Source organism: Pelecanus crispus, chromosome 8 (genome assembly GCF_030463565.1).
Source record: "Pelecanus crispus isolate bPelCri1 chromosome 8, bPelCri1.pri, whole genome shotgun sequence".
In the NCBI taxonomy this organism is placed as follows: Eukaryota; Metazoa; Chordata; class Aves; order Pelecaniformes; family Pelecanidae; genus Pelecanus; species Pelecanus crispus.
In genome coordinates this window covers 13571081-13643169 of record NC_134650.1, presented here as the reverse complement: position 1 = coordinate 13643169, position 72089 = coordinate 13571081, and the positions used below count along the sequence as shown (strand labels likewise).

At 39.1% G+C, this 72089-nt stretch overlaps 2 protein-coding genes across 3 annotated transcripts in view; one reads left to right on the top strand and one right to left on the bottom strand.

Moving 5' to 3' along the window:
• FABP6 (fatty acid binding protein 6) overlaps positions 1-1530 on the bottom strand; it is a 4393-nt gene extending 2863 nt beyond the window's left edge. Inside the window, exons 1-2 of the mRNA XM_009491602.2 lie at positions 1434-1530; positions 396-571 (exon numbers count right to left, since the gene is read on the bottom strand). Of these exons, the coding sequence (XP_009489877.1) occupies positions 396-571; positions 1434-1500 (243 nt within the window). The 5' untranslated portion in view covers positions 1501-1530. The remainder of the gene's footprint in view (positions 1-395; positions 572-1433) is intronic.
• A 43292-nt stretch (positions 1531-44822) lies between these two features.
• PWWP2A (PWWP domain containing 2A) lies at positions 44823-71850 on the top strand. 2 transcript variants are annotated; one of them, XM_075715140.1, is made up of 3 exons: positions 44823-45511; positions 59140-60107; positions 71816-71850. In XM_075715140.1, exons 1-3 carry the CDS (start codon positions 44823-44825, stop codon positions 71848-71850), a joined length of 1692 nt encoding a protein of 563 aa, XP_075571255.1. The 2 variants fall into 2 exon arrangements, with proteins under 2 accessions (XP_075571255.1, XP_075571254.1); XM_075715139.1 differs by lacking the exon at positions 71816-71850 and having other exon boundaries at positions 59140-60945.
• The last annotated feature ends 239 nt before the right edge of the window (positions 71851-72089 follow it).

The window sequence follows — 72089 nt, the reverse complement described above, 5'->3', positions numbered from 1 at the left end:
GCCCTGCCAACAAGCATGGGCAGAGCTAGGGACCATAGCACTCCCCTTAGAGAGTGCTGCAGTTGCTGTATGGTGCTGGACAATGACACAGGTGCCAATCAGCTCTTTAGAGTTTTAATGAGCATTATGTTTGTTTGAGCTGTGACACCAGTAGATGCTTGACACTCTACCCTCATTCTTTGTTAGTATGTACAGTTTGAAGATCTCTTTAAAAACAGATTTAGGTATTTTGCTAGGGGCATCGAGAAATGGGGGAAAATAATGATATGTTTCTAAGCTATGACAGATAAAAAAAAAACAATTTAAGGAAGATGTCCTTGAGACAGATTTGATTTTTCACCCTAAATTAAAAAACAATTGAGACAGCATAGAACTTAAGAGCTAAATTAATTTACCTTGAACTTTTTACCACCCATTGTCTCCATGTCTGCTTCCTTGCCAATTGTGAATGTGTTGGTTGTGGTGCGGCCTCCTGGGAAATGCTGTGTCCAGGTGAAGTCATTTCCATTCTGCACCACCTCAGTGACTATTTTGCAACTCCTTCCCATTTCAATCTTGTCACTGGGGAGACCTTAATCAATAGAAACATTAGATAATCAAATCTAATAGCCTACCAGCTGTATTTGAATTGAAGCATGCTAATGGTATGCTTGTTCTCAGACACTGCTGTCTGAGCATCTGATTTGTGGTTTGTTTTTTTTTTCTTACAGCCGTATCAAAGCTCCAAGTTTAAATTACTAGTATAAAGGAAGTTATAGGTATATCAATGCATTTGCTACAGTAATAAGTTCTGGTCTTGCATTCTTTTCCCTGAGAAATGATACACAGATAAATGTATAGATACAAAGTATATAGAAATATTGCCTTCTACTTAATCTATACATGCAAATGCGTGGAATTTAATGTGTATGAACTTGGTGCCTTTGCCATATATTGGCACATAGCTATTTGCTATTGCTTTTTAAATAAATGAACACAGCACTGAACTTATGCACACAGATAATACAGTCCCTAAGAGATTTTACAAGGTAATCTGAAGCAGGTTTGCACAGTCTTCTGGAAGCATTCACAGAAACCTGTTCCTGTGTAAGATTTTGACAAGCATTTTCATACTAAATTTATACTCCCACCAATGAATACTGAGGACAGAAAAAGTGATCTTCATAATCATTATACTGCACACATCTTGGCCCTTCATTCTGCTGCCACTGAAAAGCAATACTGCTTCTGTAGAAGAGGACTATATCCTGCAGCTGACAGTGCTTCTTATAAGAATGAAAACTGAATCTCCTTGCTGAAGTGCAAAGCATTCCCCCCAGTCTTAGCCCCAGCTGATCTCAGCACATTTCAGTAAAAAACCCCCTTTTTTTAAAAAAAAAAGTATTTATAACTGAGTTATAACCTTTAAGACTTGCACCCCAAGACATGCTTACCAATCTTCTTGACAAAGTCATCATAGTTCTCATCGCCTTCGAATTCGTATTTGCCTGTGAATGCCATGTTACCCTGGTGATGTGGCTGGTAGAGCAGAACAGCAGCTGGAACAAAGAAGAATGGATAAGTGCAGATGGCTTGAGGCCCTTGTTTTTATAAACCAGCCCAAGCTGTTCAGGCCACCTATACCCACACCCCTTGGAAATATACTTTTATGATCTGTGTGAGTCACTAGCATGGATGCCATTGACGTGTATGAAAATCAAGGTTATAATTCAATTATACGTCCTTGACAATAATCTGGAGATCTGCAGAAATCAAGGACAAAAGCTCGGTTTTGGTTTTAGTGCATATTTAAACAAAGTGATATATTTTTTACTTTGAAGATTCCACTGATTTTGCAGTCAGGGTGGAATAATGGTAAAATATGTTATAATGAAACAGGGAGAAAACAGCTTCAAAGCAGTGTCCTGAGATCACAGCCTTGCTCTATTTGGAAGCATACCCTATATTAGTTAAAATATGAAAATAAGAAACAAGCTGCACAGATTCCTACGTAATTCTGGTAGGATATGGGCAATGACAAGATTCTGGGTAAATTAGTGCACCTGCACATGTTTTACCTTATCTCCACACAGAAAAAAGAATTATGAAATATTTTACACTACTTGGATGTAAAGTACATTAGATTAGTCCATGGCACCATGTTCCCATGCCTTATTTAATATCAAGAGACAAATAATGCTTTGTATTGCTTAGCAAATGTTTGCACAAAGTACGAAAAATATACTTCTTTCGGAAAGGCAGAGCTCTGATTTATGTAAGATAACCATCTGTTAAAAGTCAGGGGTAATTTAGAACGCATACAGGAGATGGCCTATGCCTAATGAATCCATTGCCACACACAGATAGCAGGGTAGGAAATTCCCAGCTGCTGTGTATTGGCATAGCTCCACTGGCTGAGGATACAGACCAACAATTTTTAATCTGAAGAAAAACATTCCTAGGATTTATGTGAAAATAGTGTCATAGACTGGAATTTTATTTTATTTAAGTAATAAATTTGGGAAGGAACTGAAAAAAAATCTACTTTTCCCTGGTTTCATAAAAGTCTGGAGAAATATATAACAGCGTTCAACAAGTTTTGCTATATGCAAAGTGAGTTCCATTTCTTAAATGCAATTAATTTAATCCCACGTGCTAATGCAAGAACATGTCTCTTTAGAGTCAAGAACCTGATCAGAAGAAGAACAGGAACATAAGCTGGGTGATTAAAAACATGGAAAACAAAGGTCCACTAAACTTAACCATGGCTCTCCTTGGTATACTTTCAAATTAATGTATTCTATGTAACCATTCCTGTATTTCTAATTAATAGACTTATGCATACTGCACTCTGTCAGAGAATGAGGCAGTAATGGGATGAAATATCAGTAAAACGTTAAATATCATAAATTGTGGTACATCATTACTGTAAAACTATACAAATTAGAAGCATTGCTACATCTAACAGTTTCATTACCAATAACATTGTCTTTGAGTTCACACAGTTGGCTGTACACTCCCTCAGCCTGTGCTCTAAGTCCTGCATGTTGGAGAGTGGAGTGTAGTTTGCAAGCTGTTCGACTGTGTTGAGACAGAATGGTGCCTCTTAGTGCATCCTGCCTCCTATGGGTCCTCTCTCGTATGCTCACGTACTGGCTGTGTCTTGATGTAGCCTCACAGATTTGGGACTGGATGTAGTTTATGTCATACCAGCATTGATTTCAAAAGGAGCTAGAAATAAGACAGCCTGTACCCAACTGTTTTGTCACAGCATACCAGTGTGCACAATAACTCCTTAAATTAGTATTTCGTGGGGGTTAAGGTTTTATTAAAATTAAATATATTTGCGATATCTACACATATATTTAATGGCATATTACTTGTCAGGGCATGTTGCAACTCAAAGAAAACAATCCTCTCTAATTTGTGTTACTTTTTTATTTTACTTACTAAGCTGCTTTCTTTTATGCAAAGCCTCTGCTGTCTGTAAGTTACACAGCCTTTAAACCAATTACAGAATATGCAGGACATATGAGGTTTGAATAGGAAAACATTTCCTGTCTTAGAAAATTTTTTGCAGTTTCAAAACTATTCCTTGCAAGGGAAAAATGAGAGGGATTCCAGAATAACATCCTGACTGATGGGCGAAGCCTGAATCAGGTGAGAAGGGGACTTCTAGTGGAAGAGAATTTTCTGACCAGAAAAAGCTTCAGAAAATTCCAGGTGAGCGTTGTGAGAGATTGTACCTGTGGACTGGAAAAGATCTTACCTCGTGTTTATTAGCTCTGAATTTATATTATTTCTGAGGGTTTTTTTAGCTACTTCCTCTTGTGAAGTCTGAGAGAAAGTAACTTCAAAATCTTACATCTTCTTATGAAAGAAAACATAAAACTTGCAAAGGGAGATGTGGTTTTAAAAGTTGACAACAATCCTTTTAAAACTATTTGTTTGGGTGTATGTTCCTGGCAGGAAAGCAGCTTTCTAGAACAGATGCAGAAAATGAACAAGAGTGAAGCAAACAAAATCATGGTCAATTTGTAAAATAAAAATGGAACAAATGTCCCAGGAATTACTGCTTTTCCACCCCTAACCCTTCATTCTCCCTATATTTACTCAGCTTTAAATTGTACCATGCTGTGCAGTGGCTGACTATATTGTGCTGGAGTTCATGACGCCACAAATGCCATACCATCTGCTGTCTGCAGGCAATTAAAAGGATGTCTCCATACTTGAAATAGAAGAGAGCCGTATACCTTCCCTCTGTGAACATTCTCCATGTCCTGTGATTAGCATTCAAAACACAGGGGTGTGGGAGAAAAGTACAAAACTGGGGGTTTCTGTATCAATTACAAATACATAAGATTCAGGGAAGGAACAGAGAAACTTGTTTCGCTCCCAGTGTTTCCTTTGCACTTTTGATTTAAAAGTGTCTGTAAAACAATTCTGACTGTGCCACAACCATATTTGACACTTAGTTTTTTTAATTAAAACTCCTTCAGCCTAATCCCAAGATTGCTGAACTCAATGACCAATTGTGCAGGAGCAGACAACTGAAAAGGAAGCTTTATCAGCTGGACCCAGATGCTTAGGCCCTATCTATATAAAGAAAAACAGCATTAGCATGGAAAACAACAAAGCGGTTGCACATACGTAGAAGCCTCCGTTCTTATTGCTATGGTAAAGCTAAGTAGATACCAGTTAAGCTACAACAGTGTAAACTCTATGCCATTAGTAGAGGCAAAAACCTTAGTAATTTCAGTCATACACAGATTCGAAAATCCCATTTATAGGAACGTATCATCAAGCCTATTTCACACATGAGAAAGCCGAAACACTGAGAAAAAGTGACCTATCAGAGCTTATGATATAGTGAATGGATGACACAGCCAGTAAGAAATCCTAAGTCCAGGCATTAACGCAGCGACCAGAGGATGGCACATTAATTTAAGCATTCTTATAATAAACAAGCCCTTAGAAGCAAATGACAATAGCTCTGAGCGACCAATTACTTTCAAACAGTCACCCAGGGAGTTTTACACTTGCTCCACTGACAGGCTGTGAGAATCTTTACAGCTGCTTAGCACAACTAGCTGAGCAAGTCCCTAGTTAAGATTCTTGCCGTCTCCATGTGGCTCTGTGTATACTGGAAGATAACCAGTGTCCAGCCCCAGCCGTGCTTTTGGAAACTGGGTGACCAGTGAGACTGCCCTCAGGTTAGCTGAGCACTGAAGGCCTCTGTCTTGCACTAGGCTCTCAGTGTTCCAGAGACACATGCACAATCCTGTGAAGGCAAATGAACTCAAACCATAAACTCTTCTGTTTACATAAAACTTATTGGGGGACAATACCACTGGTGGTGTAACACCACATGGACCTTGGAAGATAGATCAAACTGGATAAGAAAAACACCACAGTTCCGTGAAACAGGAAAAAGATAATCAGATTATATGAACAGTACTTGAGCATTTATGTTCTCTCTCTCTCCAAAGATCAAATTATATCGATAGCTTTCTTGTGATGTGATATAAAAATGCTGATGTCTACACAACTACACAATACTTAGAGCTTGCGTGCAGTGGGAATGTGGTGGGCATAGAGCCAGCATGTAGTACAGTAAATTACCAATGAGTAACTATTTGACTGGGTGGGTCACTCTTGCCACACACTAAATATGAGTTTATTCACCTCCAATGAGTTGTATGCTACACTGTACATGAGAGTTCCAGGACAGATTACAAACACCCATCCAAACAATAAAGGTAAGTGTTAATAAATGTGCTTGCTCTGCCTGCTTGCTCAGAATCAGCTTAGAACAAGTTTTGAGCAAACGTGCCATCGTCTGTACCTCTCTGTGCAGAGGGGTTTTCAATGTGCATTGTGAATTTGCACCCATGTTTCTGCTCACTTATTCTGAAATAAATCCTTATTTTCATTCCTTTTTTGTTACAAAATGTAATGAAATTCAATAGTGTATTGGAGAATGAAGAATTTCATCAAGTAGTCTTCCAAATACTGAGTCAGGACAATGTTTATTCGAAGAATAAAGGAATGGAGACCCTCTGACTTTCCTGAAGTTACGGGCACTTACACAACTGCTAAGGTTAGTCATCCAAGTCCCTATCTCTTCAGTTTCAGCTAAACCCAGTATCCATTTAATGCCCTTACACTTTGCATTTACAATATTCATGATCTTCCTGCCTCTTCAGAGCTGTGAGAGTGTGACGTTGCTTTTGCACTCTACAGCAGCGCTTCATCCTTAGTGGGCTGGGCATTGAAATAAATGGTGCAGAGAATTCCAGAATTACCCAGTAAAAAAAAGAATAAATTAAAACAAAGTTATCTATGTCTATGTATACATGTATTTTAAATATGTTACGTGTATTTAATCCATTTCAACTGCTACAATGTAGAGCCTACACACTGCTGCAAACAACTTTGGTTATGTTGTACTTTGGCTTAACAGAACTCAGTTCAAAACCAACTGAATTAACAGCTCAAACTGAGACCAGTGGAAAAATAAAAGAGATTTCCCTGGCACAAGGTGAGAATGGTAACAGAGAAAGGCTTCAGGTGTAAAAACTGAAAACAGCTTTCAGAAAGTGGCCATTATCTTCAGTGTACTTGGCACTATCTATCATTTTCAATGGATTTTCTTTATGTAGGTCAAAGAAAGTATCATTATTCTATAGGAGACTGTGTCTGCCATCTGGTGGCCAACTGTCAAGGTCCATATGCCAGGCAGCATGTCCTACACTGAGCCCCCACCTCATCCATGCAAACCCCTGACTTCAGTTAGAGCATGCCAGGGTTTGCAACTAGCCCCACGCCACAGCCGAATCTCCAAGATGAATCGCCAACCCCCTCGTTCTCTAACTGTAAAAGAAAAATACCGCCCGCCTCCCGCCCCGAGCTGGTTATAATCAGCTCAGTAAGAGTCATGTTAAATGTATCATTTATATCGATATAATATATAAAAATATACCACTATTTATACAAGCAATTATCTTCATATGTTTCATTTTGGGACATAGTTCTAAATGAAGATGATTTCCTAAGCAGTGGTTTATGGCATCACTGAAACATCACACAGTATTAGCCTCTGCTTAAACACAAATACGTTTGTATTGCTAACTTGGCAATCAACACCACACAGGCCTGCTTCATACAGATTTAATTAAACATTATAGATCAGAGGCCAAATGTTGGCTCCCCTGAATTCAGTGGGAATCATCTACAGTTGAACTAACACTTCAACACAATTTAATGAATCTAAATTTATGTGCAAATGCTGTTTGTGGCAAACTGGCATTTGTGAAACCCACTGAGTGGATTCAGCTGCCACAAAGAAATACAAATAAGTGTGCATGCTTCAATGGAGCAGCACTGTTTGCAGACAGACTGCAAGGCTTTTTACACTTGAATTTGCCTCACTGCATGGGGAAAAAACCCAAAGCATGCATTCACAGTTGTGCTTACCTAACTTTGAAACCTGAGTCACTGATCTCACATCAACACACAGAAAATCTCATATTTGAATGTATATTGTCAGGCCTATGGGCAGGAATCAAACTACTAGTTACAATGAGAAGTTATGCAGAAAATCTCAACATAGTATTTGAATTTAGCAGGATGATGGGAGTTGCAACTCTGTAGCTGTTGTAGACAGTTAGCATGAATAAGTTGTCAAAGAAGCAAAACTCCTGTGGAAGCTTATACCCAAAGGAAAAGTTCATCTCAAGTGAGCACTTAATTTCCTCTGTCTCCCAAGTCAGCTACCTCTGATATGCAAAACAGCTCAGTCTTCAAATGCTGGTAGGAACAGAGGGAACTTTCAGGAACCAAATCAAAGGCCTTGGATATCTTTACTTTCAGAATTTACTTGCCACGAAAGTCATAAATATAACGCTTTTGCATTCTTTTTGTCATGTTGGAGTCACCCTGCCCTTGAATGTCTCCCAGCATGCTTTAAAGTTTATTAACCTTTCAGATGTGTTGTATAAAGCCAACTGAGATACACTCAAAGACAAAATGGAGATAAGGAAAGTAATTCCATTAGTGAATGAACTAGGCTGAGTGGTTATCTTTGAAGTGCTTTTAGAACTGGAATGCAACTGAACAAGGAGTACAGATTCCAAATAAAAGTAGGAACTCTCCAGCGAAAAGAAAGTTACACTTAATGATTCTTTCAGAATGAAACTTGATCAAGACAGCTTGTAAATTCTTGAAACAGCTGTATCTGGCAATTATTCAGCAACCCTCCATAGTAAATGGCTAATCATTATTAATTCCTTTGGTATTTAGAGTAATCGTTCATAATGAATTCAGAATGAACTCATTTGGTGTTAATGCGATATGTAATTCCATGGGAGTCCTATTATAATGTTGCCTTATTAAGTATCCATTTAGTATAGTACTAGGTGTTACTATTCTAAACCCATAAGCAGTAGAAAAGTAATTACCAACAAGATGTGGCTGAATTATCAAAAAGCTAATGATTGTACAGAGTCCAAATATTTAACAGAAATGCACCAGCCAGCTCCTTGGGACTTCTACAGGTGACACAGTACACACTCTGTCCTTGCCCCAGTTGTGACAGTCTGATGGGTAGGATCTGCCTGACAAAAACAGGAAAGCAAGGATCCTACTGGAAGCTCAGAGACAGAAACATTTGCAGGGGAGGAAGGCTCAGTCCTTCCAGAAGTCCAGTATTTTTGGGACTCCCTAAAAGGAAATTTGATTATTTCCTGCAAAAACACTCTATCAGGAAAACCTTTAGTCTGTTTGGATCTCCAGAAAGGTAGTTTCCAGAGAGCAAGAGAACCAAGCGATTCATTCAAGCTGTACAAGCCGGCATAGCTTTTGTAAGAAGTGGTTGCTTCTGCTGCCCCGACTGGTGTTCCTGATCTCCGAGTGCTACCTCAATGGGACTGCTGAGGTCTGGTTTGGACAACTAAAAAGACAGAAAACTAAACCCAAGGAAAAAAAGAAAAAACAAAGCGCTTAGTTTTCCGGTGGTTTCATCAGTTGTCAGCCAATTTGGTTCTCTGAACTGTCTCAATTGCATGGTTAGGCCCTGCCAGTACAACCTGTACAAGAGAGAGGAGGGGAAGATGAAGGGCACCATCATCATCACCAACACGTGGCCCTTTCATTGGCCTAGTGGTGACCGCAAAGCACACAGTGACTGAGAGCAGCCTGAGGATATGACAGCGCTGCTTAAATTGCTCCAGCGATTCCTAGCTGTTCCTGAGCCACCTCCTGCTTTCTGCTGGCACAACCATTTATGCAGTAGTGTATCAACCAGAGCAAGGGCCTGATTTGAATTAAAAATACCAAAGATAAAATGAAAAGGTATTTTTCAGCTGGATCAGTGCTCTGATCCAGTTTTTCACATGACCACACAAACAGCTGTACTGCCATAATGCAAGTGTTGGAGAAGGGAACAAGCAGCTGGTGGAATATGGGCACAAAGTGGCTATGCCACTGAAAAATGCTCACTGTAATCATGGTCTGAGTTATACTTTATGATTGATATTAAAAGAATAAAGAAGTCCAAACTGATAATTGTAAACAAGGTTCTGGACAGGAAAAGCAGAATTATGCTCATGCTAATTGAGCTAGTGATGTGATCACTGAACAGGTTTACTGAACACATTTTCTGCCAGCTGAAGGCTCAGTACAGATTCTCTGAACTCATTATTTCCTATTGTCTCTTCAGAGTCCAACACCCAAGCAAATCAAATCAGCACTCCTGTACTCAGAAGCACCGAAACAAAGAACTGGGAGGGAAATCTCTGTTATCATTTCAGTCTCTTCTAGAATTGATAGCACTCCACAATTTGTTGTCTCTAGCAGGCAGTTTACTCCCTGGTATATAAGAATCTTCTTTTAATTTCTAGCTTAAATTAATGCATGGTTATTCTAAGCCTGTTTATGCTTGTGCCAGGATTGCCCCTTCTCTTAAGCAGAACTTCTTTCTCTGAGTTTGCCTCAAAGTGCTTTAGGGAGCAGTTACATCCTCTTTTTTGCTAGGGTAAATAAACTGGGCTAAGCCATGCCAAACTCTGTTAGACGCTTGTGAATGACAGACTTTTTCTTCCACTTATCATCCAGGTATTCCTCTTCACTTACTCCAATTTCAGATAACCTTTTTGGAACAGAGGTGACTGGAACCTTTAACATTTTCCAGCTCAACAACAAGTTCCATTGCTACACTCCCCACCTTTTAAACTAAGATAATTAACAGACATACTGAAATGTTTTGGTTTTACAGTAAGATTGATACCAGCAACTTCTTGTGAATCTAATTGTTCTTTTCTTTCTTCAGGATTCTTCCCTTTAATTTGTTATCTTATACTAATGATATCAATTCACTGGTAATGGGGACTGATAGCAGAAATAGGAAGCTATCTTGATTTTCAAGTTTTAGTAACAACTACAACAGAAGACTTGAAGATCTTTGTTATGCCACTTTTGACTCATGTAATCTGAAAATGCACAGCAAAACTGATTTTGGCTACTATCAGTTTGGCTCACACAAAACTGTTAAGATTTCTTTGAAATACCATTGGATTAAGAGCCACTATGAAACATTTTGAACCTCAATGGGTTTAGTCTAATACAGACAATTTTTAAAGAGTTGCTAAAATGAAAGACATAATTCAACCTTATCTGCAGAGTCTTCTAGTAAAAGCAAACTGAGTTAAAGATACTACCTCTATATATTTCTTTGTTCCATATATTTCTACTAGAAGTCCCTAACAGAAAGTAACCAGAGTTCTAATAAAGTTAGTAACTGACATCCCTAAAGACAGGAATCATTACAACTACTCTTCCGGACTTTTCTGACCAAAACCCAATAGTCATCTCCCCTTTATCTACATAGTTCATGTAATATGTTGTAAAGATTTTATTACTTGATAGTATCTATATGACTGTACTTGCTGACACATCAGGACAACATAGCTCCAAATGGAAGCTTATCTTCAAGGTAATCCAGTCTAATTTGGAGACTCCCATCACATGGCTGTGGTCTTCTCAGCAGTCCTCAGTCATCACCAAAAGGGGGGAAAAAAGCTACGTACCAATATAAAATGAATGTGCACTGTACCTGCATTTAAAATTAATGGGAACTGATAGCAGGGAGGGTAGCTGAATGCAATAGGCTGCCACCACCACACACCAGCACCACCACCAAGAAAAAAAAAATCAATTTTTTTCTTAGACACAATGTATTTGGAAGGTATCATGCTCTGAAAGCCTCCTCTCTACAGCTACAGTTACCTACAAAATTTATAGAATCATAGAATCGTTTAGGTTGGAAAAGACCTTCAAGATCATCCAGTCCAACCATTAACCTACAGTATCAAGTCCACACTAAACCAATCAAGGGTAGACTAGACTAAACCATGTCCCAAAGTGCCACATCTACCCGTTTTTTGAACACTTCCAGGGATGGTGACTCCACCACCTCTCTGGGCAGCCTGTTCCAATGCTTGACTACCCTTTCTGTGAAGAAATTTTTCCTAATATCCAACCTAAACCTCCCCTGGCGCAGCTTGAGCCCATTTCCTCTCGTCCTATTGCTAACTACATGGGAGAAGATATTTGTATGATAATTTATTAAAATTAGGCTTAGAAGGTAACAGGATGAACATGGGATGAAACCAGGACTCAGTGTTTCACGAACTTACCCTGCTTCTACAGTATAAACTGGAGTTCTGCAAGGACTCTGGTGGCAGCAGGCCGCTCATGATAGCCAGACAACTTGCTGAAACCAGTCCTAGAGCTTTCATTTTCACATGGACTGAACTGACTTGCATATTTTACAGTTATTCCTACTTCTCACATACCTCTTCTGCAGTGCCCTATGATTGCATTCTAGCAGGCAGCATTCACTCCACTGTAACAATCACAGAATGCTTTGCTCCACTGAAGAAACAAAGCAGCTTATGGTTTAGTGTACATGATGTTGATTTAGGCTTTCTTGGGGAAATGCTGCACAGAGCTTGCCTTTAAGTAAGTCTTCTGAAGTCAATAAAGAACAATATGTAATGACATGTTTTAACTAGTTCTTTCTGTAGGAATTCTGCTAAGAGTTGCTCTGTTTCCTCCCAAACAAATCATGATATAAAACAATAAATCAGTTTTTAAGTGCTGTCTGCTATACAGAAGAGAGAGGTTTTCAAAATCTACAGAGATATAAGCAACACTGAAACTGGAAAGTTATTTAAAAAAAGAAAATTATACACAAATTATTTGCCTTTCTCAATTTTACTCACATTATTGGCTTACTAAGCAGAGGCTACTGGTGTGTACCCTATGGGTAATAAGGAAGGAAATGATGGACTTCTAACACCAAACTGTCTACTTAATAAAAGGCTACTATTTAGTCTTGCAAGACAATGTATTTTGTATTAATTGAGAATCTAACAGGAATTGGAGGTGTTCAGGATTTTGCAGAACTGTGTGTCATTTATTTAACACAAAAGATTTCTTCATGTTGGTAAGGAGTTGTTTAAAAAATTGACCACATTTTGAAGCACAGGGACATATGATTTTTCCACTTGTCTCTGTTTCTGCCTTACACTGTTTAAAGAAAAACTCATTAGTTTTAACTACCGTTTCAAGGAAGAACAAAGACATTAACAGCTTCTGTCTTCTCCTTGTTTTTCCTTTAAGGAATCTGTGCTGACAGAGAGTGATGGCAGACCAGAGAGACATGTAAGGGTCTCAAATAACCCCAGCACTATGTCTAGTCTAAATTGCTCCCATATCCATGGCCAACTTAGTTTTACTGAATATATAACTAAAGCTGCCTCCTCAGAAAATATTTCTAACTTGCAGTGTAGATGCTGAATTACATTATCTCTGTTCAACATGCAAGCTTATACATAGCTTACATATAAAAAAGTTTGTATTTGTTGTTGGAATAATTTTTTACATACCATGCTGCTTCTAGATTTTTTTTAATCAAAGTTAATACTGGAGAAAATACAGATATTTATTTTCAATTTGCTATAAACCAGACACATTTTTAAAACAACTGAAATCCATTAATGCATTATATACAAATGCCTTTTAATCACTGTACTTTGATAGCAGTCCTACTCCCTTCACCTTTTCCCTCTAGTTTGGGATATTCAGAGCATTTTCTTTAATATCTTCCAGAATTTACTCCATGATACATATGATGAAAAATGCAGGCTAGCAATGGGTGCTGAGCAAGGGGTTAACTTTCAGCTTCAATAAGACAATTCCCCATTTAGAAATACAGATAGGTGTGTTGTATGTCTCAAAAGAAAACTTTCTATGTCATTCCAATAAATTGAAATACATCTTTTGATTTTGAAACAGACTGTTTCTGCTGAACATGCCAACACAACGTTTTCTTACTTCCAACATAGAAGACATTAAAAAAATTTTTTTTTCCCCTTAAGATACTGCAATTTCAGAACTTCCTTGTTTTCATGCATCTTTACTTCTGTAATGTCAACATCGTTGTATCTGGATCATCAATGGTTACTGAGGCAAATACACAAAGCTGCAGAGCTAAAGGAAAGCCAAATTCCCCACTAGGCCTGCCAAGGGAACTCCTTCTACTGCAAGGGTTACTCAGAGTTCAGTATGCATGGAATAAACACAGCATACTTTATTATGCATCCTGCTTTCCAGACTGCTGCTCCCCAGCCCTCCATCATTAAAGCAATAGTACTGTATTTTAAATACAGATTATATGTAGTTTGCCCCAGGTTATATGAGATGGGATTAATAGCCAGAAATCCTGATTCACTGCTGTCTGTTAAAACACTAGACACCCCTCCATCTTTTATATATAATGGTTTCTCCAGCACATTGCCCAGTTACCTCCACTGATTCTCCTGAACTGTATTAACCTCCATCTATTGCACTTGTAAAATCCTGCTGCTTTATTTGTGCACATAAACCCCATGCACAGTTAAATTCTTCTATTCCAAAGGATTCCTTCAGCTGCAGTCCCTGAATCTCTGTTAAGGAGAACATTAAACATAGATACAACTTTTTTTTTTTTTTGAAGGCACATCTGTTTTGCAGTTGATGACTACGTATATTTTAAAATCATGTTTACTAGCTCCCTCCCATCTGCTTCATTCTCTCAAGCTTTTCCACTATTCTCTTCTCCTGCACCTCACCTGAAGAGAAGACTTAGACAGAACAGACAGCTATCTGGTGATGTCGATACGCTATTTGCTACCCCAGCAAGCTAAGCAAAAAAAGATTTTGTCTCAAAGAATCTCAAAGGCAGACATAAGAAACCAGTATTTGAGTGAATTTTTCTTATGCTACCACAGTGTTTATAACGTGCCACACTGAAAATACTGATGCAGGTTAATTGTGCAAGAACAGAAAGAGCCTGAAAACGTGCAATGCAGAGAAGGATGCATTTCTTTTCTTGAAATACAAGAAAAGCCAGTTTTCTTTGCATATAAGTACTTTTTTGGGCTTCAGCTATGCTTTGATGTGTATGATACACAGTCACATCTCACTGCATATTTTACAACAATCTGAAATGGTTTATATTTCCTTAGATACATTTAACAAGAGAAATAAATATACTTTTGTAGCAGAGAAAATACATACATCTCACATGCCATTTCTTCACCATCTCCAAAACAAGCAGATCTTTGCATCCGCTTGCCCTATTAACTGCTTTTATTACATCTAGCCCATAGTGTCCCTCTTCCAATGGTTTTATTTATTCTTGAGTTGGTCAGCAATAAATTTGCTGTTATTAACCAAACAACACTGATGTAAAACTGAGGAAATGAAACTATGTTGTTAACAGCTATGATTTATCTTAAACTCTGGAATAAGCCATATTTCTCTTAAACCTTCCTTCTGGAATCAGAAGGAAAACCTGGGAAACACTTCAAAATCTGAACTTCCACTTGGAAGTTTCTTTACTTCATCGTAGCAAATAACAGCTGGTTTTGTCCTGAATGATAAGAAAGTAGTAGGGAACAAAAAACCTAAACAGTGACAATTGTTTATTTTTTAAAAATTCATTCTTAACCTAAACTTGCATTTTTGAATGGCTCAGTTTGGTGACATGTACAGATCACTTATCATTCTCAGGATGCTTAAAAATGTGGATGTTTAGTTCAGTGACTGGATAGGGTGCCAACTTCCCCATATTCTGTTTCCTCAGACAGAAAATGCTTTGAAAAAATTTGCACAAAGTTTAAAAACCAGTGGCATCCACCATTAATGCAGGATTCTAGTGCCCAGGATTATCCTTGTGACTCCCCTGGCAAGCATGCTGAGGTGGTTCTAAAACCAGGCTGAATTTCTGTGACTTTCTCCAGAGTAGGCATGGCCTTTCAGAGCAGCTTCTGACAAGCAGGCAGACATCTGTGTCGCAAGCCATACTGCCATCTAGTGATAAAGCCTCAGTTCTGCTTCTTAGCCGAGTAAGCTTTCAAATATGCCACAGATGAACAACTGTACCAAAATCTGTGGCTTATAAGGCTAGCTGCAGCTTGTGTCCTAAAAGACAGGAGATTTAAAGAAACCAAAATACTTAAGCTCTTCCAGCATTTTACTAGAATTTTTGTTGTATTTACAAAATTCAAGATATAGGCAGACAATAAAATATATTGATTGAAAATGCTACGCTGCGTTTGTTTAACAGCAAGTCTTCCACTCACCTTCAAAACTCCTTTTTTGCTAAAGCACCCGATGAGATTCTGTAAACAAGCCACTATCATCTTTGCTTGAGTTTACTCTCTGTAAATACAAAGGGGCTCTGTTTGGCTTCACGTTGCTAAGGACTGCCTTGCAACACAATGTTGCCTTGGTTCAAGGTGGGCTGCCTTTTGCTTTCATTGTGCTTGGTTTTTTCCATTTTGCTTCTTGGTAGAATGCAGAATAAACCATGATAATGATTCGTGCATGCAAAGACAGGATGTCGGCAAAATCAGACTTTATTATAAAAATCCCGCTCAACTTGCTTCTCAACTTGAGAAAAGTGTGATGAGGACATTCTGACATTGATTTGAACTGCAAGGTCCGTCTCCAAGGATTGAAATATAAATTTCTTCAGCCCTTTGTGATTATTATTTACTAATTATTTACAGTTCTAGTACACTTTTCTCTTAAAGCTGTCAATATCCTTTACAAACAATATGTTGCAAAGGCCAAAGGAACTGAGCTAGTACTTTTCTCAAGGTCAGAGAGTGATGTCTGTGGGTCAACTACTGCTTAGCACACCTGAAAATTAACTCTCACCTTCTCTCATGATTGTTGAGTTTCTATTGTGATCTGTTGTGATCATGGGATAGTCTTCAAGGGTATGCTGGATATAAACCACTATCCTGTTGTATTCTGGACCCTGTAAAACAGGCAGGCTGAAACAACTGTTTGAAGAGAAATAAATATCATTTATCCTGCTCTATTTATCTCCTTTGAAGTCTGTGATGCTTTACATACCGGTATTACCTATTTCATGACTTTCATTTTGGCAGACGGGGTAGGGGAGAAACAAAAATGCTGAAACAGAGAAAAGAAGATGGGAAAGGCGGCTAACATATGGAAAAAATACAGCTAATACAAAATGGGAGCAGGTCTCCCACGGAGCGATACTGGAATCGGCAATAAAACACTTCATAATTAACAGCAACTAAAGCTGTACTTAAAGGATTAAATCTCTGGTTTGCCTACATTTTTATGCCTAGCTTTCCTCTTGCCACCTGTGGAAATGCCAATACTTAAGGTACGATGGTACGATGTATGAGCAGAGGCTGAAAGAACTGGGTCTTTTCAGCTTGGAGAAACGAAGACAAAGGGGAGACCTTACTGCATTCTACAACTACTTCACTGGAAGAAAGAGAGAAGATGGAGTCAGATACTTCTCAAAGGCATGGTGATAAGAGGGGGAAGAACAGACACAACTGGGAATATAAGGAATTCTATTAGCTATTATGAATTTTTTTTTTTTTTAAACCATGAGGCTGGGGAAATACTGGAACAGGTAGCCCAAAGAGGTTGTGGAATCTCCATCCTTGGCACTGGTCAAGACTCAAGTAGAGATGGCCCTGAGCATCTAAACTTTAAAGTGTCATGCCTTTAACTAGACATGTTTTGAGTGGGGGGTCAGACTAGATGACCTCTGGAGGTCCTTTCCAACCTAAATTATGAGTCTATGAGAATATAATCAACCATTTCCACCTTGGCTGCTGAGCCAAATGAAAAATGTCCTTTGTCCACAAATGAAACTCACAACATAGTAGGAAAATACAAGCATGAAACAGATTCCACTTCTTTGCCCCACCTTTCTCAAAAATTGTATTTGGCACAAACCTGGAAAATAATTTTCAAATGTTTTAAACCACTTATAAAGTTAATTCCTCTACCAAGGATTCAAAATAGCGTCAGTCACCTTGATTTTTTGTTTACTACTATGCAAATGAACTTCAATTAAGTTAGTTTACCAAAACTCTTAGCTTACTAGAAAATCTGGCTTTATTTAAATAATGGCTTTATAACAATAATTTGGCAAGATGATAAAATCAACACAATCTTTTGAAAATATTGCAGAAAATTAAAAAAAAAGGAAAACTTAAAAAAGTATCAAAAAGACCATTCTCATTCAAAATAAAAAAAATGTTTTTCTGCAGAGGAACATCATCCTCTGAGAGCATATTTGTCTCAAAAGTCCCAATCTTTGTGAAAAGATGAATCACTACAAAAATACACCTCCACTGCTGCACAACGCCGTAAAGTTATTACTATCTCCAGGGACTGGCATAGAAAAAAACCAACCCAAATTTTTGTTAATCACAATACATGGACAATGATACAAAATCTGGGTGCACAAGATGGATTTTAAAGCCAAGGGGAATCTGTTGGTTTCCACTGCTGACTTCAAAAACATCAATCTGCATTTCTATACAGCTTTTCTACAAGTGATTCGTACTCTTAGGCCCAGTTTTATACCTTGGCTTTGTGGGGTTTTTTTATCTGCACTGTTGCCACACAGCATTACTATTTGTAACCCAAGTGTCACTAAGAGCCCTTGGGTCAGAGGCATTTACACCTTCTGTGCCCTAACTCTTCACAGCTGCATCACTGCCTCCAGCTTCCTCTCCTAGAAGAAATGCTTATTAGATTATTGTTACATGCTGCTATTCTCGTGCTTGCACAAAGGCTGACCAGAGGGCTAGATAGATGATCTGTTTTCCCTCCTCTCTTCAGGCTGCTCAAAGCTGAAAAGTAGTTTGCTCAGAAAAGATGTATGGACTATGTAGGTCCCTACATAAAGGAGTAATTCTTGCAGAGAAGCACAGAATCACTAGGGTGGCTGTTGGCCACTGAGTGATGTTCACAAGGGTGGAAGCAGCCGGAGAGGTTTTTGTCCAGACCCTGTAATTAAGGACTGACAGAAAGCAGAAATGTAGACCGGTATGGGAAGCTGCAGTGAGAGGTTTCACGTCTCTTCTTTATTCCTGAGGAAGGATGATCAAGCTAGAATTGATTTATATGGCATTATCACAGCACAAAGAGTCAGGAAGAGAAATGGCTTGAACCAGCCTCATAGCATCTTGCTGCTGTGCACCATATAAGCTTACAGGCAGGAGACAGGCAAGCTGAGAACACAACCACTGCAGTCCCCCTCTGCTCAGTCGCTGGTAACTGGAATCACAACTAACTGAAATAGCAGTGAACAGTGAAATCCTTTCAGTACTAATTTTCAGTCTTCTGTTTGAGAAAGAATCCTTCTCCTATAACAATGGTATTTTTTTTGAAAGGTTTTTTTTTGTCTGGTCAGTTCCTTCTCTTTTAAGTCATTGTGACCTACATACAGACATGATCCAGATAAAAAATTAAAGAGAAAAAGAGCTTTATGTGACATTGCTTGTTTGAGCCAGTTCTGGAGTTGCTGTGGCCTCTGTATTATTTTTTTCCACACAGGGTCAGGTAAGGGTTTATATAATTTTTGTTTATTTGTTTGTTTTCTTCACTATCACAATGAATGTCTAAATATCTCTCCTCAAAAAAAATCTAGAGTTGACCCACTGAAGGTGGCATTGATGGACACACCCTTGCTAGTGATAGTAAATATCCTGATAGTAAATATCCTGATAGTAAAAAAAAAAACCAGCCTAGAGTTACACCTCTGTCTGAATAAAACACAGGACTGAGGCACACAATGAAGTTACTGTGAGTTAACACGTTACCACTGAGCCACAGTAACGGATACACGGGTTCCCTTAGCTGCTTGCTAACATGCATTACAACATGTTAGTTTAAATCATTTTCACCAAGACACTTTGATAAGGTTTGGATGGCACAAGAAATTACTCCAGGGATATGGAACCCAGCCCCTGCTATAAGTTACATTTAAATCAAGATTGGTAGGATCATTACTACCTGATGACTGTTCATTAAGCCTGGGTGAGATAAATTTGGTAGTTCAACTCCCAGTGGCTGGAGACTTGCTGCAAATTGATTTCATAGCACAAAGGTCTATTCCATTTGGAATAACTCAAGCTATGAACTGACTCTGTCTGGGTCACTGGCTGGAAGCAGAGTTGTACCACTGTTCCAGAACATGCAATTCACTACCACAGCTGGCACCATTTTGTCAAACAAAAAAATAACCAAGAACTGAACTGCCCTGAAAGATCCTCTGCTTTGTGATTTGTCCCTGCACATCAGGGCTGTATCTCACCAGTACAGCAAGGGACACTGTCAGGGCTCATGATATACCTGCACTCTGGGTATAAACAAAGAAATGCAGATCCCACTGCTGTCAGTCTGGCACCTTGCACTAGCGCTACATTACTCAGCAGTTAGCAGAGAGAAACAACAGGCATTTCGGCATAGTGAAGGAGAAGCAGCTGGCTGGAGGATGAAGGAATAGAAAGAAGCAATTATACTATTATGGCTATCAAACAAGACCACATCACTCTTACTTGTGCTTGGGGGTGCAAGGCCAGCTCATATCCACCTTTGCTGCTGATTGTTTTTTTGACAGAAATTGCTCCCTAAACAGTCATGTTCAGTGATTATTTGTCTCCTTCCTTCTTCCTCTGATTACAGTCAGACTGGGATATCCCTGATCCGCATAGAAATGAATATTTTAAAAGTCAGTGCTGTCCTCAAAGGGGCTTGTGCAACATTAGGTCTCCAGATTTACTGCACTAGCAAAGAACACTATAGTAACGAGGTAGCAGCAATAGGCTACAAATGAGGAGAAAAGAGCTAAAAGAAAAGGATTTTGTCTTGGTACACACCTAACTGTAAATTAAAATTATCATTGAGGTCCTGCCTTTATATAAGGAATTTTCACCAAATTTTGTTACCACACTCATAGAGCCAACTCTGTATTATGGTAACTCCTCTTGATTCTTGACTCAGCACATACACTGTATTTTGCATATGATCATGAACAGCCGGGAAGCATTATCAAAAAATAAAGCATATTTTAACATGACTTTTGGATGTGTTACTGTGTTATATCAAGTTCTCCTGTTTTCTAGGTCTCTGCATGAGAAGCTTTCCCACAGCTAACAGCAGTTTGTGCATGATAGTAACTGTGGTATATGACAGTAGCACAGATTTTCCCAGAACTATTGCAATTAATAACCGTGCTTTCTCAATATGTGCACCCAGGTCGATACAGGCGGCAAAAAAAATGCTAATGAATGCAAGGAATTGTGTTCTCATTGTGTAAGACATGTCACAGCCTCATCACCTGCCTTCAGAGTTTTAAGTCCACCGCCTATTTCCATGTTGTTACCTGGTCTCTCCTCAAAAGAACGTTCAAGTCCAAGCCACAGCTCAAATCTATTCCCTTCTGGGTGTATTTCTTTACATTTATCGAAAAACAATCGCATAACATAAGTATTGGTCCATTTTTCCTCCCCATTCATAGCTCTCCTACCTCTCTTCTGGCCATCTACCAGCTCTGCTAACAGAAGAGCTCTGAAATCCAGTTATATTCAACCTTGACTCACTGGGTGGACCTTCTCTCCCACTGAACTGTATAAAGCTTTGTGGTTGCTTTATGCCTATAATGACTGTCTCTACTTGCTTAGCACTCTGAATTGACTCATTTTTTCCATCATTTGGGAATGATTCAAGAGCTTATTTTGGCTTGACCAGATCTGACTCACCCTGAGTGACTTCAGAAATTAGAATCAAATTGAGATTGGTGTAGAAAAAGCAAAGCTATAGTCAAATTGTAACTACAGTCTCTCTACTGATGTGACAAAGAATTCCTGGCCTCCAATCTAAATGCAGAAGCAGTATTTATCTGGTCTATCACTGGTCCAAGCTTGCATCAATCAGCCAATTTTATTTTATTCTGAGGGAAAAACATAACGAGTACCATGAATCCTTTTTATATTAAATTTATGTCACACAGGAAAAACCCCTTACAATTACAAAAATTTCACTATACCACAGAGAAAAATTTAAGAAACCCATTCATACATATATATGAACCCATGACGAAAAACCAGAGAAATAGTATCATATTTCCTCAATTACAATGTATTAAAATAGACATCAGTGTTTTGAACTATAAAATACTACTTTCTTTTAAAAAGAGTGGCTTACACAAGCATTTAAAACTTTCATATTTCATACATGAGACAGCTGCAAAGTCTGTTCTATGACTGCAAGTATAGGGTAGGCCACATTATGAAATATGCATTTCATAAATGGGACACTGCCAGGTGAAAAACATTGGGCAAAATTCCAAGGGCTTTACTGCATACTTGTTCAGTTCTTTGCTGGGCAAACTCCTGTTGAAATCGATGGGAATTTCGCCTGAGCAGAGACAAAGTAATGTAATACTCAAAATCAAGCAAACAAACAAAAAATGTATTACAAAAAAGTTGGATTATTAAGCATACAAAAAATGCTACAATATTAAAGTCTAATATATTACTTACAATTACGCAGTTAGTGAGACTTATGCAATCTCTAGGCTCAGGTTGTGAAAGTAAGTGTTTGGGGTTTTTCTGAGCAGTTCCATTCTGTTCAACACTTGGTAAGATGCTACTATTGTATGTGAGCTATCAAAATTTCTTTATTAAAAAATGAAAACAAATTTTCTATTTAAAAAGTAGTAATGGATTGCATTTAGGTTTGGAAAAACTTAGTATGCAAGTCCTCAAGGAGCAGATTTGGACCCGTCTACAATTTGATTGCAGCACCTCATCAGCTAAGGGTGTCAATACCAAATGACTGCTGTCTTTACTCATTTCAAGGACCTTAAGAAAGAACTTCCTAAGTTTTTGCATGAGGGCAATCCTTTGGGGAAAAAAAGTTACTCAGAGAAACACTAAAGTTTAGATAGGTAGTTTTTCTTCTGGAGCCATCAGTAGTTAGACATCTAAAAAAATATAGCTATCTGTCTTTTTTCAAGAGAGCCTCAGTGAAAAGTAATTTGATAGCACAAGGTAACCAAATAACTATATCAATCATATAACAACAAAAATGGATCAAATTGGAAGTTGCTCTTAAATGCATCTTCCTCACAGGTACAGAAGATGCTTTGTGATGATTGATTATATTCCAATTATTGAATTTTAAACAATACTGATTTTTACATCTTTGATTCTTCATCTCAGAGCGGATAAGAGATTTTCTCCTTCCTTCTTCTGTTCCTTCCCCTGCACTGCTAAGACATTCGGCTGCTTTAGCTTCTACACAGAATCCTAACTGCAACTTCTCCATTATCATTAACAGACAGCATGATTTAATTCTGTTAATTCTTTGGGACACAGACCCTTGCATTGCATTGCATGATTCACCACACCTTATTTACTACAGAAATGTGTCACTTGACACATCATGAAATTCAAGTTGCATTTCAGAACATTTTTGTCATTCAAATGGATGCCAAAGCAGAACAAACTGACCACCCCCAGACTTATATTAGATTGAAGTACAAGAACTGGTGATGGAACGTTCAGTAAACTTAACATCTAACCGACATAGTAATCAATGACAGGGGCAAAAGTAATACTAAAAGCCAGTGGTGCTCCAACATTAATTATCCAGACTGCAGACCTCAAAACCACAAAGAATGAACCTTGTATGAAGTGCAGATTGCTTGGAAGCAGTGTTGCAGTTTTAAATAATTCTCAATCTTTCCCCGATAATAAATAGAATGACATGGTACAGTTCATTTGTTTTTCTAACAGTTTTCCCTCTCTTTTATTCCATTAGTTAGGTTGAGCCTAAATAGAGGAATCCTATAATCTTGCAAAAAAGCAGTCATTAATATGTTCTTCCTTTTCACAGTGAAGTATCTCTATTGCGGTTTAATTTCTGTATTTTTCAAATTACTATAACCTATGCTGGGAAAAATGCGTTTTTAAATCAGTTCTCAATGTTTTTGCAGTCTAACTATGCCTATTAGAAGCATGGAGAAAAACAACCACACTTCTAACCAAACATTCCAATGAATAGAAATAAATTTAGGCTGGCAAAGGTATCTTTTCCTAGTAGAATATGTACTATTCAGCATGGTGGTTTTAGCTGTAGTGGGGAAGGAACTCCATCTGTCAAAATAAACTGTGTTATACAGCTACACAAGCATATCCTTGGTACTGCAGACTTGGCCCTTATTCTGTGATAAGCCTCCACACAGGGAATTAGATTATATAGATATGTATATGTATATAGATACAACTATAGAGAAATGCAGCATAGTTACACCAACATACTTCCTCACAAGGATGGTGAAACAGTTGTTGAAGGCTTGCATTTTTCTTTTTATTATTTGCTGGGGGTCGAGGAGAGTTTCAGTCAGACAACTCTAGAAATAAGAGAATTTGTGTTATAAGATACTAATACTGCATCGTCCTTCATATGTAATTCAAGATCAGACATTACTGCTATTAACGCAGTGAAATAACATAGTGTGTTTAAACATTCTGCACTGTTTTCATGCATTCTACTACCACTTAAGAATCTGCAGTACCTACTGAGCACTACTATTCAAGTTTCCTTCCCTAAAGCAGGCATATTACTTTATTTCACAACTTATTCTTTATTATTTAAAATGTGTGGTGACATCAAGCATTTGCCTAGAAAATACAATGTTATGTGCTTTAATCACAGCATTGAAACTGGCCTACAGATACCGCAAGATACTTTGTAGAAAATACTATACAGCCTCAGTAGATTCCACACTAAGAGCTGATATTAACCAGACAGAAAGAGACAGGACTTTGGTACATGATAAAAATATAAGCATTCCCTGTAACTTCAATAATATAAAAATTGGGCTTTTGCAGCTTTAGAGGTCACTTGACCAATGGAAGCATTGCAAAAATCTGAACAACCCCATTCCAGCTTTCTGACAGAGGCACATTCACAAAGTCCTGAATTCAGCCTTGCTATCAGACTCCATGGGCTGCGCACAGCTCTGGAGAACTGCATGACGTGGGTAAAAACATTCTGTGAGACAACACAGCCTTCCTGCTTAGATCCTTGTAATGCCCACCCCTATAATGCAACAGTTCAAATTTCATTGACATGCTCTGAAACCCTGCTCAATGTCCCAAAATCGCCTGTCAAAATTTTTCATGGATTCCTGCTAACAAAACAACCCTCTCTGAATATAAACAAGAATCCAGTTTTGCACATTACGCTTCGGCAAAACTTCCATTGACTTCAACTGTCAAGTAGAACGCAGACAATAATAATGACAAACAACAAATGCAGCTCAAACGCAAGATCCAGGCACTCTTATCTTATGGAATGCAGTTAAAATGAACAAAGTTTTGCAAACTATGAAGATTAGTTCCAATTACATTCATTTTCTGCCTTTAGAGTTCCCAATAGATAGATACACAGAAGTCATGGCTAAACACAGGCTGAATGACACAGTGACAGAGATGTTATTATACCTTGGCATTTGTAATTTTATGGACTTATCTGTGACAGGACCAAGGAAAAGGATTTCTTAGAGTTTCTATTTTGACTGCGTCACTCCAAATCTACATTCCCAAAACTTTTGGACAAGCAACATTTACCATCTTGCAAATTTTTCCACTGGTCATCATGTGTCCTAATCACTGTCAGGATAATCAAGTCTCTTACATTAATTGTCTCTGACCTGGTTTTGCAGACCAGCTGCCAAGCGCTTACCCTGACATAATAAAACCACAGTGGTTTATTGATTACAGTATTAGAACCGCAGCCTATTTTGTTTTGGGGACGATGGAATGTTTCTTCTATGGCTATAAGGCTTGAGTTAAAGGGAGTCTCTGAATGAGGGCAACACAATTTCCCAACCATTGACAATCAAGCACACCCTTGAAAGATAACAGAGCAAGCTCTTAGCTTGAAGGATTCTTTCTCTTGATATGCAAACCAATTGCAAATAGCGTTTTCTCAGAGTTTGAAGTTACAAGGTAACCTGGTAAGAGCAATTAAAAAGTGACCTGACTTTACCAAAGGAAGTGAACTGCCAAGGACCATGCTGGGTATTGCTGATGAGCTCTGACAGGAAGACAGGCTGAGCCTGAATACTCCATAAATTGATCCTACCTGGAATTAGATTAGGTAACGGTAAGAAAACATGCGTATCAGATATGCATAAAATACAGGTGATACACATTTCCTTGTTTTGAAATACACTTAGCACAACAGGTTCTACAACTTAAGGTCCACCCGAAAACAGAACATGAGACACTGACAAGAATAAACATCTGTAAGAGAACACAATGCGATATATTGAAAAGAGCAAAATGGTTTAAGATCTAGAAAGAATCAGAGCGGTCAGAAGTGCAGACACCTTAGTAATCAGGACACAACATTCACACTGTCATTTCACTGTGTTAACGATTGGACTCTGCAGTCTTGTGGCCAGACTGTGTCTTTTAAGTGCTCTTACTTCAGGGAGCGCTGAAAGTCACTGCATGCCAAGCATATTTTGCTGTCAATGTGCAGGGGAATGTTTGTGTCCTGAAAACAGTGCAGCATTTTCTTCCTTGTACACTTAATGCTCATAGGGTTTTAGCAAAGAAAGGTCTCTACAACTTTAGGCTAACCAACCCTGGTTAGACAGTGGCACAAATACAAAATTGCTGATGGAATTAAGGCATGTGACATCACAATGTTATAGCACAGCTATCCTTTATTTGGTGAAGGAAGGTATTTCCCACCTGAAACTCCAAGTACCACACATTTCTTGATGCAAATGAAAAGCTGTTCAGCACATGGCAGAGAAATGAAAAGATTCTGCAAGATTAACTTCACTGTTAAAGATGAGGTGGGATGACAGCACTCAGCTCCAGCTGCTGAATGTTATATGCATACCCCTAGGCTACTGACAAGATGGCAACAATGTCCTCAGCTAGTCCTCATTTCGGGGGAGGAGGTGAAAAGGGGAGAAGGACTTTAATTTGAATAGCTAAAAATTTGTACTGTCTTTCAAAGAAAGTAAGGACATAAAGACACAACAACTCTCCCCTTCCACCCCCTTCCCCAAAAGACTGGCCGAGAGCAATCTCTGTAGTTTGCTTCCATATATATTCCCCCTCAATACCTGTGATATTTTGAAATTAATAATAAACTTGTCATTTTTATTAAACACTAGGGACCATTAATTATCTTTATCAGGAATGCAAAAAATGCACAGAGTAGACAGGGACACATACAGTCTGAGGTATATTTTCAAGATCAGAAAAACTAAAAATACTTGTCTGTGATGATAGCATTTCTTGACTTGGTAAACCATGCACATCAGATGCAGCCTGAGGAAGTAAGAGGGTGGATAAAAGTGAATTCTGTGGAAAGACAGAAAGAAAAGTGAAACACATAGACAAATAAGGAATGAGAACCAATCCTCCAGCAAAATGTTACAAAAAAAAATCTCCAGGAAAAAAAGTCTGGCATTGAAAATTGCTAACTGCAAGGTTTTATTCTAATTTTAGTCAGAGAACAGAGCATCTGATAGAGATGAAATGCGCACATCAGGCACAGAGACATTAGCATACACAAATGGGCCATGACCTCTCCAACTGTTGTTAGTGCTTTTTTGTGCGTGTGTTTGCAGACACCACGAGGGACAAATTCATCCTCTGTGTAATCAGATTAAAAAGTCAGTGGAATTATATCAGAAATGAGTATTACCCTGAATATCTTTATATGGACGTGATGACATGGTATGGGAACATTCCAGCTCTGAGAGGCTTTCCCCCCACCATACATGAGAACTGGAGACCTCAGTACCAGCTGGGTGTTTTTGGTGGTGTTTTTTTGTTGTTGGGGTTTTTTTGTTTGTTTGTTTTTAAACTGAGAGCTTAACTGGAAGATATGGCTAAGCTGTAAGCTACAGCTTTCAATAGTTTCATTTGGCCTTTTTAAGGAGAGGAAAAGACTTGAAAAACTTGGATACATTGTCATTTATGCCACACCCCTCCCCTTTGAACAGTTTCAAAACTGTATCACAAGAGAAGCAGAAAGAACCAAGTTAGTGTGGAATCCTAGGCTCCGCAGTGTCTCCATTTTATGACTTTCAAAACATCAGATAGATAGCAGATAGCAAACTCAGAGGAAGGTCTAATTACAAAACATACCAGTTATGAATGGCATGTGGACAATAAGACAAGGATGAGAGACAAAAGTTATTCACCCTTATTCAGGTAAACTGCGAAGTCAAGGTGACTTCAAGAGGGACTGCCAATTATAAGCCCACTTTTGAAATCTACCTAGAAAATCCCAAAACAAATTTGTTCTATTTTGTTGACCTTACTGCAGTGCTTAGCTCTGATTTGTAGCCAATCCATACATAATTGTTGCATGTAAAGCAATGTCTAGGTGGAAAACACATTTGCCTTCACCAGCCATTTTACTGAAATACATCCAATTGGTCATGTAAACCAATTAGCAAGAAAGCTGAATGTGTCAATAACTCTTAATTTAAGGGGACAAATTAATTTGTAATCTATGGAATAACTAGATGCATCTGAAAGCCTAATTATCTGGTTACTGTGTCTTTGTCAAGAATAACATTTAGCACTTAGAAGGCACTTTTCATCCTCAAGTTGTTTTTAAACATTCACTATAATTAAAACACATTACACTTATATGAATGAGACATTATTGTCCATATTTCACAGCCAGCAAAGCTGAGGCTACAAATAAGTGACAAAGAGAAGGACACAGTGTCAGAGATGTGTTGACAGCTGCTTGCTTCAGGTTGGGAAGTACAATGGTTCCAAATGATTAGTAGTCAATTCTATTTCCTCTATTGTCCAATCTTCTTAAGCTCTGTCAGCACAAAAACCTAAATGAGAATAGACTGTGTAGGATTCCCACTTCTGTAAGTAATTAAGGTCAGTATTTTACCATTCCTGTTCTTATTTGACATGAGATTTATCTCCAGGGGCCACAGGTAAAGAAAAGCTGCACCTCAACAGCTGTAAGTTCTTTTGATCCTCGGGGTCAACAGAGCTCATCACAGATGTAGCACAACCTCAGAAACACTACTGTGTTTCCACAACCAAAGAACAAAATGTTGCTTTGACATATTATTTAAGGCAAAAGAGACTTTTGTAATTTGCTCAGAAGACTTCTGTGAGAAATTCTAAATTAATTACCAGGTCAACTTACCTATACTTGAGCTTAGACCTCCCAATTAGCCATTAATTTGAGATTAGTATTTTTGCATGGAGGAAGGCAGGGATCAGGATAGGAACAACATTGCAGTTATAATATGGGCTGGAGGATAAAATGCAACATACTTACATATGATACAAATAGTCTTTCTGGTACTGCAGGAAAAGCTGCATAGTTATTTGTATTACAGTCACAGGTAAAGGTTACAGCCAGGGTTGGGCCCAATTGTTTTGTGCTCCATACAAGCATATAAAGAGACCTCCATGCACCTTGCAATCTGCATTTTTGAAAGTACCTTAACTGGAAGGAAAATTAAAAAATAAAACAAAAAAACCAAACAAAAAACCCGTGGGCAATATACTGCCCAAATAAATATTTCCATCTCTGTACCCCTGTTTGGTAGCTTGTGTCAAATCAGAGTGAGATGCATTTGTGGAGCAGCCCTTGAGCTCAAGGGATAGGTGCCATACATTACTGGGGAAGACAGCAATGCTGCTGCCTGCTTGTGTTGTGCACTTCCACAGAAGAAAAGAGATAATTAAGTTCATGTAATTCATACACAAGTACATAGAAAATACTGCAGAAAAGACAACACTTGGGAACAATTTTACAGATAAAACAAAGACTGGTGCATAAGTTTCTTCTCATTCAAACAGTGGTAATAGTAACTAGCTAGTATGTTCCTAGAAATAAGGGGACAAGGGAACAGGTCAGAAAAAATGAACAAACAAAACTGGGAAATAATCAGAAGCACCAACAGGCTCTTTTACTTAAAATGCCAGTCCTGCCTTAGGTATTTTTTTGTCCTTTCAACTTTTGAAACACTACACACGTGAGTTATTTCTTATAAAGATGCTACAGTAACCAGGAGATTTCTTGACTTGAATCAAGCAAGAAATCATTTCCAGAGTAATTTCCAGAACAGGGCTTGGGAGGTCATACTGTTGGGAACAACTTTACAGTACGAAAGCTCAGATATCTATCTATACTGAACTCGTTGCTGTGGTATGTCAACTCATAGTAACAAGTATCTGATCCTAAAGAGCACACATGTATCTATAATCTCATCTTTTGTGCATTTAACATCTGATGAAATATTCTAATTTCACAGTTCGTCAAAGCAAATCATCTATACATCCACAAAATAAGTTTATTTACAGCACTAGTATGTTCCATCCCTGCCAGAGGATTTATTGATCTGTGAGCCTGTCCATATGTTGAGATGGATGCAGCTGCATGTTTGTCCTGCTTTCCTGAACTGGGCAATGGTTGGCCATAAACCAATGCCAATCCACACCCTTTGAGACGTGCTAATACACAAATGCCTTTGCAGGAAAAGAGCCGTCCCCCTGCAAGGCCCTTAACATAGCTTCATAGGCTAAACTAATGCGACACCATCTGAGCATGTCTATATAGACATGCTCTGTCAACAGTCACCTACTGACTGGCTCTGTGTCCTGAAAAAGCAGCATCTTTTCAGATGCAGATGGTTATCTGAAAGGAAATAGATGGTGATCTTCAGCTCACTTTCTGTAATCATGCAGTGTTTATGATCTTGGCGAATGATAAACAGTTCTAGGCTGAATTCAGATCCATCATGAGACACATACTCCCGTGTAAAATTTTCCTGCACTGATGTTTCTGCAGCTACCCTCTCTGATCATTTTGCTTTGATCTTAGCTCTTAACTGAAGGCTAGTGGACAAGTCTGTGTGGCAGGCTGAATCAAGTATTAATTTAAGACAATCATCCTACTCTTCCCTCCTCTCTCTCTCTTTTAAAGAATGTAGATTATGTAAGTTAGCGTTCTGTAAAGCACTTTAAAACCCAGTGATTGTAACAAGCAATTTAAGTGCCAGCTGAACACAATATTTAAAGGAGGAAAGATAATTACTAATAGCACTAAAAACTAAAAAGAATTTTATAAAAGGGACAGTGTGAATAAACAGCTTAAGAATTAAGCAAAAGAACGAAATATACTTGAGATACCTTGGTCAAATTATCTTCATTTAGAAAAAAATTATCTTGTTCAATGATTTTCCTGTATATTATTCAGAGATGGCTAAGAGAAATATTTATGACAAAATGAACAAGACAGAACAAAAGCCTAGATGAAATAAGAGCTATTAATGAGGAAGAAGTACAACTGCAGAAATAAAAGGATTCCATTTAATCGTCAAGAAACCAACTGGGTCTTTGATGCTCAGCAGAAAAGAATTGTCATTAATTTAAGAGAGCTACTCTCACTTAAGCATGCTGAGCAGCTGCCTCCAGCAGTTACAGGAACATGGTGGTGTTTACACCACTGTCAATGATTTGCCATGTGACTATGGAGCAAAAACAGTTCTAAATTTTCAAAATTACCATTTGCTTTGGACATTGAGGATTTTCACCAACTGATTTAAGGTCTGTTTTCAAAGGCCCTAAATGCCTATAAGGACAGTCTAGTAAATGGGTTTAATTCCTACGCTGAAGGAAGGAGGTGTTCGTCCATCACACCTTAGAATATATTTTGTATTTTAACATCAGTGCTTTAACAGAGGGACATCAAAATGTTTTTTATCTTCTGTGTACCCAATGCACTAACATTTATGGAGTGGAAATAATTAGAGAAGTTATTAATTTGCTTTTTCATATAACAGAAAACCCAACACTCATCTTTAAAAGGAAGGTGTATCCTGTTTCACTTGGCAAACAAGCACATTGCATATAATTTAAAGGTAAATGTTTCATGTGTTTTACACTAACTACATAATACTATACATAGCAATGCATGTGTTCAACACCAAAAATAATTTTGGGGAAAGGCTTAGGAATGGCACAGAAAATCCTGAGAAACTTTTCAACAGTACTTTCACTTAGCGCAATTTGGTCCCTTCCAAACAAAAACATTTAAAACCAGTTATGATCAAACACAAAACTTCCAGCAGTCTAACAGATTGCAACTAGTCAGCTGAACCACTGCATGAGACATTGGGCGTCAGTCCTTCTGTCGTGAAATTAATAATAATAGCTTACACAGCAGTAAAATGCACCCCATTGTGAGGACTTGTAGAAGGACTCTGTCTTGTAGAAGAGAAACAAGTTTAAAGAAACGGTGTTCTACCTCACCCTTGGAGTGGATTCATATAGGCTGCTACAGTAACTTGTGTTACACCGGGCAATGTGTTAAAGCGGTGTTACTTAATTATATGCCCATATAATTTACAAGTTAGTTTACAAGTCCCAGATGAATTGGGTAGTATATGGGCTTAGTAAAAGAAAGAAAAGGAAATCAAAAGGGGCAAATAAAACCTCTCAATCTTTTCAACTTGCTTATCAAGGTGGTTTTCTTCCCACCTTAGTTCGGTCATAAGACAAAAGAAAACTTCTTCAATACTCAGTCTTACATCAGCTAACAAAGAAAAACAAAGTGGCAGTTATGTCCTGAAAACATCTTCTTTCCACTTCCCTATGAGTAATTTCCCTCCCCTCCCTGATACGTATGCAACAGTAAGTAACTGACTGCCTATTTTCTCACAAAATCAAACATAATCCAACCTGTAAGTAACAGTTCTGGCTACCCTATCCAAATAGGACACTTTTTGTCCCTATCTTTGCCCCTTTATTGCTTCCTTAAACACAAACTGGAATATAGATGTACTCCACTTCAGATTTCAAAAGGACAGTGAACCTCCTAGATATTTCTTTACCTGCAGCAACATAGACTTCTTCAGCAACAATGAAAAGAATTATTTCACATTTAATCGACACTCTGCAAACAACTGATATTAAAGAAAAATACTCAGATATGATGTCAGATATTTTCAAATAAGAGTAATATAATAATGTGCAGAATCCTCTGTTAAATAATAAGATTTAGTACTTGTAACTGAAAGGCTAATGTTTCAGCCAAATACCAGCTGTTATTTGATTATTGCTTCTTCCAGGTACCCTGACATTCAATACAACTTCTTCCCCCAAAACACAGGGGACCATCAGTAAATAGTAAATATGGTTTTCAGAGGTGCTGCCCAAATACTTCCACCTCCCATTCTCTGGTGCAAGGAAATACAGTTGCTGTGCTCATCCTGTAAGAAAATCAAGCTGGATGCGATTCTGATAGAAACTACCAAACCTCAAACTGTTGAAAAACTACTGACAAGCTAAAAGGAATTTGAAAGATTTGGTTTACTTGGAAATTTCCAGGAAATATTTGTATACTATATTTTCTTGCTGTTCTCTTCCCATAAGACTTAAAATACTCATCTTTCATAGTTCTAACATTTTAAATTCATATTAAACATATTCCTGCCACATATTTGACTAATATTTATTGCCTTGTTTATTTGCCACAAACATTCTAAGGAGCTTTCTCACAAACAGCATTCTTTAATTAAAGGAGACTGAACAGAAATCAATGTATCAAGATGATGTATTCGTAGATAAAATAAATGTATTTGTACCTTAATTTAAAAACAAAAAAAAAACCCAAGAAAAGACGGTAGTTGCATGGGTAAGAACACAAGAGTCAGGCAATGCCAAAAGGAAGTTTGCACACACATCTTTTGTCCCTTAATATGTATTTGTTTAGATAGCGTTTAAGTACCTGGTTGCATTTTTCAGTACCATATCACTCATTTTTCATACCTTCAGCTATACAAATTTCACCATTTCTGAGGAGATATTCTGAAACTCACTTACATACAAAATATTCACAAGATATATTGCATTACTTGAAATATAATTTGTGATCATTTAATTGTGCTGCAATTTTATTTTGCCAACTGGAATGGTTGAGACTTAGAGCTACAGAGTGTTTGGCTTTTGATAAATTAACCATTCTTTCATTTTCCATTTATTCCCTTAATACTTTTCAGACAGAAATCTAGAAATCTCTCCCATAGGTGTCCCAAAGTAATGAGAGAGAACTAGAGTTTAGAATGTAAATTCTTACACAATCTTAGTTAAAAATAGCCTCTTTCATCCTAAGGAATACCTAAATGTCCATGCATAACACACAAAATTAATTAAATTAGACATTCTTGACTGGAACTCGGGAGCTAAGGAAGGAGCACATAGATCCTAAGAAGCTGGTTTATATTGCTCAAGGTATAAAGCAACATCAAATCTTGCAGAACCTGCCATTTTTACAAATTAATTTCTGGGTGATTCAGAAGTATCCTAATGATTCTAAAAAACATCATTATCATGGCTTGATGCAGTACTGGTCACAAGATAAAAGAGGACATGATGGCAGGGAATTAAAGCCAAAAAGAAGCTTCTAAACCTTCGCCTCAGATGGGAAAGTCACTAAAACCCAACCCTGTTCCAGAGCAGAACTTAACGCATTTCAACAGCGACTTAATACCTAAGGCTACTGCAATTTAACCGGGGGCATGGGGAAGGTGGGAGGAACCAACACACAAACCACACCGCATCACTGCAGAAAAGAAAACATCCAAGTCATCAAGACTAATATCCTACTCTTAGGAAAAAGTACCAGTAGAACTTGAGTTGCTTGCTTTACATTTCAAGTCAAAGACAGTACCTCCAGGAACACTCCAAGGGCTACTCCCCAATCCCTATTCCGGAACAGCTTCCTTGAAGGAATAATTTTCTTTATTCTTGGACAATTACTTTAAAAATACAGACACAAAAGTGAGTTTAGTCCTAGAGCAGATCTTCAGGTTCAGAGAGAGCCATTCAAAGGATGAAACCTCAAACTAAGGCTACATAACATACCAGTATTAGCAATGACTGGCCCTTATAACAAATCCTGGAATTGGTTATTCTGCTATGCAAAGTAAAAGAAATAACTCTGCAATTAGAACTGGCACAACTGCAGGGCTCTCCACACTGACAGTTGTGGCACCAATAAGCATCAGACATTTGTATTGGGGCTAGGGCAGCTTGAAGAGATTACGTCACAGCAGCAAGGGTATCTGCGAAGGACAGTCACAGTTAAAAACTGCACTATGACAATTACAAGTTGCATAGCAAGGCCTCACTTTGGAAAGCCTTATTCAATCAGAACAGAGTATCCATAAAGGGAATTGTTCTGTAATAGTTTCTGCGAGCAAACTCTTCTGCTATGCGAGCCATCACCTAGTGCAGGATGCTGATTTAGCACTGATTCAGGGAAAGACTATTACTGACTCAATCAGTAAATCACGTCAGTATTCTGTAGGGATCTCCTACTCAAATTCAGGTGAGGGCCAGTCCTGCTTGGACCACATTTCAATGAGTAACTGACGCATACTGTGTCTTAAACCTCACTGCAGAACATACAAATAAGGAATGAAAAAAACCCCTTACACTCAGAAACTTTTCAATCTACAGTTGAAGGGGTAAAGATTTATAGAACACGGAACAGGTATCTATTAACTAATTACTGGTAGAATGTCAAAGGAGGTAGTACCATCACAGATTATTAAAGAGGAAAGAAGCTGGAATCTAACAACCACAGGGGAGATCTTCTAAAGAGTGACAGTGTAAATTCTTCAATTAACATGGGAGACAAAACTAAACCACCTCTCTGCTAAATTAAGCTTTCAGCAACCCTATGGGTTCTGAAAGCCATGACTCTGTTTCAGAGCAGTAAGTTATACCTAAAGATAAAGGATTCTGAAGAACTACAGGAGAATTTCACAACTAAATATCTACATAAGACACAACTGTCTGGCAAGACACAGTTGCTTTTCCATTCCCTATCAAACCTAGGGAGCTTGATTAGAAATATTTAGACACTTTGAGAACATGTGTTACTTTCCTATAAATTCATCATCTTGAAACTGAAATATAAATTTTTACTTGCAAAAATCCACAGATGTGAATGGACACGTGATCAAGGTGCAAAAGCAACAGCCAGATATGGTAGAAAGGAGCATATACAAATATTCATGACAAGTCAGAAGAATTAAAACGTGTACATTACAGTTAAGTCACAAAATTAGAAATAACTGACCACACTGAAATATACAAAGACTTGCATTCACACAGGAAAAGACAACACTGTATAGACTACTTAAGGCAAATGGTTTCCTTTGGTTTTTTTATACAACCTTATATTTATGAAAAAAACTACTGTGAGACTGTGGCTAAAAGATCATCTAAAACTTGACTAATAATATATCCTATTCTGTCCACTACAAATCATAGACAGGGAGATCTTTAAACAGGCAGAAAGAAAAAAATAAAAAAACCAACACATCTGAAAGAAACCGGTTTTCAGCTTCCTTCAGTAACACAGTCCCCAAGCATGCTGGTCTTGGCATTAACAGAGTCATCCAAAGAGAATACACTAGCTACAGTTCTGCTCTTTGCAAAACACATAAAATGCAAAACACATTCTTTTAGAACAGGAAAATTAAACTTTCATAAAACCATCAAGGAAAATTAATCAAAAATTGTTGAGGAAGAATACTTCCGTAAGTAATACTGAAGTCTGTTTAAAGAATCATAGAATTGTTTAGGTTGGAAAAGACTTTTAAGATCATCCAGTCCAACCATTAACCTAACACTACCAAGACCACCACTAAAACAATTAAGGATAGAGTGGCAATTTCATGCGTCCTGGCTTGGTGGCTGCATTATTTATAAAGAAAGTAAAAACTAGGAATCATTAACATTGGAAAGGACCTCTAAGATCATCAGTCCAACCATCAACCCAACACTACCATGCTTACTAAACCATGTCCAAAGTGCCACATCTACCCACTTTTTGAACACTTCCAGGGATGGTGACTCCACCACCTCTCTGGGCAGCCTGTTCCAATGCTTGACCACCCTTTCCGTAAAGAAATTTTTCCTAATATCCAATCTAAACCTCCCCTGGCGCAGCTTGAGCCCATTTCCTCTCGTCCTATCACTAACTACATGGGAGAAGAGACCAACACCCACCTCACTACAACCTCCTTTCAGGTAGTTGTAGAGAGCAATAAGGTCTCCCCTCAGCCTCCTCTTCTCCAGGCTAAACAACCCCAGTTCCCTCAGCTGCTCCTCATAAGACCTGTGCTCCAGACCCTTCACCAGCTTCATTGCCCTTCTCTGAACACGCTCCAGCACCTCAATGTCTTTCTTGTATTGAGGGGCCCAAAACTGGACACAGTATTCCAGGTGTGGCCCCACCAGTGCCGAGTACAGGGGGACAATCACCTCCCTGCTCCTGCTGGCCACACTATTCCTGATACATGCCAGGATGCTGTTGGCCTTCTGGGTCACCTGGGCACACTGCTGGCTCGTGTTCAGCCAGCTGTCAACCAACACCCCCAGGTCCTTTTTGGCCAGGCAGCTTTCCAGCCACTCTTCCCCAAGCCTGTAGCGTTGCATGGGGTTGTTGTGACACAAGTGCAGGACCCGGCACTTGGCCTTGTTAAACCTCATACAATTCGCCTTGGCCCATCGGTCCAGCCTGTCCAGGTCCCTCTGCAGGGCCATCCTACCCTCGAGCAGATCGACACTCCTACCCAGTCTGGTGTCATCTGCAAACTTTCTGAGGGTGCACTCAATCCCCTCATCCAGATCGTTGATAAAGATATTAATCAAGACTGGCCCCAAAACTGAGCCCTGGGGAACACCACTTGTGACCGGTCACCAACTGGACTTAACTCCATTCACAACTACTCTCTGGGCTTGGCCACCCAACCAGTTTTTTACCCAGCAAAGAGTACGCCCATCCAAGCCATGAGCTGCCAGCTTCCTTAGGAGAATGCTGTAGGAGACGGTGTCAAAGGCTTTGCTGAAGTCCAGGTAGATGACATCCACAGCCTTTCCTTCATCCACCAGGCAGGTCACCAGGTCATAGAAGGAGATCAGGTTGGTCAAGCAGAACCTGCCTTATACTTGTGTATATAAGTAATTTCATTCCTGAACAGATTCAGAAATTGCATTACATTTCATGTAAGCCCTGAAAACACAAACATTGTTTCAGCTGCAAAATTATTCAGAGAGCCTAAGGCCTTAATGCTTTCAAAAATACTTGGCCTTAGCACTCAAAATTAAGACAAAATGAAGCTGGATGCCTCAGATTGGGCACTTAGTGCCCAGAGACACTTGTTAACATTTGTAGAACCTTTGTTACCTCTTGAAAATATGGCAGTACAGGTAATAATCACAATTTCAATGTTTAAACTGTGAAACTAGAGTACCCATATAGTCAAAAGGACTTCTGAGATCACTTCGGAGCTAGCTTAGCACTCCTTTCTGAACCACTGTCCCAAGAGTGATCCCTTTCTTTACTTACAGAGCTCCTAAATTTGCCATTTAATCTAGGCACTTAAATTAGGTCATGTAAATACCTTCCTCTATACCTAAACCACAAACTTTTAGTCATTTAGGCCCACATTAACCAATTAGCATCTCCAGACTGAATCCACATGGTCTATCAGAGCAGGGGAATGGAAAGTACTTCCCCACCTGCCGTGCTTGATGAAGAGGTGGTCAGATGGGCTGCCAGCCCATCATGAGGCTTGCAGCTCCAGCAAGAAGGAACTGGAGTATTTCATACGTCACTCAGACAACAAGGCAGCTCATGTGCTGAGATAGTGGTGTGCTAGCCCAACAGCCTGTTGTAGGTACACTGACACATCTCTGGCCCACAGCACTATGAAGGCTGAATTGCCCTGACAATACTTTTGAAAAGGATACCCTGCAAACTCTGCTCTTTGATGTCTTAGTCACATTTTAGACTAATTTTGAGTTACTGAGCCTCCAAGACTCAATAAAATTGATTTATCTAGCTGGGCACTACAAAACTGTATCATATAAATGAATGAATTAATTCCCCACCCACATCTTTCAATACTGATAATAAGTAACTGTGGAAGACAACTAGCCTATATGTGTGAGAAAAGGACTGGCACTTAATCTACTAAGAATTAGTTATAATCAATAAGTTAATAATTTAATAACAATTATCACAGTTTGAGAGACACTATAGGCCTAGTTTTTAGTGCATGATGATTTTTTTTTATTTATACTAAAATAATGAAGGATCTTTTATTAAAAGACAGTTATAATGTATGCATGCAAAATTAGAGATAAGGTTTTAGATGCCAAAACAGGAAACAGTAATAGTATTAGCAATTTTACATCTTCAAAGTTGTTTTATTTTATCTGAATGAAAAATTTTTGTGGAGATACAATATGGATGTCACCAGTACCTACAGATGCACAAGTTTCAGAAGATAGCAGAAATCAGTCAGATTACAAGATAAGACAGAAGTATTTTCAAACTCACATTTCTTTAAAATTATAAAATAGTTGAGACATGTCAGCAGTGAGCTAATGCCAGTGCTTTGCCCCAAGGGTTCACTTATAGTTGCAGGTTTTTTTAAGCCACCCCAACCATGGTAATTGATTTAAATCAATTCTCCATAGGGACATCAGGTAAGGCCCCAATCCTTGACTTCATCTCTTGTTCACAAGAAATTTAGCATATAATTAACTTTTCAAATTGCAGGGTAGACTTCTGGGGCATGTGTGCATGCAGTGAGATTTTACAAATCCTTTAATGATCATTCATAAACCTAACAAAATGAGCTCTACATTCATATGGCTACAAAAATCAGTTACCAAACGTTACAGGAATGACTGATTATTTTCTCCTCCCATAGTAGTTTTCTGTAATAAATCAATAATCAAGTTTCAAAACAGCTTAAATGTAATTAACAATTGTTTTAAGAGCATTACTTTCCTAACTTGTTACAGAAGCAGTAAGTCTGCAGCACACAATCAAGACCCGATCTTTACTTTCTGTTTGTTCGCTTACATTCCTCTGCATTGCTTACCTACATTGGCTTTCATTGGTTACACTTTTTCTTTTTAAATAGGAAAGCCTTGAAAATTTCACAGCAATAGCAGATCATGCCTTGCAAACACTGAATAAAAACAGATTTATTAACATAGCATAAAGCTAAGGTCCCTAAACCCTGACTTGTGGATGTTTTTGTGAGACCCTCAGACCTTCCTCAGGGTCACAGGAAATTGTTGTCACTATAGCAGTCATAGGAAGCTATTGCTACTATGATTCAGATTGATGCAGGGAGAGAAGTATGATGTTTCCTGTAGTACACTATTTCTCACTGTTGTTGCTGAAAAGCCAGCAAAGACTGGAGCTATTGGATGTATATAAACCACAATCCCTTTAATGTGTAGAGTCAAAGTCTCAGCAGGGTTATTAGAACTTCAAATTGTAAACCTGTAATCTGAAATTCTTAGGCCCCAGTCTAGATATTAGGAAAAATATCTACTGTCCTACCAAGACACTATAACCACTCCCTATAAATCCACACGCTCGTTTAGAGCTTTCATATGCCTGCACTAAGACAGATCAGTTGCAGCATGAACACGCATAGTGAACTTAAACGTATCCAGCTAGCTTGGATACCAATAACACCACAAATTCCAGCTACTAGGCAATTACCAGGATGCAGCCCATTCTGGAGACTACCAGAGTTTCACTGATGTAGTTAAATTAGCTTCAAGGAAGCTGAGTATTTGTAGATATGCTGCAATCATGCACTTTGGCTTCACTACAACCCTGATTATACTCCGTTTATGTATATTGTTCCGTTATAATCTTGCATTTTGTGTTGGCTCTTTCATGGTAGTGCACTTTTATGGAACTTCATGCCCAGAGAACAATGTCACCACTATACATTATCTTAAACTATACACATCCTAACCCAATGCACTTATTAATTGAAACACACATACATGCTATGACTATTCACAGACTTCAAGATTTTCTATTCATAGTTAGGTCATTGCAATAATACATTTTGGTCATGACAGAACAAATCAGTATCACTAATACTGAGCAGTACAGGCCTTTAAATAGTCAAGTCTGCCAGACCCAATCCTTATTGTGTCCCAGCTTACACACACAGAAAAAATTCTTTCACCCATGTACACCCATGCATACATCATATCTACTTCTTACAGGCATCATGCAACCACATCACATCTGTTCACTCACTCAACCCAAACTTACTACAATTTCTTCAGCAACCCAGCGTGCCAATATGCTGTTAACACATCTTCATAGAGCTTTGCAATTTTCCTGCTTTCAAATTTGTCATTTTATTCCCTCCAATTGCATCAGTTCCTCTCTCGACTTCATAGTTTCTTCTTTCTACTTCTGTCCCTTCTGCCATTTGCTGAACACATGAAGACTCATTTTAATCTACAGAAAGTGTGTTAGTGCAATTTGTTTCAGTAAATTCATTCATTTTATTTTGGCAGTTTCTAAAGGTTCCAGGATGGAAACAAAGCTCCAATTATGCCAATCACTATGCAAACCAGCCACAGAAAGACAAACCCTATCCTAAAGAGATTATAGGCTAGATTTAAAATAAACAGAAATTGAATGGTGATCAAAGGAATTTGGGATGGAAAAAAAAATACATAGCGAGCGCTTTTTTGTTAAACTTACAAGTTTCATCCTGCATCTATGCGCCTATGTTAGTACACTTTCATTTAAGGGTTACCTATGGTATCCTATTTCTGCTGGCCATTAGAATGGCATATAAATGTCCTTATTTACCTCTTTTTAAAAGCATTTATAGCACCTTTCAACATGCAAATGACACTGCAAAAGAGCTGTTTACATTCTGTTTTAAGACCCCCAGTAGTTTAAACTGCTTGGGTCAAGCACATGATCTCCTCTGTTATTGCAATGAAACAATTCACAGTGTTAACAAGCCATACACCCAGATTTGTCTCCTATGCTTAGCATAACAATTGCTGGGGACTCCAGTAGATGTAAAAGGTGACAGCATTTTAATGGTAACTGCCATAAGCAACACCTGCCGATAAGCAAGGTGGATCTCAGTAAGCATTAACCCCGTTGAAGCGTTGCAAGAGGAAATCTTCGATTTTACACCCATCCTCTACATGTCTGAACTTAACATAACAAAAAGCCTGCTGGGTTGAGCTATTGGATCTTAATGTCCCATCAGCTCAAGGACTGAGTAGTCTCTTTGTATGAGTTGGTAATTTCTTGTAGGCTCAGAATTTACTGCCATCCTTCTATACCATTGCACAGCAGCACCAGATAAATGAACTGTGGCTAACTGAACTGACCGGCTAGCACAATTAAAATCACCAACCATACAAAGTATCTAGACAAGGCATGCTGTTTTATAGTAAGGACCATGACCGTTCTGGCCTCCCCTGCATGAAAGCTGTGTGGCAACTTCGCTTTTGCAAACTTCTACTTAAGTGCAAGTGTTCATAAGCTTTTGAAATATAGTACCATGTCTCCTGAGTAAAAAATAAAAAAATTTTAAAAAATAGAATATATGACAATACATATCCCTGTACCCTGCCAGCCCTTCTAGCTAATGTGATGCCTTTTCCTCACAATATTAGTCTTGGGATGAACAAATAGATTACTACTAGCGTAAGACAGTAATAAGGAAAACAGCATTCGAACAGATGATCATACTTCTAATGTGCAGAACAGTCCTGTGCAGGCAGAGTATGGTTCAGTCAAAATATAGCTGGAGTACCTCCAAGCACAGTGAAATTCTTTGCATAGGACAGCAATGTAAAAACAGTTCTGGCGTAAATGTATAAGCTATCTTCGCTAATATGTTTCTTTAATCTGCCCTAGGACTCATCTGAATAAGGTAAAAAGTTTCTGGGAAACAAATCTTCATTTTCTGCATGTCATGTTGTCATAATCACACAGAACAAAATTATGAAAGAACAGCAGAGTCCTCCTTCCACTCCTATGACCATTTCTTTTATACCAGGCTTCAAGATGAGAACTCTCTACAAACCATCTGCAACTTCTGTGAAACTTCCAGAGCCACTATTGCATTCTCCTTGGCAGAACACATAGAAAAACCTGGAATCTCGGATCTGAATTAAAACTGAAATCCTTGTACAGGGATAGCTTTGAAATGAAGGTAACTCAGTAGCAACACAAATCTTCTCATTATTCTCCAGAATTCTGGCAAAGAACATACTCAGCCTTAGGGACGCCTAGACAGTTGCCATGTTTCAAAGCCTTATGGCCTCAGGATACGGAATACAGATCTTTTACAAATATGGTCTAACAAATTTGTTTCAAAATGATTTATGAAGCAATAGTAATGGTAGGTTGTTTTGGAAAAGCTTACCAAATCTGATTTCTTTTAAGTCACAAATCACACGCTGAATCCATCTGCTGTTTCTCTGTGATATAGACTGACAAAGCTGCAAGCATGGCTGGAAAAAAATAAATTTGTAATTCAGTATCTACTACTCCTTCCCCCAACACACACATTCTATTCTACCCACCCACACTACCAAACCATTGATTTAACAGATATGGTGGTAAAATGTACAAAAATTTATTAAGCAGTTTTATCTTTAGCAAGCAGTCTTATCTTTAGCAAATTCTTTTAACTATATTTCTAATGTATTTGTCTCCAGAAATGTGTCTAGCTGTTCTCTTCCTAATGTTCCCATATGTTCCTTACACACCGTACACCACCAATAATGCAAACATTATGTTCACCATGTAAAGTAAACCACTATCAGATACAAAAGGAAGAGTCTTTACGTCTGTTACGTAAGTCAAACCACTATGATCAGGACAACAGAGTAGGTTAATCATGCCTTTATTACTTACTAAAATCGTATAGCTAGCAGCTTGCAAGATCACATTTTATTTGCATAGTTATACATAGCTCTTTTGCTGTTACAGAAGACATTTATTCCATGTCCTCATTTATTATTACTAAAAAAAAATTCTTTGCATTACTGTAGTTCTTTAACTACATATAACTCACTTTTCCTATAATGAAGAGAAAAAAGGTGAGTGTAGCACCAGGCCTTAAATCTGATCAAGGATTTTTTTCTCATACCACCCGCAAAAATTTCATTAGTTCCTCATGGCTGTTATTTATAAGTTTTTTTACCTGACAACCCGGCGTGTAGCTCTGTTCCTATTGTAAGCATATGGTTGGTAGCAACTTTGAAGTCTGCCAATACAAGTCACTAACATGAAAGAAAAGGAATACTTTATTTTTAAGAACATCTTGTAGATTTTACTTGTTACTTTTCAGAAAATTGCATTTGTTGCTGAACAATATATCTCTCATAATAGCACTAGAAAGAATATAACCATTCATGCTTTAAGAGCACTATTGTCTGTCTCCAGTTGCTCCTCCTTTTCTTTTTCATCTATCCTTCCCTCAAACAAATCCCTCCTTTCTACAAAGGACTTGGCTTCCCAAAATGTAAAATAATGCGTATAACAGACTAAAACCTTTCCTTTTTCATTATTTTTTGTTTATGAAATACAAGATTTCCTACCTGGGGGGGGGGGGGGGGGAATGCGCACACGGTAGCAACTACTGATCCTACAGGAAGAAAAATCACCGATTCGGAGCATCTTAAGGGAAAACGTCAACTCTTTCTCCCCTTTTCAACACTACGCTTTTCACCTTTATCCGATGTACCTAATTCACACTACTTAAATCTTTTCAAGTATTGATTTACTTCACAAAAGACACCAGGCCCTTTGCCTTCCTCACGTTTTCCCTCTCCTCACCGACCCGCCCGCTCACCACACTATTTTACACTCCCCCCCCCCCCGCCCCCCCCCCAGCAAGGGCCCCGCTCGCCCCCACAGCACGGGGGCTGGCAGCGCTACAGACCCAGCAGCACCCCCCGCCTGCACCCGCACGGCGGCGGGCGCGGTGCAGTACAGGCCGGGAGGCAGGGACGGCCTCTCCCCCGCGGGGGTGCCGCTCCAGGGCGAGCTAACCCCCCCGAGAGCCGTCCTCCTGCCCTCGCCATCTTCCCTCACGCCCTCTCCCGGCCGCCCGCAGCGCGCATGCCGGCCACCTCGCGGCTCCTGCCTCGCGCCCCCCCTGACCGACGTTTGGCGCCGCCAATTACCAGCCTCCCGCGGGAGCGGCTCCTCCTTCCACCAATAAGATAGAGGAGCAGCCCTAGAGGCCCAACCCCTCTAATCTGTAACGGCCTGTAAAGCACTAAGCCACACCCCTTCTTCCTCTTTCCGACTCTTCATTGAATGAAGTCCCCGCTGGCCAACGAGAAGTTCCCGTTGGGCTTGACGGACTACTCCGCTTCCCAGTAGAAGTAGAAAATTGCACCGCGCCCACCAATAGGCTGCCGGATGCGAGCCTAGGGGGCGGGCTCTCCCTCCCAGGCGGGCGGGGAAGGCCGTGGTTATCGATCCCGCTGCTGGAGGGAGGCGGCGGTGAAGCAGCAGAGAAAATGGCGGCCATGGCTGCGGAGGCGGCAGCGACTGCAGCGGTGCCGGGCGATGGGGGGGCTGGCGAAGCTGAGCCCGAGATGGAGCCTATCCCGGGCAGCGAGGCCGGCGCGGATCCTCTCCCTGCCGTCACCGAGGCCGTGGAGTCGGTGGTGCCTGATGGGGAGGAGGCCGACGGGGGGAAGGTTGCTCCCGGCGAGGCCGAGGAGCCGCCGCCTGTGCAGCTCGCCCGGAGCCCGGCCGGGACTCGGGAGCCGGAAGCTGAGAGGACGGAGAAGCTGCCGCCCACTACCCCGGAGGTGGGCTCGCCCCAGGCCGAGCACCGGGGAGCGCCTAGCCCGGAGTCCGAGGAGGAGCCGCAGCCCTGCCCGCCGCCTGCTGGGCACCCTGAACTTCCCGAGGAGGAGCCGCAGCCCTGCCCGCCGGCTACTGGGGGCTCCGCGGAGCCGGAGCCCGGGGAGGAGCCGTCCCGGCCGGAGGAGGAGGAGCCGGATGCTGCTGCTGCCGCCGCCGCTGTCGAGCCCAAGTCCCCGGTGCCCGTGGCTCCGGCCGGAGAGGAGGCGGAGGCTCCGCTGCTGCCTGGCTCCGAGGTGCGGGTCACCCTGGATCACATCATCGAGGACGCCCTGGTGGTCTCGTTCCGGCTGGGAGAGAAGCTTTTTTCTGGGGTCCTCATGGACCTCTCTAAAAGGTGAGATCTCACGGAGGAGCCGTCCCGAGCCCCCACCCAGCGACGGGGCCAGCGAGCTCGCCCGGAGCCGCCTGCCCGCGCCGCCCTGCGCCTCTCCTGCCCACGGAGCGGGGGCCGGCCCCCGCCGAGGCCCTCGTGGGGTCGCCCCGCGGCGGGGGGCGGCCTGGGCAGCCGCCTCCCCTCTCCTCCTTTGCCCCGGGAGGCCGGAGCCGTGGGTCCGCCTGCGGGCCAGGGGCTCCTGCCCCCGCGTCCACCCTGGGGAAGGGAGGCAGCAGCTCACGGGCACCCTCCTCCTCGACCCTGCTGGTAGGGGGTGGAGGGAGCGCGGCGGGGCGGGCAGGGACCCCTCCCGCCCGGGGCTGAGCCCCGCGCTCCCTGCCCGCCCCCGGCCTCAACGCGCGGACGGGGGAGCGGGCCCTTCCTGGGGCGCGGGGTGTGAGCAGCGGCTGTTCGTCCGCCCGTTTTATAGGCTGTCCTTAACAAAAGTAGTCCCAACTGGGAATGAGAAAATGGGGGAGCAGGGAGAGGGGCGAGCACATGGGCACATCCTTTTGACTGGGTTGGGACTCATGTCGGGCCTTCAGCATCCCTGTCTGCCGGGGAGAAAGAACCTGAGCTACAGATGTTGGCATTTATTCCAGTCTTTGTACAAACGTACAGACCCAGAGATCTGTTTTTCCTGTTGGCTTGTGTCTTACATTGCCTAGGTAACCTTATTTTTCAGTACATACTGTTTTTCAGAATAATGGTTTTCAAGCCAGGCTATTACAGTCCTGAAGTACAGTTATTAGTACTGATTGCTCCTTGTATGCAATGAATGGGGTGAAGTTTAATGGTTCTTAAATACCCTTGGGGGGGACGACTGTTATGTATCACAAAATAACTTAAAGACTTACCAGACTGTGAGGTTTGGGGTTTGATTTTTTCATTGCTTTCCTATAGCAAGGGGTTCTTGGGAGACCAGAAGTCATCAGCGATACTGTATAGGTTATAAACAATCTAACTACTATTTACAGGTGAAAATACCTCTTCACCTTAGCGTTTGTTTCCTAGACATACAAGGACTATGTAAGTAGATGAGAGAAAAGTGAAATTTGACCAGGCTTGTTATTTAAAATAAGTGGTATGCAAAAAATGCAGTGCTTTTATCCCCCAAATTTAAGCTACCTGTGTGGTCATATGTCTTTTATCACTCCCTTTTACATTACTAGTAGCTGTTTAATAACTTCCTGTAATACCAATATTGTCAATGCTTTTTAAAAGGAAAGGTATTAGAGACCAGCACTTTTGTCCTGGGCCTAGTTTCTTCATTGTTTTTTGAAACAGAAGGCCTTTTCTGAAACTCAAGTTCTGGATGATGTCATGGAAGTAAGTTTTAAATTTGTCAGTTGTTGTGGTTTAAAATGCTAAGTTATCGAGTTGTCTTTTGAAGCAAGTACTAAAATCTGATCTGCCAACTGTATTCCCTTCCAGTGTGAAATATTATGTGTCTCAAAGCAGACCAGAAGGTGTTACAACTTAAGTTGTAATGCTTGTTAACATCGATTCTTCTATAGGTCTGAAGTTACACCAGCAAAATTACATTGTTGTCCTGGTTAGCAGGCTGACAAAGCACGTGCTTCTGTACTTCTAGGGGTCTACATGCGTGAAGAAGGAAAATACAGCTTCTCCCTTACTCCTGAAAGAGATCATATCTTATTAAACACACATTGACCGCAAACATCCCCTCATTTGCCTGGGGTTTTCTTGGGCACTGAAGATCCTTGTCTCATGCAGCAGATCTACTGCAGCCCTTTGTAGTAAAGGTCATCCATAGCAGGCAAACTGTCTGCTTCTTCTGCATTGTGGCTTCAGTGGAAGCATGCATCTCATTTTCCCTTGTTTTTAAGCACAGGCCCTGGGGCAAGTCTTCACACTAAGAACTGTGGAAAAGTGAAGGCTTGTGCTATTACCCCCAGATTGTCTTGTGTGGTGGAAACACTTACTCCTTTCTCTACATTCATATGATCTTGGAATTCCTTCAGAGGTGCTTGTTACATGGGAATACAGAAGATGAAATTTAAATCCTAAAAGCCAAGCTCTTTGGAGTGCCTGGACAAGGAGAATTGAGTTTCTAGACGTAAGGTCTATAATACTTGGCTGCTGACAAGTAAATATTTGTAGATGAATAAGAGTCTCTTTTCAAATGTCTCAGAGAAGGAAATGCAGTGGTAAGTGAACTCTAGGAATAGTCCAAGACTTGCTACCTGTAAGAAATGGAAGCATTATCAGAAAACAGGTGTTACGTGAAGGCCCAAGATTAAAATTTTGTTCTAGACTTTATGACTTTGGTGGTAAGTGACTGAATGATAGTACTGTTTAAGTATCAGCTTTTCTTTATTTTTGTTTTGTGTAGCAGCACATGGACTTGTAGAACATCAACATTTTTCATGAACTTCCTTCTGTATCTGTGGCAGGCCCTGGAATTCTTATAACAAGGTTTTCCACTGGACCAAAAAAAAAAAGAAAAAAGAAAGGTAGGGTTAAACCAAAACCACCTAAATTCCAGCATGCATTTACATGAAAACACTGGAATTTCTAGTATGGAAGATGGGTGGTTACTGAAAGCTGTCTCCACTAGCTCATTCAAGTGCATGGGAATAATCTTATAAACTTTCCTGTGCAAAAGGGACTGCCAGTTTTTATTAAATAAAAGTGAAATTTTGTATTGGAATTTACTTATTCAGTAGCTTCAAAAAGTGGCTGATGTGTTCACTGCACGTGCTAATACCGTTTTCATCGTATACTCGGAAGAAAATGATTCCTAGTCCTTTTTGGATCTTAATTTCTGCTTTCTGCTCCAGGGCAGTGAAGGTGCTCCTTCTATACAGTACTAAGAAGAGTTTTAATGACTGTTTTAAAAACCTGTCTACTGGACTCAAGTCATGTTCTGAATTACTTGAAGTTCAAGGTGAAAGAAAAGCAAGAACGTCCCCATATATTTCTGCTTTTAAAGGTTTTTTTGGTTGGTTTGGTGTGTTTTGTCTTTTTTTCCCCTCCCTAATTCTGTTTCCATTGTTGAAATGATGCACTGACTTTGCATTTTATTCTTGTGGATTTTGATATGAAGTCAGTGGTGTTTGTACTAAAGGTCTGATTTCCTCTCCTACCCCCTGTAAATAGGATGTCCATTTAGGAGTTTATAACACAAGCACCTCAGAGTTCAGTGGACTTTATTCCTACATTTATTTGAGGTAAGGAAGTATTTTCTCTGCCTGTACTAATGGCAGTCTTGTGTACCTGTCAGCAGGTGCACAGGAAGTTTTGAAAATCAGCAGAAAATAGGAACCCATATCTACTGAGTTCCAAATTAATTTCTTATGCAGTAAGTCATCATTTAAAGAGGGGCATATGCCCACTTTTGTTACTGTAAAGGCTTATTGCACAAATTAGAAATGGTCATCCTACTGTTACACCTTTTAAGTGCCTTATTGCATGCTAGGATAAGGTTCTGATGTGAGTTCCTCAGCGTATACCTGACAGAGTCGTGCTGATAGGAGAGACAGGAAATGCAGCCAATTGTCAGGCAGGAGAAGGCAATCCCGTCTTATTTTCTCCGAGTGGATAGTGGAATGCTTCATGCATGACTGTAGTTAATTTTCCATGCCATTGTACAAATTGTCATTGAAAACTACTCGTTAGGTATGGGGCTTAAATAGGGCTTGTAAGCTTGCCTGTATCCAGCATCTGACTAACACTGTGTTTGTTTATGGTATATGAAATGTTAATGCCACCTGCTGGCTTAGAATTAGTAGAAATCTTGCTCTGCACCTGGAGGAAGTAGACAGTAAGGAAATACCTGATGAGCGTAGCATCTGTAAATCTTAAAATGTAAGATTAAGAAGTCCTGGTTTTACTTTGCTCTTCTGGAGAGAGGATAATTATTTCTGGAACTTCTCTCCCCTTCCCAAAGATAAAGGGGAGGAGAGGGATTAAATTTTATGTTCTGTTGTTTTGCCAACAGTCAGGACTTGGACTTTCTATTGCTTTATCATTCAACTAAAATTTTCCTTCTAATCTTACAGATGTGATAGACATGTGTCTTCCTATTGTCTTTTTCTCTAAGCTGTTTCTCTTCTGACTTGTGCGTGATCATAATAGTTCTTGAGGGGGAACGAGAGAGAAAAAAGTTGTTTTGTAGCCTAAAAGCCTTAGATATCCAAAATATGCCCAGTGTATTGCTCGTAGACAGGTCTTTGAAATTATATCTTAATTGGGGTTTGGTTGTGGAAGATAAGGAAAGACTTCCTGCAGCAAGGTATTCATGAACTATGTGATGAAAATAAACTTTATAAACAACTTGAAATTCTTATAATCCTACTAGCAGTTTTCAGTCACAGCATTCTTTCTTGGCGACTCTTGAATCCTATGCTTTTCCCAATTTATTCATTGAACTTTCTACTGCAAAAGAATAAGGATAAATAAAGAACTGTTGCATCCATTCCCTAGTTCGTGTTGTCTTAATCCGCAGAACATCTGTTAGATTTTTAAAATCACTTACATTTAGCACTTCTTGAAACTTGCGGTCTATGTATGCTCGCATTTTGTTGGTATAAACTCTGCAGGGTGAATCTATTGTGTTGTAACTGTACATGCCAAGAAAGGTGGGAGGGGGGAAAAAAGGTGCTCCCAAGTTGAGAAAATCAAGATCTGCTGATGCAAGAAGGAAACAGCAGAAGTCTTACTTGACAAAATGTGGCACGTTTCTCCCTGCTCTTAAGTTTTCTTTTACTGATAACTTAATTTAATAAATAGGGACAAATTTGGTCATCCTTGTCTGGGGAAGGTTTAAGTTCCATAGAAGTACTACTGATGTTCTATGATCCATGTTTTCAACAGTAAAGAAATGTCTGTTACTCAGGGTTGTGTGTGGGTTGTGTTTTGGGGTTTTTTTTTGGTTTTTTTTTAAACTTACACTCAGTTTGCAAGGTGTTCCTACAATTCATCACCTGTTCTCTTTTGTGGTTTCTCAGATGTGTCAAGAAAGGAGCTTGGTAAAATCCTAGCATTTAAGGAACAACCATAACACTTCTTTGATATTTGCTTTTATCCCCAGAACACTGGAAGCATAGGTGTGATATGAGAGTGTGTGTGGTTAAGAGAGTATATTACATATACTTTGCTTGTGACTGACAGCTTATAGTGGATGGTATAGTGTCAAATTTAGCTTCAGTTAGAGAACAGGGTTGGATCAGAAGACCTTATGATATTGCTTTCAACCTAAATTTTTCTATGTTTTTGTAATGTTTCAGCTTCTGTATGAAAATAGTTTCTCTTGTGTCTCTATCTACATCCAAAGGTTTATTGAGTGTTATATGTGGTCACTTATCAAATGCTTTTTGAAAGGTTTACTCATTTCCAATTTCCACTTGGAAAGTGAAAATGGCTAGCAAAACTGGACTGGCTTTTAGGATTTTGCTAGTATAGGTATAAAGCATGTTAAAGCTGCTAGTTATACTGAAAACACTTGCTAATCTGCTGCTGATTTTGAGCCAGTGCAAGGTATGTGACTTTTCCCTTTCTCAAACCAGTAAGTCCTGATGTTGCTGGTAAATAGGGCATCTGTGGATTGCACCTCAAACTTTCCTTTCCTAAAGTAGCTGTAGTCTACTACTGTTCTTTGTTGGACGGTGATGCAACAGATGATGGCTAAACTGTCCTTTCTTCTGGTGTGCTTTTCTGTATTCCAGTAGTGTGGGTTGCCATTGCTTTCCAAGAGTAGCTTGGCTTGACTTGGCTTGAAGTCTTGAGAGACAAGGTGGAGGTAAAATGTTCAGTATGCTTTAAATAATTTTTTTCTTTACACTGTTATAGTACTGATGAATCTTGTCCATCTTGACACTGAATTGGCTTAAAGTTCAGCTATTAACAAATGGTATCATACTCTTCCATGTGTCTTGGGCCTGACTGGTATGTGGATGATCTTGAAGTGTATATTCAAGGTATTTTATCTTAATCATAAAGTTTTGCAATTGTGTAACACTTCCAAATATATCAGCAAAGCATCTACTTTAAAATGCAACTGACTCTTCACACTAATAATGCCAACAGATGTAAAAATTAAAAGATAATTTCAGTTTAAACAGAACTCAGCTTTATAAGCATGCCAGTAAAATTGTGGTAGTTAGCAGGAAGCCTAAACTTAAAGCATTCTGTCTTTCAAAGTTTACTTTTATATCCTTATTAGAACTCCAAGTTACAGAAAACTGAAGGAAATTCTGTGAATTCACTTGTAAATCCTTTCGAATGAAAAGGTGAGGGATACCTTCTCACTTCTGTGGGGGGAAAGTAGTGATTAGGGGACCACCTGCGTACTCTTCAGGCTTATCAATTTAGAGATTCTTCTGTCTCTACAGTGGATAATTCTTCAAAGTCTGCATCAGCATCCTGACTACGTGGACTTCTGTGATTCAGTTTCCTGGAAGTTGAAGTCTTTCAAAGGGCCTTTAACTTCATGGAGAGGTGTACTGTAAGCTAATAGAGTCTTTGGTATATTTGCATATTGTTTGGTACCCATTAGTTGGTTTCCACTTGGGTAGTGATTGCAGTAGGAGACCCAGGTGACAGTGGTTAGGAATGGTTAAAATCAGCTGCTGCATTGGATACTTCTAACCAGCTTTCTTGAGATACTCTTTCAAATGCAATTCTACACATACCCTGCTTTGGTTTTTCCTCTGCCTTGAAAGTGTGCCAGAAACAAGAGCTTGGATTTCAGGCAAGTGTACCTGCTTGAAAAACACTAAGCTTAACACTGATTAGTAGAAGTCTTTGAGTATGTAAGCTTCCTACTAGCTTGCTTAGATGCGGATTGTCATGTGTTACTTAATTTGAACTATCATATCTTTAACCAAACTTTTTTTGGTGCTGAAGGCTGTGATGGTGAGGCAACACCTATTCTTGATGTGTTATTTCCAAAGAGTCACTTACACCACAGTCCTTTGCCATGTTTCAGAGCTCCAAGTGAAACACGCATTTTCTAATCTATTTAGCCTAGTGTTACATTGCTCAGGAGGCAAGTAAACCATTGAGTTGATAGTTTGGCTTCTGTGTATGCTTTTTTTCAGTAAGGTGCCTGCCGCTTAAAGCAGTGTGTTCCATATCATGCTTTATCACACCAAGTAAATAGTATATTAAAAATAGGTTATTCCATAATCTGTGTTTTGAATACAGGTTATTTTGAGGAGTTCTTAAATACTTTGTGTTCAAATAGCTGTGATCTAATTGTATATTACATTGAGTATTATAATTTAAACTCTCAGTTTAGATACATGTGTGAAATAGATATACTTAGCTCTATAGCTCTATATTATTTCAGCGTATTATTATACTCCCAGCATTCGGAGACTTTGAACTTTCATCCATACAATAAAAATTGCTTCAGTTGTTGCTTGTCTTGGCTTTTGCAAAACACTTAGGGTGATACTGAGTACAAGAGCAATGCATAAAAAAGTAATCAGAGATTACTGTAGTCTGACTTAAGTGGTGAAGATGAGTTTTACAACGGACTTGATTTAACACTTACCGCAACACTGGAAGTTACTGTGCTTTGGCAACGTTAATTCAGTGTGTTTGCAGACAAATGTGAAATACTTCTGAACCAGTTCAGTGGGTTCTCTCCTTTGGCTTGTCTTGGCAGAACAAGGTGCTTTTTCATTTTTGTTTCTTTTAATAGAGAAGTAAAAGTTAGACACTGAAGGCTAAAGATGAGAGCTTAAGACTTTACATAGTAATGTAAAAATACTTTGCCCCAGGATGTATTGTTTAGATGCTGGTGTACATACAGTTATGAATTTAAATGGGATTTGTTCCTTATCTCATGTTTGTTTTTTTAAAAAAATACTCTTTAACTGTGCTGTGTTTTGCATACAAATTGAATAGTAATATGTATTCATTGTAGTAATTCTGCTATAGAATTTAGATTTGAAAAAAGTGGTTTTACTTTGCTTGAAGTACTTAAGTTTACATATCTGTAATACACATCTGTATGACTTTAAGTGACAGACTTCTGCCCAAACTAGGTTTTACATACTTACAAAACGTGCCATGGCTACCTATTCATAACTTGGAGATGGAAGTAAATAAAACCTGACTGTTTTTATCATATTTCTGTCCCTGCATACCCTAGCCAATTGAAAGCTATTCTCAGTGTAAGGATCACTGGACTGCCAGAATTGATCTCATCTACACCATTAGTCTCTTATTTAAATATAGTTCCTGATATTTCTGTTGCTATTTATGTCTTTATTGCATATGTATATTGAAATGATATGTATAGCAGAAATACGATTAGATCTTGCTGATTGCTCTGGTTACTTGTAAAACTTCTTGGAGATAAGTTTCTTACGATGGGTCTCAACCGTCTTATCTCCTAGAGATGCCTTTTCAAAGCAAAAAAAGAGCCAGGACACCTTTACAGGAGGAGAAGCTGGAAAACTGGTTCTAATTTTGAATAGGTATGAAGCAGCAGTGCACTGCTTTCCAGAACTGCCTTAAATGAGGTTGAAATACCTATTTCTTACTTTGGTTTTCCTAACACTTCAATTCTAGATCCCCCATCAATGAATCCTCCTATTCCTTCAAGTGATAGTCTGAGGTAGAACTATACTATGTTATGCATGAGTAGGCAGTACAGTGAACAGCTGGAACTTATGCACAAATGGATGGGTTTTTTTGTTTTGTTTTTTAAAAGCAAACAGAATAGCCAAATAGCCTTTTCTGGGAGAAAGTAGTATTATAGTAGGGACATGTGACACTCAGGATCAATATATTAAAAAAAAAAAAATATATAGTAGTTTGTTGTTAGAATAAAGACAAGGCAAATCTTATAGTACTTAAACATGCAACATGTGACAAACAAAATATGTAGCTAGTCTCACTGATGTAGTGTAATTGAAATGATTCCTTTTAAGAGGTGATATTCTACTGCACAGTCATCGGCTGATGTGTGGATCAGTAAATGTCATGATACAACTGAGTTATGTTGCTTGGATTTTTTTAACCTTTTTTAATATGGTAGCCTTTTAGTCCATCTTCATCTCTGTAGCAGATGAACCAAATCCTAGCTTTTGCAACTTTTATGGCTAACCTATCATACTCCTATCGTACTCCTAGCTATTTCAAACGTGTAGCTGGTGTAACAAAATTTATTATTGTGATTGTATGAGAAACACTTGTCTTCAAGGTCCACCAACTAGATGTATGAAAATAGGGCTTGAAATTCTAGTATATGCAATAAATACTTGCGTTCACTGTTGAACTAATTAGATGCTGTCATGCCTTGTCTCGAATAGGTTTAAGATCACATCTTCATTCTGCTTCTTCTCTTAAGAAAAATAGGCCTTGTTCTTTGTCTTCGTTGTCCCCTGTATAATTTACTGTTTAATTCCTAAGTTTTTGTGCCATTGTTTGTTCTTCTTAATTTTTCTATCATTCTTCCAAGTTGCATAGCTGGAGAACTTCATTCACCATGGAGGAAAGAAAGATGACCTAAAAACTGAATGTTTATGGATGCAACCTGCAATTGGATGAGGCCAAAGAGAAGGCACCATACACTCAGCTGTTGGAAGCAATATTCAGTCTCTGGGCTTACCAGATTTATCTTGTACTTCAGATGGACTATGTCTTGACTAGTCATGTCGATGTATTGACACATCATTTGCAGGAATAGTGTCTTCATTTGCTCTTACATAACTGGTACTAGACAACATCTGTGAATGTTCTCTAATTCTACAATTCATTAATTTTTAGGTAGACGGGGCAGGAGATTCTAGTTCATTTGTTAAAATAGTACCTTTTGTGAGACAGACTTCAGCTTCAGAGATTCAGTCTGGATTCAGTTTTGTGTCTTAGTAAAGTGGATTTGCATCTTAGATAAAAATTCCACTTTGGCTGTCCTGTTCTTCAGCTGTTTGGCTTGTGTATTATGCAGATGCTTGAAGGAAGGGGTAGTCTAAGGTGCAGTATTAATCTATGATCCCTTCACGGTATTGCCATATGCTGAGCTTTCCATTAGGCTTTTTTATGCATTTGGAATGCTAATCATGCTGACTTTGCTTGTGAGGCAGTAGAACAAAAATCTAGGAAAAGAGAGATGAAGTACTTAAATGGGATCCTTCTGGAGAACCTCCATGCAGTCCTCTTCATCCACTTCTTCCCTGGTTGCTGCTAATAATGCTTAATTTCCTAAAATGGAGTCAGCATAAATGTCTTCAAGAAGAAAGGCTTGTATATTGGACTATGGAAATGTCTTGTAAAGGGCTAGGAAATGCAGTTCCTGAGATAGTGAAAAGAGTTGTAAGTGATGTTTTTCTGCACAGGTTTTGCCCATTCGATATCACGCTCCTAGCTAGTTCTACTTTTGTGGTGCTTGTCTGGGATTGAAACTTGCACAGAAGAGATCTTGCCCTGTCTTGTTCTCAACTTTTATAGTAAATTAACTTTTTCCTAAATCCTGTAATCTTTATCAGGTGGTGAAAGATGGGATCTGGATCTTACTGCTCTTAAAGAAGCTGAAGTTCTTGATGCAAGTAACACTGAAAATATTGCTAATTTAATTATTATCAGCTGATAGTTTCTTTTAAAGCCCTACTTGGAATTGAATAGCTCATAATCCTTAGTGGAAGAAAAAGTGTTTGTGGAAAAGAAACTTCTTTACACTTGGCGGACTTCTGGGACTTTAGGGAACTTAAAACTTAGTTATGAGTGAGTCCCTTGTGGTTTAATGCCAGACTGTAGGCTGGAGAAATGCCTGTATCAGCTGCTAAATGTTTATAATTCACTGTGGCCTTCAGTAGTGCAGTAGACTGCATTTAGTTATGCTGCTTGTTTTTGGAGGGACATGTAGAATTTAACTGGAGTGGGTCCAAACCTCAGAAACAAACTTTTGTGGGGTGGTGGGACATTTTGTGGTAAAGAACACTCATCAGCCCGTGGATAAGGACAGAACTGCTCTAGCTGCCCACCTGGGCTCCTGCCTCTGTCTCCAGAGTTCAAAGGTACAAATGTGACAGTACCTACATGTAGGGTACCTACGTGTAGGGTAACAACAATGCCCATGTTGATACTAAACAGTAAATTCTCATGTATTCGACTTCCCTTCTTTTTTATGATGACAACATTCTTTGGTTGCCCATTGCTTAGGTTATCTGCTGTTTCTGTTCTCCTTTTGTAATGAAGTGCAAACTGGATGGATAATTTAATCTTGGATGGGTTGTTTGCTTCAATTGCAACTTCTACGTGTAAAAAGAGGCTTAACACATAAGCAAAAGGACAAACAAGTGATGGCTTTTGTTGGTGACAATGATGTTTTTTCAAAACCAGTTTTGAAGAAACAAAGCCAACATGTAGGCACTTGTATAAACTGCGTGTTTCTTGCAGGAGTGTGAATGGAAAACAGACTGGTATTCAGCATTTATCTTCAGTTGAGAGGCAACCATAGATTGTAAATAAACTTCAGTTCAATCAGTCGAGGGTGTTGCAGTTGAGCAGCTGCAGTGCAACATGAACTAGTGTTAACCTGAGGACACATCTGGGGTACCTACTTCATTCTCCTGTCAGGTGGGGTGGGATACACATAAAGGTATTTTTTTAGCGATTCAAAATGGATAATTTGGCATTTGAATTGCAACCTTGTCTATTATGTTGTTACTGCATTAAGGTCAAACTATTAATATACCAAATAATAGAAGCCAAACACTAGTGTCTGTATAGGAGCTGGAGTCGGGCAGAGCTCAAGCGCAGTGAACAGCCTAGTGACAGCTATGTGTAAGGCTGGTACCTCAGCTCCACATCGTGGAGTGGACCAGAAGGAAGGTTAAACAAGCTTTTATAAAACTTCCTGCCCTGTTCTGGGGATTCAAAGTTACATTGTTGTAAAATGAATGTATTTGTCATTTGACTTCCTCTCAGGAGAAAGGAAGCATAATGCCTCGCAAACTGATAAAATGTTTCCCTTGGCACAACCCTTTGCAGAAAGTGTTGGTTACCTGTTAGGCAACATGCTACTTCTGTTACTATGGGAAAGTTGAGCCAATGCCCAAGTCATCCTGGGATTTTTCATTCTCTTCTCTCAGAGCTGATCAGGGTGGTGAGAAGTCCTGTGTGTGTCAAATGGGGCAGCAGAGATCTAGAGCTATCTGGAGAAAAGTAGGCAAAGGTTTAAAATATTGTTTGCTCACAGAACAGGGAGGAATGGTTTGTACTGTGTTGAAATAAGGGTAGTTTTGCTGGAAGAAACTCAAACTAATAGGCTAGCAAGTTTTGGGCTGTAATGAATCGGATCGTAGAATCATAGAATGGTTTGGGTTGGAAGGGACCTTAAAGATCATCTAGTTCTAACGCCCCTTGCCATGGGCAGGGACACCTTCCACTAGACCAGGTTGCTCAAAGCCCCATCTAGCCTGGCCTTGAACACTTCCAGGGATGGGAGCATCCACAACTTAGCTGGGCAACTGGTTCCAGTAACTCACCACCCTCATCGTGAAGAATTTATTCCTTATCTCTAATCTAAATCTACCCTCTTTCAGTTTAAAGCCATTACCCCTTGTCCTATCACTACATGCCCTTGTAAAAAGTTCCTCTTCAGTTTTCTTGTAGGCCCCCTTCAGGTACTGGAAGGCTGCTATAAGGTCTCCCCAGAGCCTTCTCTTCTCCAGGCTGAAGAATCCCAACTCTCTCAGCCTGTCTTCATAGAAGAGGTGCTCCAGCCCTCTGATCATCTCCATGGCCCTCTTCTGGACTCACTCCAACAGGTCCATGTCCTTCCTATGTTGGGGGCCCCAGAGCTCAATGCAGTACTCCATGTGGGGGTCTCATGAGAGGGGAGTAGAGGGGGAGAATCACCTCCCTCGACCTGCTGGTCATGCTTCTTTTGTTGCAGCCCAGGATATGGCTGGCTTTCTGGGCCACAAGCACAGATTGCCATGTCATCTTGAGCTTCTCATCAACCAACACCCCCAAGTCCTTGTCGTCAGGGCTGCCCTCAATCCATTCTCTGCCCAGCCTGTATTTGTGCTTGATGATCAAGTGCTAGTCTCTTGTGGATGAAGAATGATAACACTTTCTGTTCAATGCAAGTTATTTATGCAGTCTCTATTTGCCTTGATTAAATCTGAAACATGTTTGGCATTTTGTGCTGTGCTAAAAAAGGAAGAATTTTGTAAAAGTTACTGAAGACGCCTTCTTCACGTAAGTTGACTTAGTATGAAAATTAATCTTGGGTGGATCTGGAGTTGATGGGGTGAGTGTGTAGTTTGTATGTTTATAAGCATTTTCTAAAAGTACAAAGTTAATTATTTTACTGCTGTCTCTAGGTAATATTTTTGGTTACATTTTCAGGGCATCTTGTTGATGCAAGAGAAACTGATAATAAATGAAGTTGTGTATTTCATGTTTTCTACTGACTTTTTTTGGTGTCCTGCTTTTTCAAAGCTTACCATAAGGCTAGCTGTGAAGCTTTTAATTTTCCCGGGACTCGTGTCTTTCAAATGGTGGCTACATAATGTGGACAGATTTTCAAATGCTTTTTAATAAATGCAGCAAAAGATCCCTCCAAACCTTTAATTTTTTTTTTTCTTTTTTTTCTCTTCAAGGTTTGGACCCCATGGAATCCCTGTGACCATATTTCCTAAAAGGGAATACAAGGATAAACCTGAAGCCATGCAGCTCCAAAGTAAACCATTCCAAGATGAGGCACAGGTGAAGTGTGAATCTAATGCTGCAGTCCCTGATGACTCTTCTCTCACGCAGCCATCAGAACCTAGCATAGCTAAAAGCCTATGGACTTCTAAACCACCTCCTCTCTTTCATGAGGGAGCGCCATACCCTCCTCCTTTGTTTATCAGGGACACGTATAACCAGTCAATACCTCAGCCTCCGCCCCGGAAAATTAAGCGGCCCAAGCGTAAAATGTACAGGGAGGAACCCACTTCTATCATGAATGCTATCAAACTACGACCCCGGCAGGTCTTATGTGACAAGTGCAAAAACAGTGTTGTTGCAGAAAAAAAGGAAATAAAAAAAGGTGGCAATGCAAGTGACTCTTCAAAATATGAGGATAATAAAAAACGAAGAAATGAGAGTGTGACTACTGTGAATAAAAAACTTAAGACTGACCATAAAGTGGATGGAAAAAGCCAAAACGAAAGCCAGAAAAGGAATGCCGTGGTCAAGGTTTCAAATATTGCCCACAGCAGAAGCAGAGTAGTTAAAGTTTCCGCACAAGCAAATACTTCAAAAGCGCAGTTAAATACAAAAAAAGTTCTCCAGAGCAAAAACATGGATCATGCAAAAGCTCGGGAAGTCTTGAAAATGGCCAAAGAAAAGGCACAAAAGAAGCAGAGTGCAACCTCTTCTTCCAAAAATGCACATTCGAAGGTCCACTTCACACGGCGTCTTCAGAACACCAGCTCAGGTTCCCTCCCACCCCGATTGCGTTTAAAGCCACAAAGGTATCGGAATGAAGAAAATGACTCTTCTCTCAAGACAGGACTTGAGAAAATACGGAGTGGCAAGATGGCAACTAAGCCCCAGTCTCGCTGCTCCTCCACCCGCTCAGCAGGTGAGGCCCCTTCAGAAAATCAGAGCCCCTCAGAAGGCCCTGAAGAGGCCAGCAGTGAGGTTCAGGACACAAGTGAAGTGCATGTAACTGTTGATCAGGATGAACACCAGACATTGGGCAAGAGAGGCAGCAAAAGCAATATAACGGTTTACATGACCCTTAATCAAAAGAAATCTGACTCTTCCAGTGCATCAGTTTGTAGTAGTGATAGCACAGATGATTTGAAATCTACCAACTCTGAGTGTAGCTCTACTGAAAGCTTTGATTTTCCTCCAGGCAGCATGCATGCACCTTCCTCCTCCTCCTCCTCTTCAAAGGAAGAGAAAAAGCTCAGTAATTCCTTGAAAACGGAAGTCTTTTCCAAAAACGTCTCTAAATGTGTCACACCAGATGGCAGGACCGTATGTGTAGGGGACATTGTTTGGGCCAAGATTTATGGCTTCCCTTGGTGGCCAGCCCGTATTCTTACTATAACTGTGAGCCGGAAAGATAATGGCCTTTTAGTTCGACAGGAGGCTCGTATCTCATGGTTTGGCTCCACAACAACATCTTTTCTTGCTCTTGCACAACTATCCCCCTTTTTAGAAAGCTTCCAGTTGCGCTTTAATAAGAAGAGAAAGGGTCTTTACCGCAAGGCCGTCACAGAGGCAGCTAAGGCTGCTAAGCAGCTGACTCCCGAAGTTCGGGCCCTGCTGACACAGTTTGAAACGTGAACATGGAAAGTAAGGTAGGCAAGAAATCTGGAGGCTCCACAAAATTCATAGCCTAGTTAGAGAACTACCATGAAGGACTTGCCAAGTCAGAAGTTGCACTCGGTTGACTGCTCTTTTTATACTAAAGTTGTTCCATTTGTAGCAGTTTCTTGACACTTAAACAAATTGAACATACAATCAAAATTAGCCTAAACTTCAGTATTTTTCAAGTGAGAATTTTTTTTTAAAGAAAAAACCTCCTCAAACACCCAATGCATAGGAGCCATAGCCTCAGCTGAAAGGCAGCTTATTTGCAGGGAATTTTTTAGTAGTTTCTACCCAGTATATAACTAGTTGCTGTGTGGCAAAGGGTTAACACAAGGGATGAAAGTAGTAGCTGTGACTTTTTTGTTTTTTTAGGTGGCCCATCAGGGAAGTGTAGAAATGTAAGCCTTGTCTAAATGGTCTTTAAAGATTATTTTAAATAGTCTCTAATGTGTTTAGTCTGGCCAGTGCAAATTGGTTCAAAGCATGCTTAAACATCTGAAGGAGGCATGCCCCAGTCCACACAGGCCAGTTTAAATGGCATTAGAAGACTTGCTGAAAATTTTAAGGAAGAAGAATTCATGTAACTTAAAGACCAGATTAAATGGGGTTTTATCGTAGTGACCACTTAAACACTCAGCCTTTCTATGCACATGGGGGCACAAATAACACTTCAGGGTCTGAGAAGCTGAGAGGGATGCCTGTAGCTCTAAAACAAAGCTGAGAAGTTGCTCAGTATTTGGGATCAAGGGCTGTTAATGCTGCATAGGTGTGAATCGTAACTTCTGGTCTTTCTTCCTGAAGAAATCTTTCAGGCCGTTTGCCTGGAGGTTTAGATTAAGAGAGGCTTTGTTTTGAATGTGTAAATAATTGATTGCTGAAATTGGTCAGATTTTCTCCTGACTGGTTGTTCCTAAATTCTTAGGATACGTCCTAGTAAATTACACTTTGTGAATTGTCAGATGTGTAATTGTTGCATTTTGGATGTATCTAACTTCATTTTTTTAATATTTCCGTTTAAGGTATCTGTTTGCAGGTCAGAAAATGAGAATATGTAATTGTGTAATGCTCTGAAATGTAAAAAAACAAACTGTAAATAAAATTGACTAAATCTGAATTATTTGTGTGTGTTTCTCAAAAAGCTTTGAAAAAAAAATCCAGGATGTTAGAGTACTTTATATGTACGCCGTATTTAGAGGGCACCCTTTTAAAAAGTAAATTGTCCTTTTTCACGCATTCTTAAAGATAACTGCTTGATGTAAAGTACTATTGGTATACTTCAGTCTTAATTTTGAGATTAAGCAATTATCTGTCCCTTTGTTTCAAAACTAGCTCTGTAGAGGGCTTTCTGTAAAGTTTATCAAATTTCTCCCTTAATTACATTTTGTTCCATATATTTGAATAAAGACTGTGGATAATGTCAATTATACAGTGGGGAAATGTTTTCAGTTTTCTCCATCTATCAAAAGCTAATCAGACCCACTCTCCACTGCTACTTCAGTTTTCTTGCATGTCTTTTGCTCAATGTTGGGGCATTTTCATGCAACTTACTTTACTTTTTTTTTTTCCCTTCTAGTTTTGGTCCTTAGCTGACCATGCGAATTACTGTCTCTTCTCCAACCCACTCCTGTTTCAGCCTTGCAATGCCTTGTGAAGAATCTTCTCAGCGTTCATCCCAAAGCAGTTTTCATCCTGTTTTTTCCATAATTGCCCATGTAGGCAATCATGACAGATGTAAAAATTTAAGCTTAGACTGAAATTAGATTTTAAACAGAAAATGGGGGTAAGGATTTAATCATCAAACCCTTATAAATCTTTTTAACTTAAGATTAAATTTCCTATGCTCATGGATACTGCCTGGTCTTTCCAAAGCATTCAGTTTCTTTTTGCCTTTTTAAATTATTCTGTTGTGCCCACAGAACTATTGGAAGTCTAAAGTGTCAAATACATGGCTGTTCAAATTTTCCTCAAGTTTACCATCATCTCTGTTAGGTGCTAAGTAAGCTTCTAAATATACCAGCTTTACCTTGGCATTCTAACAATTACCAAAAAAACCCACTGGTCAATGCTTTTTGAATGTGATAAACACACAATAAATTTCATAATGTGAAAAAAACAATTTAAAAAAAAAATCCTGTTTCACTTCTATGTATTCTTTCCTGCAAACAGAAACAGTTACTCTATTTAAGTAAATAAGCCGTACTTTGTTATTAAAGCAGACTGCTTTTTGAAGTCAAGAACCCATACAATGTGGTTTAGATGTCTACACTAGTTCCTTGAGGCTTAGAAGCTCAAGTGAACTGGTTGTAAGTTAGTTGTTCTGAGCCAAATAGTGGTGAAATCAATATTTACATTGTTAATTTTTCTTTAAAAGACCTGGAAGCTTTGTACTTTTATCTCTTAATTGATATGAAGTTAGGATAGTACTAAAGCATACATAGTCAAAGTTTGCTCAGATGTTCAGTGGTAAGATGGGAGAGCAACAAATATAAGAGGAGTTTCTTTAGATTGTTTTATGTTCAAAAGAACTGTTTATGAAAGGCATTTAAAGAGTCTTAGTTTTGATTTGTAGTTGATCAGTCTTTTAAGAAGTCTTTCCTAAGTTTTATAGTGAATGTGCATTATGACTTTAGACTTAACAGGTCTCAAAACAAATAGACTTTTTTTTTTTTATACCACCATGTTACATTAGGTTGAAAATATCCTATTCATACTTGTCCATGATTTTCCTTTCACTCTGAAGTAGCTAACACTCTAAATATAAGAGTTCACAGTGGAGAAAATGTTGGGCTTAATGTAAAGTCTGGTTACAGTATGTAACCTTGGTTATGGCAGTATGCATATAGATTAGCTTTGAAGACTTAGACAAAGCTTAGTGCTGTTTTAGCTATAAACTGCAAAAAACCCCACACTTTTATGTGCCTATCTGCTCGCAATGATGCCTACACTTTGAGTGTGGACTACTGTTCTTGCAGTTGGGTACACATTACCATCTCTGAGTTAGCTTGACAGTTTAAATGACTTATCAAATAACTCATGATAGGAGCACGCCTGTACAGTGCCAGGATAGTGCATCTACGTAATTAAGCTGTGCAACTGTTGCAAGCAGCCTGTGTCTTGAAAAGACAAACCAGTAGAAAGAGTGGCTGATAGTTTTCTATCAGCTTAATATAATAAATTACAAATGTCGTCTTTTTGAATTAATGAAATTCCTCAGTATAGTTGTTGAATATGTATTGTCTTTCAGTTTAGGGGGGAAAATGTGACAGGTGGTGATGAGTTTCTAGTACAAGCCTACTTTTCCTTTGAAGATCTTTAGCTTCAGTTAAAATGTTTTGGGAGAGAGTGGTTATTCCAAAACATAAAGATTTCCTTTAACCCAGAGTGTTTGAAGGTGCAATCGCCTCATGAGTGAAGCTAGAAGCAAATGTGAAATGCTTGTATGTCTCTGAAGTGGAGTTCTATGGGAAATTGAACAAATGTTTGTTATTTTTGTAATCAGAGTTGTAATTTTATGTCAACACTTAAATGAGAGAATATATGGTATTTTCTTTTAGACAGTGCTATCTTTAGTTTGAAACCTACATAACTAACAGCTACCTCTCCAGGAAGGGTGTGTTTAGTGGGGGTAATTTAGGTCAACTGTGCAAGGCTGAGAAGGCTTTTTTTTCCCAGCATGTTGTAAAATCCTTTTTTTTTAAAAAAAAAAAAAAAAAGTAGTTTCTAAATGTGATTAGGTTTAAGAAATAGCACATCAGTGGAAGTGAGGAAGGGGTAAGAGTTGCTTTTTGCATCGCTAGCCTTAGGTTTGTTTCTAGTTAACTCTCTTAAAGCCTGAAACTGATTTCCATTCATGTCTTCTATAAGCCTTCCTAAAGTTGTCAGAGTAGAATAGGAACATGAATTTTGGAAAGTAAAACTTAGTAGCTAGTCCTCCATAGCATTATAATCTGTCCTCATGCATGTTCTGTGAAGTACAGTGAAAAAATAGAGCTGCCTTCTTGGCTGAAGAATTCTGGAAAGAAGGAAGCTGAAAATCAGTGAAAGGCTGTTTCAGTTCATCTCCTCTTTCTTTATAACTGTATTCTAATAAATGCCTACAGGAATAAGCACATTCAGTCAATGCAGTGGGATTGCTACACTAACTTGTAGATAAAGACTGTGAACTGGAAGTTGAGTGAGCCTATGATGAAAAGGGCAGTAAGATGGCAATATGTTGTGTCATAAGCCATTTGGTAAAAGGGTAGGTATACTATTTAAAAACAAACTTGAAAGTGATCTTACAGTACAGAGTTTACAGTGGTTAAAGGCTGAGGTGCTTTCTGTTCTTATTTTCAGTTTACTTTTTAAGGGTAAAAATAAAAAGGTTGTAGGGAACCTGAAGGAAAAGAGAGGAACTTGGTGTATTGAGCTAGATGTGATAGTGGAAGGAGAACCATGAGCTGGCTGTTGGAGAATAATATGTTACTCTGCAAGTTCAGAAAGCTTGTAGGATAATTTTGGTGAAACGTATGTCATTGTCCCACAGCCAACTGTTTGAACTTCATCTAGAGTCTACTTCACGCTTTTGGAAATGTAGTGACTTGCTACAGGATTTGTCAGTTTAAGCTGTGCTTACATTAAGTGTGTGTGTCTTTTTTTTTTTTTTTTTTTTTTAGGATAGGATATAGTAGCAAACATTTTGGGGATATAGACAAGCTACACTTGCAATAATATAGTAAAATTATCCCTATACATAAAACAAAGTATCAATAACAACAGAGGTTTTGCCTAACTAACTTCCTGAAAGCTTCTTCTGACATGACTAGTGATCCAAGATCAGCCACGTTTAACATCAGGACAGGTAGAGGCCTGTAGCATTGAAAACTTTTGTAGCAGTTGTCAAGCTATCTAAAGATCCAAGCTCGTGAGATGTGGATGCGAGTATTCAGCTTCGAATTACTCTTAATCTGTAATGGTAAGAACCTCTGTATTGATACATGTCCTTAACAATTATGATGGCAAGTTCCTATTCAACATTTAAAATACCTAAACTACTGTTCTTTGTGACAACTTTGTATTTTAGTTTAAATAGTTCCCTCCTATGGTGTGATCCTCTTAGTGTATTTATAGAGTGTGGCCATTTAACTAGATAAAATAAGATCCCCTTGTAAGATGGCTTTTCTATTCCCTGCTCATCTTACTGGCATTTCTATGCACCTGTTCTAGTTTGAACTCATCTTTCTCTGACATCGGTGGCAAGAGCTGTTTACAGTAATTTAGATGGGGTTTTATAAAACTTATCTAATGGCAGTGATTCTTCCCTAAGTGAGAAATATCTCTGATTATTGTTTTTTAATTGTTAGATCCTAACAGCAGCTTATAGCTTCCTATGATTTATCATACATTGCAGTCTTTCTTCTATAATAACTGGGATGTGTATACCAGTCCAAACTGTAATTTAGATTAATTTATGAATTATTTTCTTCAATTAAATTGTGACACAATTGCCCTTCTGTGAACACAAGGCAAAATAGCAGTTCCCAGGCATGGCTGTGGAGACAGTGATTTGGTGACTGGCTTGCTATCATGCTTTTTCCCTGCACAGTTTTGTTGTTGCTACCAGATTTGGCAGCTGGGGATAACTCTCCCTGGGGCAGCCCTGGCAAGCTTAGTGCCAGGTACTGATTGTTGAAGGGAACTCAGATCCATGGCTCCATTTTTTTCCCCAAGAAAAAGCAATCAGTGTTCTTGTTGTGAAGTAGGATAAGCAGCAGCATGGAAAATGAATGCAATTGGTAAGACCAGGGCTTTATACCTTAGAAGACCTGAGCCACCTTACACATCCAGTAGGGAGACAAATGGGAGTAAGAGATGGTCTTGTGTGCCCGCATAACCTTCCCAGATAGTTTCTGTATGCACAGGGCTGAAAACTGATTTCCTGTGCTTGTGCCGATGGAGATGTATAGTGGTTGATCTTCTCTACCTACCTACACACGGTCCAAGGGGATAATGTTAACAACACAGGCTGGAGGTATACGTTTGCACAGGGAACAAATTGGGATCCCCTAAATTCGGTCTTTGATCATTCAGTGCATAAAGACAAATGGATCTGCGGGATTTATTTGGGCTACGTGTTTGAGAAGTTATTTTTAAAATCAGGACCATGCATATTTTGAAAAACTGTAATGCAGTTTCTATGCCAATGTTTTTATTCCTCAGTCCAGAGAAGAAAGAAAGGAACTGTTGGAACTGAGGATATTCAAGGTCTGCAAATACCTGCTGGATAGGTGCAGAGGCAAAGGGGAAACACACTTTGGTTTAGTTGCAATTAGGACAAGAAATTATATTTAAAATTTTAAGACAGGGAGTTAAGATTAGGCACTAGAATATTTATTCCAGTTGTTATAGTGAAACCCTGGGTGTTGTTTGCAGAGTTGCATATTTTTTGTAATTACAGGTTTTTAAAAACAACAGATTAGGCTAACCTCTGTCAAGAATAGGTTAAATTCAACCTGTGTTTGGGTATGGGATAGAATAGATGATATATCCTGACCCTGTCATGGCTCTGTTTTCTGTGATTTTGTTATTAACAATTCTGATTTTTGAAAAACAGAATCTTTGTAGAAATATGCATATAATGAAGGATTCTGCCTCATGCATCGTGTTCACAGTCATGCAGGAATCAAGCTTGGTATAATGGAAGTATGGCCTAACAACAGTCTTAGCTTCCATGTGTAATAAAACTGCACTGCATCTCCTGCCAGGGGCCTCTTCTATGCAAAATCATGTTTGGATGACATAATCTATATAACATATCAACTTAGCGTGTTTTTTTTTTTTTTTTTTTTTAAATTGTCAGTTTTCATGTTTGTTTACTAATGGTTTTGATGTCAAATATGCAATACGAATAAGAAATATTCTTATACGTGCTAGCCATGTGCTATGAATCTGATTTAGAAGGCAAGCTGTGTTCTCACTAGCTTGTTATCATCACTAAAAGATTCTGTAGCAGAAGCGCAGCATAATTCTGGTGACAGAATTGTCCTTGCCTGTTTTTAACAGGTGCATAAAGAAGAGGGTACTTGCTTTGTCAGTAACGTAAGCAGATACAATTCCAAGCAAATATTTACTTAAATGCTAATTTTGCATCATTTTTTATTTAGTAACATTTAGGATTTTTGTTTGGCTTTAGGAAACACTAGTGTTTAACTGTACTTCGGCAGTGGTTCAGAATTTTAAAGCATGTGGTGCCAGTTTTGGCAATTAGTAGCTCTGGTGAAAAGGAACTAACCATAAAAACTGGATTTTTCAAAGAAGTTTAGTTAGGGTTAGAACCTCCAGCTGCTCTCTATGACCTGATTAAATACTTCAGTTGACACATAGGTATCTGTATGAATGGCATTTCATAAATAATTGTGGACTGTTTCATGTAATCTGGTTCTTTAGTTGTCTAAAACTGAAGTCAACTTGATACTGATTTGAGTAAGGGGCATATCATGTGAGCTTTTCTAAGACATCACCACTAAAATCAGCCCTAAAATCAGTTAGTACTTCATACAGGAACGCAGATGAATGTGGTAAGGAACACATCCTTAGGTTTGCTAGTACTAGGAATGGTCTAGTTATTTTTACTTTTCTGTTGGTGACAGGTGTGGAACCTCAATTGGAAGGTGACTGATGACAAAGTTGTGTTCTTCTGGCCACCTGTAGTGTTTGTTTAGTAGGTAGAGATTTTGATTCTGACACAAAAACTTTTTTTGTTCTGGTAAAAATACCAAGAAATGTGTTTGCTAGGGGTTGTAATAACAAGTAGCTGAAGTCTGAGCAATAGGAGAAGGAAATTATTATCAGGTTACTCGTACTGGTTTTATGATGCTCATTTAACTTGGATGTCATGAAAGACATTGGGAATATGTTCGTGAAAGCTCCCAAATTACTCCTGATTCCTGAGTCCTTCAAGAAAAACAAGAGAGAAGGCTTAGTACTAAAAATAACTCCCCCCTCTACCTTTGCTCCCCCAAAAAGGAAAAAAGAAAACCCATTTTCCTGTATTTTCACTAGGGAAAACAACAAACTAAAAACAAACAAACAAACAAAAACAAAACCGGATTTTTTTTTTTTCTCTACAAGTTGCTGTTAAAAATCATAGCTGAAGGTTTTGAGTATGGAATATTTTTTTGGTTGGAATATCACATTAGCAAAATTCGATATTTTCAGGAAAAAAAAAACATCTTTCCTTGAGATTTTTTAAGTGTTGAGGGATTTAGGGACCTAATCTCTTCTGATATATTTACATGAAAAAGCTGGTTTTGGCTGGGTTTTAGAAATTCTTGATACTGTGTTACGTATTTCAGGGAATTAGACATGTAAACTGAAGAATGTGTTACTGTTCTTGGTTTTTCTTATAGCTGAGGCCCTGTTGTTGAAGATTGTCTTGGGCTGTAGAGGAATGCAGCAGTTCTGCTTGCTTTTTAGTAATTCATTATCTGGAAGAGAAGCTTATTTTAACTCTTCCTAACTAGTTAAAATTTGAATTTGTAGCAGTAAAATAACACGTGCTGTTTCTTCTGTTACATAGTTTTGCATATAGGCAAAGTATTAGTCCCCTAAAGAAGTTGCATATATGTTACTGTAACTATTTTTAGATTTGGGCTCTCTACTGCAAGAGCTATGTATCTTCTCCTTCACAGTATGTGATGGGAGATACTATTTTTACTTTCCTTGTCCTTCTGGGCTGCCTTTTCTTCCTCTTGATGGCTGCCTGTTGTCTTTCTGCTTTTCCTTTGAAGATAAAAAAAAATATTTTCCAAGGCAGTGCATCTCTTTGGACATTAGCGAATACACAGGATCATGAAAATTTTCACATTAGAAAAATCAGAATCCACATTACAATGATGACTCCCAGGAAAGTGGCTGTGTAAAATGCAGTTGAGTGGGGCAGACGTTCACGACATCAGTGGTGAAAGGCCATAAGCCTCATCAGTGCTCGTCCTAACACACATGCTTACGTTCATTACTGGTGGTAATTTTTATGACGACTCCATAGTCTCCAGCAGTTGAATGAAACTGCTTCAAAACAGAGTCCACACTGCTGTGAGCATCCTGTGTATCACTGGAGAGCCGTACTCTCAGAATTAGGCTTTGCTATTACTGACCTACAAATCATGGATCACACGATGAAGTGAAAGAACTCACTGAATGATTGATAAACCAGACAACTTGCTGCATTCACAAGGGTCAGGGAATTTAATGACACAGATATTGAGCCGACGCAAGTGGCTTGCAAGTGTAGAAGTGCTGTCTGTGAGGACCCAGGGACACTTCATCCTTTGTGGCAACTCTGCTCTTTGTACCTTTTGTCCTCTGGGTTGCGAGTCCTTGCTCTGCATGGTTCATACCAGGGAAATCCGCAGGGTAAGAAATGTTCCTCCACAATACAAAGAGAATAAGATATGTGATTGCACGTGTGTGGCTTTATTTTTCAGCCACTATATCTGAAGAGCCTAATCTTGTATACTCCTGCCTCAACCCTTTTCTATACAAAACATTGCTATTGACCCAAATAAAACAATGTAAAACCAACTGTATTTTAACTGGGCAGATTGGACATGCCCTAATCAGTTTTCATACCTTATAGCAATCCAGCCCAAGGTTATTCCTCACTGGTCTGGGCTAAATCCATGCGCAGCACCCTGAAGTCAACTTTACTGTGACAATACAAAGGTTCCCACAGAAAATATTTCACACTCATTAATTTTGTCAAACACGCAGGTAACAAGTGTATGGTTAGTATGTGTTGGAATAGTGAGATTCTGCAATAGTTAGAAACACTCCTGAAATTAATAAAGCTATATTTTTTTAATCTACTTTTTACCCTGCATTTTTGCCTCCAAATCATAACATCCATGAGAGCGAGTGGTCCATTTGCTCTTTCACCGTCTGTTGTCTCAGTTTTCTTCCATCCTGTAATCACTTCAACAAAGATTATAATGCCACTGGCAAGAAGGCTTTGAATTTCAGTTTAAAGACTGTGTGAGTGACCAAATGGGAACACTTTTTATAATACTTATAATAAAGAATGAGAAGCAAAATACAAAGAAACTCCAATATACTCTGCAACTGTGAGTCATCTGCTTCTCTTTTAAGCAAATTTAATTACTATAATAAAGAAATCCTTGGTAGTTTGACCGTAACGAATGTAGTGTACACACACAGTTTTGTGTGAAGATACACAGCCAAAAGAAGGCACAATCTCATTTTTATGGTTTTTACCTGGAGGGGAAAACTGGTGTCTCATCTGAGTCATGTCCTAAAAAGGGGAGGAAGAGCTGGTGGTTTTCACATTTTAGAAAGCAAGACAAAGCTGAGATGTGGAATAAAGTAATGATTAACTGGATTTGGCTACCAGTTGTATTGCTTCAATGGCAAGTCGTCTGCCTCGCTGTCATGCTTGTTTGCTTTTTTCAGTATATGAAAACAGCACAGGTTTATCACAGGCTGCATTGCACAATGGCTGTAAAATGCTATCAATATTGAATAGATAGTGCCCTAAGTTTGCTTTTTTTTACGCTAAAATACAGAAAGGTCATGGTCACCATGAATTATAATCCATTGCTTCAGTTTCTACTTTGTTACTTTGTCCAGCAAAATTTCATAGTATCACTCTGGCTTTGAGTGCCAAGTTCTTCAGTGGGCAGTACAGCGTTTGCATAGGTGTTTGTATAGGTAGATACTTCATTTGGCTATCTGCTAGTTTGTTTGCTAAATGATGTGTAACTTTAACTCTGCTGGGAAAGTCCAGTGTAAGCTCAAAAAAGTTGGTATGTGATTTTTCTGTGAGTTTTTAGCATCTTTTCACGGCATGTTGTTGTCTGGAAAGCAGAAGTAGTACACCCAGTAAGAATTCAGGCAGGCAAGGAGGTTGACTGTTTTCTTTTTTAAACCATCGTCAATTCTTTACTCCTGTTAACTGGATTTTTTCTACCATAGGTCTCAACAAATGGCAGCATTTTACATCAGACTGACGAGTCCTGCTGCTCCCTTGCAGTGTCTGACAGACCACTGTGGATTCAGATTGGGGGCACTGAAGTTATCAGTGAAATTGGCAGGTCTGTCTGCTTTAAGCCCTGCCCTAAGTGAAAGGTGCACTATGCTACCAACTAATCATATGCAAAGCAGGTTAGGACAGAGGTAATGAGCTACCTGTTACTTGATTTCCCTCTTCTATTTGAACACTTCAGATACAGCTGTTGTCCCTGAGCTA

Bases quoted from the DNA above. Each gene is read 5' to 3' on its own strand.
- PWWP2A (XM_075715139.1), top strand. From the start codon at position 44,823: ATGGCGGCCATGGCTGCGGAGGCGGCAGCGACTGCAGCGGTGCCGGGC. The intron at 45,512-59,139 runs GTGAGATCTCAC...TTTCTCTTCAAG, and splicing joins CTCATGGACCTCTCTAAAAG to GTTTGGACCCCATGGAATCC.